The sequence below is a fragment of a genome, unplaced genomic scaffold (genome assembly GCF_019419815.1).
Source record: "Pyrus x bretschneideri cultivar Hongxiangsu unplaced genomic scaffold, Pyrus_bretschneideri_v1 Contig2, whole genome shotgun sequence".
NCBI classification, from domain to species: domain Eukaryota; kingdom Viridiplantae; phylum Streptophyta; class Magnoliopsida; order Rosales; family Rosaceae; genus Pyrus; species Pyrus x bretschneideri.
In genome coordinates, this window is record NW_025999501.1 from 5072952 (window position 1) to 5145040 (window position 72089).

At 39.2% G+C, this 72089-nt stretch overlaps 2 protein-coding genes across 2 annotated transcripts; both read right to left on the reverse strand.

Moving 5' to 3' along the window:
* Positions 1-20878: 20878 nt before the first annotated feature.
* LOC103936584 (AP-4 complex subunit mu) lies at positions 20879-27900 on the reverse strand. Its single transcript, XM_009346429.3, has 13 exons — positions 27725-27900; positions 27187-27281; positions 26711-26914; positions 25597-25713; positions 25352-25480; positions 24033-24159; positions 23531-23634; positions 23318-23422; positions 22992-23086; positions 22141-22228; positions 21963-22023; positions 21807-21880; positions 20879-21234 (listed from the first exon to the last, which is right to left on the reverse strand). The coding sequence occupies exons 1-13, from the start codon at positions 27780-27782 to the stop codon at positions 21136-21138; spliced, it is 1356 nt and encodes a 451-aa protein (XP_009344704.2). The 5' UTR covers positions 27783-27900; the 3' UTR covers positions 20879-21135.
* Positions 27901-65738: 37838 nt separating this feature from the next.
* On the reverse strand, positions 65739-66913 carry LOC103936583 (transcription factor bHLH30). The gene is given in 3 exon segments (XM_009346428.3): positions 65739-66385; positions 66387-66478; positions 66573-66913. Coding segments are annotated over 3 exon segments (708 nt in total). The 5' UTR covers positions 66813-66913; the 3' UTR covers positions 65739-66009.
* Between the last annotated feature and the right edge of the window lie 5176 nt (positions 66914-72089).

Here is a 72089-nt window from a genome sequence, read left to right on the forward strand (position 1 = left end):
AAAAATATAGGGAAAGTTTTGTTTTTTTATTTATTTTCAGTTTTTTAATCATTTTTAAGAGTGAAATGACTTAACTATCCTCACATGTTATGCACATGGTCTCACTTAACATAAATATGGATGGAATATATGAAAAACTAACGGTAGGGGGCAAATCGGCTAAAAGAATTAGTTTAAGTCCTTAATTTTCCAATAAAAAAGTTTAGGAGAGAAATCGAAAGATAGGTGAAAGTTCAAGGAGTAAATCGACAGTTTACTCAAAAGAATAAAATCTCTATAATAACAAAACAAAAATTTTGAATTGTGGGTGCGAAAAAGGCGATTTTTTAAGAAAGGAAAACCAAACGGTGATACTTTTAAACGCATCATTGTATTCCAAATGATATTACATAGCGCGCACACACACAAATATATATATATATATATATATATATATATATATATATATACTTAAAGGAAAACCAAACGGTGATACTTTTAAACGCATCATTGTATTCCAAATGATATTACATAGCGCGCGCAAACACAAGTATATATATATATATATATATATATGTATATATATATATATATTAAAAATAGCATACCAATAATTTGGTACATTATTAGTACATTATGTAATTCAAATTTATGTACAAATTAGTATTTTGATATGTTATTCATTTTTTATTTAGATTCGTAGCAAGCTACTGATATGTTTATATTCTCATAATTTTAGTGTGTAAAAGTTCATGGCAAGTTATGTGTCACCCTAAAACCTATCAGTACATTAAAAGCCAATATGAGTACATTTCAATTTGGCATGAGTACATTGCAATTTAGTTCGGTATGAATATGTTTTACTTTAGCATATGTACATTTCTATTTGAGAATAAATTGTGTTGGTACATGTCAATGTTTATTTTTAAAGAACGATAGTACATTTCAATTCAATCATACTTGAATTTTTAAAAGACGAAAATAAAAAATGAGAAAAAACCATTAAAGACAATAGTTGCAATAATGAAGAACAAAGTACGACATGACCGTTAATTTTAATTGTGATTTTCTGTTTTCTTAATTGGTCGGGTCATTTTACCTGTTAATTTTAACGAGTAAAATGACAGGACCTTTTAAAATAACATGTAATACACAAAAATGACAAACACAACCCCTTTGCCAGACCTACTTTAAACCACCGTAATTGCAAATTCCTAATTGGTTTGACTCGTGTAGAATGGCTGAAAGTAAAATCCATCATATGTTACTAGCGTAACGAAATGATTCATCCATTTGCTTCGAACTGTGACCGTCGATACACTTGAAGTAGTATAGCAATATGATTCATGTACAAATTTAGTAGTCCAAGTAATTACGTTCCACATTCCTTCATTTATATGAAACTTATATCTTGTTTGGACCGTTTATTCAACGAGAAGAACATGTGGGGGGCGATTTAATGGCATGGATTCTTTCAATGGCTCTGAATGGAGGAAGATGTAGGTTGTTTTTGGCAGTTGTAGTTCAAGTCTTGATGTGTTGTCTGATTTGCATAATCTTTTATGGCTGTAATGGTTCTTACCCTTTCGGAAGAGAGTAGGTGCTTCACATGCAACTATTGCTGAAGAGTTAATCTTTCTCCATTTGAAAAAAAATCAATTAAAAAAATGGATTGTACACCACTGCCGAAGAGCTAATTTTCGTTTCATAAGCAATATTGGGGAGCGAGTAACTAAACACGTAACCAACTAAAGCTACAAATCATTTGCACAATTCTAAATTGTTTCAGAGAATAAAAATTAAATTCAATTCAGCGTTCCCAAAATAAAAGAGTAATTTTTTTTAAAATTTTTAAATGTGACCTATTCATCTCACCGCTTAATAATTCTAAATGACAATGTTTTCCTTCCACCTGTAAGTTATAGAAAGAAAAAAAAAAAATTTCAAAATCCCAAATAATCAGAACAAAACTTCTTTATGTGATTTGCTGAGAGGTTCATCGCTGACTCTAAAACTTTACGATCGGCCCTAGTCTTGACTTTGAAACTATATATTATAATATATTTTGTCCTATTTTTATTTATTATTTATAGTTATTTTGGTTAAATTTTGATACTTGCTATATATTTCAATTGTACGACATGTAAATCCACTTTGAGCAAACAGTGATCAAATGAAGAAATTTTGGAGTAATTCCAATTGGAGTAGATTTGTGATGATTGTATCAAAATTCCAAAATTTAATTCCTAGCCGTTTGACTGTGGCGAGGTGAATATTACATACTCATTGCATATTAGATATACGTTCTTACTTGATATCACAAGAAAAATATGCATAAGGAAAACCTAACCTTCAAAGTTGCATGTATAATTCATAAGTATTTGGTAAAACTACATAGAATTGTTAAAGGCGATGGCTAAACCCTAGGGCTTTTTACATTTGATTTTTCCAAAACTATTTTATTTTCTCTTTGTTGCTAAGTTTTCATTAAAATCAATTTTAATTATTTTATGTCTTTTTATTTTAATTCACAATTCTAAAACATTTTCAAAACTTGTTTTAAATGATTAAATAAGGATTAGTTTAAATTAAAATTATTTATATCAATCTCTGTGGAGAGCGACCTTGCTTGAGCTGTTATACTATAATTACCTTGTTCTCTTCCAAATATTTTTAAGTGTCTTTATCCTTACTTTTGCAGTGGTAAAAATCCTATAATTCCCTCTCAACTATTCATTACAATCCCTCCCAAATGATTCATCACAACAAAGGAAGGATATGTTATGCTATCACTCTTATGAACATTATCGAATACACGATGATTACGATAATGACTTTTTTTTTTTTCGGTAAAACGATAATGACATTGTTCTATTGAAGCAGAAACAATTTACTACACTAAAGTCGGTCCAAGTTGGCGGGTATGAATATTTCCATTTTTTTCAAGCTGAAAGAACAAAACATAAAATCAAAGATATAGATTTCAAAAGATCAGTCCTCCTCCTAGAAAGCTATCTTGCCTACGCCGCCTCCTAGTGCAAGGTCTATGACGCTATCTATACACTTTCACTTTGGAAAATAGTCGAATTTAAAGGATTGAGATCCACTACATATCTTTGTGTTTGGAGTCTGTGAATTAAGAGATTCAAATTACTCAATTTCAATCCTACGAGCCTCATTAATCCGTCTCACTAGCTCACTTTACAAAAATTCAAAAACTTAGAACAATCCAAATTTCTTTTCTCATTGTCCTTGAGTTCTAGATATAGAGATTTAGAGTAGATCTCATTCCGAATTTAAAAGGATCATAAGGTTAGAGTGGAGGCTGCGTGATTTTCACGTAGGTATTTTTATTTGCTTTTGGTTAAAAAAAAAAAGAAAAAAAAAAAGCAAAAGTAAATTTTGGTTTGTTGAATTATGACTTTTTTCTTCATGGGTACATGAATCATAACTTTTTAGTTTGTGATGAATGACCGATTACCATATTTAACCACGTGGAGTCTTAGAGGCAAGAGATTATCTCTTGCAACTAATGCACATTTTTAATGGTGTCGCCACTTTATTGAATGTTCGTCATGTGTTTAAAACTCCATTCAACCTCTAAATAGATGTTTGTCATGTAATGTCACCAATTATCTGAGCGTATTTCTTCAGACACCCCGAAAAAGGCTAACCTGCACTAGTATTCTCTATGGTTTACTCAGATTTTTACTTTCGTTCCTGTAGTTTTTCTGTTGTATTTTCGTTCTTATAGTTTTCATTTAAGGGACTTCATTTAATTAACACCTTATCTAATCTTTCATGGGGAGTGGTTTCTGCACTCCCAATTCACCTCTTGCACTATCATTTTTTTTTTTAAAGCAAGGGAGTACAAAAGGTTAAAAGGAAGTGAAAACCATTTCTTAAAGGCAAAAATCCTTTTGTGTTAGTTTTTTCATATGAGAGGATGTGTTACAAATGGATGAAAATCTCAACTTAGATGATAAATTGGAGAAATGTGAAAGCAAAATGAAGACAAGAAGGATAATGTAACAAAAAAAGAAGGAAAAAAAAACCTACAACTAAAGTTCAAATTCAAATATACTACATAAAAATGATAGACCACTAATTCAATTGACTTATCAAATTGACTTAATTTTTTGTTAAAAAGTTTTTTAGTGTAAACTATAAATAAAAAATATAAACTCTGATTAACGTTTAGGGCATGCTTGATAACTATTTTCTTTAAATGAGAGACGAAGTAGATCAATATGAAGCATTCCGTTGATAAAGAGCAAGCATGCATACAAATATTTGCAATAGAAGGTAGAAGACTGAAATCTATATAAGTGCTAGTAAAAACAAACACCCTACCATTAACACAGAAGGGAAACCGAGGAGAAGGCAAAATCAACCCATTTTAGGCTGGAACATCACCATATGGGTATCAGGCTAAACTTAGAAGCATGGTTCTTGAGAATGGATGAGAATCCTCTCCGCATTTTCTTTGTAATGATCCCAAGGATCAATTTATCTTAGTCGTTCATCGTACATCGTGCGACTAATTTTCGTTAAGTACTGTTTGTGTTCAATTTTAATAAAAAATTTCAAAATGATTTCTGCTTATAGGATGACTGATGTACAGATAAGATGAACTGATCCCTATGATCCTTACAAAGTGGATCCGGATAGGATCCTATTCTGTTGAGAATGACGGCCAATCAGGAAGAACATCAACTGAACCTCATAATACAACGTAGCAGAGCAATAATTCTGAGGGGGTTTTTGCCTGGTTTTGAATTCTAACAAGTTTTAGCCAGGTAGAGATCTAATATTGTTCATCGAAAAATCACTTCTCAATTTGTTGGGAGAGTTGAAGGTTCTTTTCTTGAGCTTAACGTTTAATTTTTCTCAAATGACACTGCAATTGCAATGTAAAGTTCAGCCTTACGGTTGCAAATTGATATGTGCTTGCAATTGTAAGTGTAATTTTTTCACAGATGACACTGCAATTTGCAAGTAAACCCGAAATTTGTGAATTGGAAATAAAGTCTGAACTGTACATTTCGTGGCAAACCTGAATTACCGTAAAGTCTCAATAAATCAATGTCCGATAAATTAATAATTTCAGTTAAATAATAAAGTTTTATGTTTCCAACTCGGGCCTGTGTTTAAAGATAATAATGTTGCTAAATGCATGGTATAATAATTTTTCTTAAAATCCTTTAAAGCCCAACAAATATATAAAATAATAATTGATGAAATACAATAAAGAAATAAGACAAAAAGTTCATAATACATACAACAACCAGACCTTATCCACCAAGAGGGATCGGCTGTATTAATCATAGAACGCCATTGCGCTCGGTTTTGCTCCAAGTCTTCCATTAGCTCCAAGTACTCTATAACTTTTCTTATAGTCTCTTTCAAAGTCTTCCTAGGTCTTCTTCTATTCCTTTTGCCCTAAGCCTCTGTCTCATTGTCGCATCTTCTAACCGGAGCATCTATAGGTCTTCAATTCACTTGTGCAAACCATTTTAACCGATTTTCTCTCATCTAATCTTCAATTGTGGGCACTCCTACTTTACCTCGGATATCTTTATTCTTATCCTACATTTTCTCGTGTGCCCATGCATCCAGCGAAGCATTTTCATCTCCATTACACCATTTTTTGCACATCTTGCTTTCTAACCGCTCAACATTTTGTGTCATAAAGCGTCGCTGGACTTATCATTGTCCTATAAAGTTTTTCCTTGACCATTGACATACAACGATTGCACAACACACCAGATGCGCTTTTCCACTTCATACATCTAGCTTGGATTCTATGGTTGAGATCTCCATCTAATTCTCCGTTATTTGCAAGATACAGATCCAAGATAATGAAAACATTCACTCTTTGGTACTTCCTGATCTTCAATTCTAATACCTATCTCATTTCGGTCCATTCTCACTGAACTTGTACTCCAAATACTATGTCTTTGACCTACTTAAGTGAAGACCCTTAGCTTCCAACACTTCCGCCAAAGGTTAAGCATCGCATTCTCCCTCTTGCACTTCATTTGTCATCACTATATCTTCTATGAAGCATACACTAGGCCCAGACCTAAATTTGGAGGGACTGGACTTGACCCGTTTTAAAATGTAACGGGGCGGGGCATCGGGTTCAAGAATCTGAACTTTGGAACTGGACCTAACTTGGCATGTAAAAAAGAGGCCGGTTCGGAGCAGGTCCACATGTCCAATTATTAATATTATTTTTTTTTGAAAAAACCAGTTTAATAATTTATTACTCCAAGAAACCTCCTTGATTACAAGGTTTCGTTTCCATATATAGCTATATATAAGTATATTTATAGCCATCTTGCCTTACATATATCGTTGCCCAGAATAAAAACCAAAATTATTGATTGACGTTTATGATTCTTTAAACAAATTCATGATATGGACTAAGATTAATCACCAATTAATTCATGTAAACATTGTGGAGCAAAAAACAATCAGGAAAATTATAGAGGTGACACATGGATTTTTGGGTGAAAAAGACAAAATTACCCTCAAAGCACACAGGGACTCCTATTCATAAGCAGCGGACAATAACGACTCAATCAAGGTCAAAGGTGATCAAAATAGGTATTTATTCAAAACCTATTTTATCAATCTTCATCAAATCCTCCCCATAAGGTAACCTTCCAATTATTCTTTTCAAATTAGAATTAATTAGCTAATTAATTGATTAATTGCCTAATTGATTACAACTACACTCAAATCACCACAATAAGTGGCCAGTCCTTATTTCTCCAAATAGGGTCGACCGCAACCCTATAAATAGCCCCCATTTCTCCAAAAAACCTAAGTCCATTCTTCTCCAAAAATTCTCTAAACACTTTCTCCCTCAAATTCTAACTTTGGCATCGGAGGTTCTTTGGCCAAAGCCCCCCCCTCACCCCCAAAAACAAGTCATCGTGGGCGTGTGAAGCTCTTGACCTTAACCTTAGGTGTTAATTATTTTGCAGGTGCATTTTCGTCCAAGAAGAAGAAGGTGGAAATTTGCATCCACAAATTGGTTCTTTCATTGAGAGCCTTGATTCATATGCTAGAAAAAAGATTCTTACATTCAAGATTTTTCATTTTCTTGTTCATTTGTAGATTTTTCATACATTCTTATTCTTGAAATTTTTGTTTATAAAAATTCTTTGATCAAACGTAAAAGAAAAAGTATAATGACTTGAAACTCGGAAACCACAACGAACGAAACTTCCTACGTTTAAGGATTTAGACCACAACGATCCATGAGGTTTAATGCGATGGCAAGTGGAGCGGCACCACCCCAAAGGGGGCCACCGTAGCAGCCACCACTGTGGTAACCCTTGGCGCAGCCCAACCCCACAGTGAAGGAGACACCTCGTAGCCGCGAGCCTAGGCCCATGCCACCTTGCAATAGTGATCCCAGGCCTGTGCCACAAGAAAGTCCAGCTTCGCTTAGCATAAGGAGGCCAAAGTCGCAACCGCAGTTGCCGAGGCAGTAGCGTAAACCTCGTGAGCCCAATCTACTCTAAGGTTGAGCCCAAATCTAGAGGGCCTAAGCCCAAGATGAGCCAACCCAAGCCACGACCCAACCTGAGCCCAGCGGGCATCCGAGCCGAGCCTAGGTCCAACTCCTACACGTGGAGGAGCCCACTCTCATGGCCCAGCCCATTTCTGTGGTGTCCCAAGCAACCCAAACCGGTCCAAGATCGGTTCAACCATCCCGACTCTAAATTTTTGGGCCGACAATTAAACATGGGGCATTTTTACCTAATTTCTTCGTGGATTTGACATTTCCCAACTCAAATCTCGTACCTGGAGTCCATTACATTTCCACTACTCAAGGAGATGCATTCCGTCTAAGCTCTTATAACCCAAATGGTGAACAACACTTGTCCCGACAAGTCATAAAGTTGACAAGTGCCCTCACATAGCAGACGACCTTGCTGAATCAGCTATTGCAGTGCACCGAGATGCAGCGTGCCCTAGACGAGGTGTCTCGAAGTAGGACAGGGCAACAAATGACCTTTCCAGTAGCATCCCGACAAGTAGCCCCTCGACCAGTCACAAACCGAGCGTTCTAGCGGTGTATAGTCCCGATTGGACCCCTGAGATAGCGTATACTCTCGTCTTAGCACGCAGATGAACGTGCACTCTCGATTAAGCCCACAGATGAGTATACACATACGGTTGGGGTCACACTTCGATATCAAAATAAGCAACCTTATAGATGAAGTGTTTATTCACAGCTAGACCCGTAAAGAGCATCATTCACCTTACATCGGAGTAGGCAACACGACAGACTGAGAGAAGTAGTTACTCAAACAAGCTTAAGTTCAACCAACAGCTTACAAAGAACTTGTTTGCCTGCTAGTAACGTACCATATGCACCGCAGCCCTAGCATAGATGAGTCGAACATATGGAAGAGCAGTCTAGACTAGCATGTCATGACTGGAGGTAGCTGAGAGCTCTGCTACCCTAACAAAGAAAAATTCAGGAAGAATTAGAGAGGCTCTAAACCAAGCGATTATGTGATTTCCAACACAACGAGGTCACTGACGAGGCACTATAACGGGACATGACTAACATAAGCAAGCCACCCTTCATAGATAAGATTGAGCAGGCAGAGTCTCCACGCAAGTTCAGTATGCCATATTTCACATTCTTCAAAGGAGATGGAGACTTGGAGAGACACCTAAAGCATTACCGAAGCCCAATGATCCTCCATCAAAACAACGACAATCTCATGTGCAAGATGTTCGCCACCACTCTACAAGGCGAGGCGCAAGATTGGTTCTACACCCTGCTGCGACAATCCATACGGAGTTTCGATGAACTTTCTTTGGTTTTCACCAAAGAATATTCATCTTATCGCTCGATTAAGAAGAAGTTCGACCATTTGTTCAACGTCAAGAATAACCTAAAGGAGTCGCTTCGTGATTATGTGAAGAGGTTCAAAGCAGAGAAGGCAAAGATAGTCAGATGCAATGACTTGATAGCTAGAGCAACCTTCCAAAAAAGACTTCAGCAAACCACCTGTTGTTCAAAAAATTGATCATGAAAGAAGATTTAACTATGGTAGACTCTTTCACTCTGGCAGAGAAGCATGCACTTTGGGACGAGGCTCGCTGATGCACATTCAAGGACTTGAAGAAGTACCCGACATCACATCCCTATTATCTAAACTGGAAGCAGTGACGGACTTATTTACATGCTTGATGGTATTTGAAGCAATAATAAGCTCTAGCCTCATACGAGAAGAGCTAGGGGCCCTGTTACCTGTATTCTTTAGTTCAAAAGCTCTTCTTGATGCGGAAACCAGCCACTGGAAATTCAAAAGCTAACTTTGGCGATAGTTGTTGCAACCTGGAAGCTCAAGTTATACCTTCAAACGCGAGTAGTCATCCTCATGACGCATTGTTCCGCCTAATCCAGACGCGCATTGATAAAGGCGCAGACATTGACGGATGTAAAGTTTTCTGACGAATGTAATGACTTATGGGTGCAAAAAAGAATAAATCGACAGATAGGTGAAAGTTCAAGAAGTAAATCGACAGTTTACTCAAAAGAATAAAATCTCTATAATAACAAAACAAAAATGTTGAATTGTGGGTGCAAAAAAGGCGATTTTTAAGAAAAGAAAACCAAACGGTGATAATTTAAACGCATCATTGTATTCCAAATGATATTACATAGTACACACACACACACACACACACACACACACACACAGATATATATATATATATATATATATATATATATATATATTAAAAATAGCATACCAATAATTTGGTACATTATTAGTACATTATGTAATTCAAATTTGTGTACAAATTAGTATTTTGATATGTTATTCATTTATTATTTAGATACGTAGCAAGCTACTGATATGTTTATATTCTCATAATTTTAGTGTGTAAAAGGTAATGGCAAGTTATGTGTCACCCTAAAACCTATCAGTACATTTAAAGCCAATATGGGTACATTTCAATTTGGCATGGGTACATTGCAATTTAGTTCGGTATGAATACGTTTTACTTTAGCATATATACATTTCTGTTTGAGAATAAATTATGTTGGTACATGCCAATGTTTATTTTTAAAGAACGATAGTACATTTCAATTCAATCATACTTGAATTTCTAGAGATGAAAATAAAAAATGAGAAAAAACCATTAAAGACAATGGTTGCAATAATGAAGAACAAAGTACGACATGACCGTTAATTTTATTTGTAATTTTCTCTTTTCTTAATCAGTCGGGTCATTTTACCTGTTAATTTTAACGAGTAAAATGACATGACCTTTTAAAATAACAGATAATACATAAAGATGACAAACATAACCCCTTTGCCAGACCTACTTTAAACCACCGTAATTACAAATTCCTAATTGGTTTGACTCTGTAGAATGGCTGAAAGTAAAATCCATCATATGTTACTAGCCTAATTAAACGATTCATCCATCTGCTTCGAACTGTGATTGTCGATACACTTGAAGCAGTATAGCAATATGATTCATGTACAAATTTAGTAGTCCAAGTAATTACATTCCACATTCCTTCATTTATATGAAACTTATATCTTGTTTGGACCGTTTATTCAACGAGAAGAATTTGTATGTCGTGATTACACTATTAAGGTGGCATTTACCATAATACAAAGAACATGTATTAATATACCTCTACGTACCTTTGTATCATTGATACGGGACTCCACCCAATCGTGCTCTCGTATCATACGCAACCAGCGACCAGCATACCTTCCTTTAATTTATTTGCTTGTCTGCTGGATAGTGGGGGTTGGCACGGGTGTGGTTCAGACAAAGATTGGCTGCAAAAACTTGTAAGTCGGTGCACCATTTTAGAACAGCACCCGCACCAGCATGCAGTAGTTGCGCATGCCGATAACCGACTAAAAATATGTAACACGTCCAGACGACCATTGCTTTTTCCTACCAAATTAGCAATGACAATACTTTGCTCACAAGCTTTTACAAAATGCCAATTGGCATGCTTTCCGTGGACTCAAAGTAAAGCAGCACTATTGCTATCTTTGGATTTTAATTTCCTTTTCCGTTTTTGTTTAGAATTTGTCAACAAAAGAAGCCCAATGTCAAACCCTAACTTGGTAACGATGGATCTACATAATTTGATATCCTCATTGCATGTTTTATTGAGCTTAGCTAGTGATAATTTAAACGTAAGTAAGAGTCTTAGATTTACCCATTTTACAATTCTCATACTATATTCAATATATATCAATGAAGAGAGAAGATTCAAATCTGACACAAAATCAATTTTTGAAAGAGAAACATTATAGTATACAAAATCTAAAACTTCAAACTACCCAGTAACTATATAGATACCCATGTTCAGAAGTAGCCAGACAAATAAAAAGATCTAGGGTTGTAGTATATGATCACCGCGATCCATAAAAAACTACAAATTTTGAAAGGATGAATTTGGTTTTAGTTATATCCTAAATCATAGTGGATTTGGTTTTTGTTCTAAACTCTCGAGGATTTAAAGGAGAGCTTGTTGTGTGACAATACAGTCACATATTATCACCAATCAACGTGTTATACAATGGATAAACAACGATTTTAAACTTTATGTTTAGTATATATTAACAAATGTAATCATATAACAGGACATGACTAACATAAGTAGGCCACCCTTCATAGATAAGATTGAGCAGGCAGAGTCTCCACGCAAGTTTAGCATGCCATATTTCACATTCTTCAAAGGAGATGGAGACCCGGAGGGACACCTAAAGCATTACCGAAGCCCAATGATCCTCTATCAAAACAACGACAATCTCATGTGCAAGATATTCGCCACCACTCTACAAGGCGAGGTGCAAGATTGGTTTTACACTTTGCTGCCACAATCTATACGGAGTTTTGATGAACTTTCTTGGGTTTTCACCAAAGAATATTCATCTTATCGCTCGATTAAGAAGAAGTTCGACCATTTGTTCAACATCAAGAAGAACCCAAAGGAGTCGCTTCGTGATTATGTGAAGAGGTTCAAAGCAGAGAAGGCAAAGATAGTCAGATGCAATGACTTGATAGCTAGAGCAGCCTTCCAAAAAGGACTTCAGCAAACCACTCGTTGTTTAAAACATTGATCATGAAAGAAGATTTAACTATGGTAGACTCTTTCACTCTGGCAGAGAAGCATGCACTTTGGGACGAGGCTTGTTGATGCACATTCAAGGACTTGAAGAAATACCCGACATCACATCCTTACTATCTAAACTGGAAGCAATGAAGGACTTATTTACATGCTTGATGGTATCTGAAGCAATAATAAGCTCTACCCTCATACGAGAAGAGCTAGGGGCCCTGTTACCTGTATTCTTTAGTTCAAAAGCTCTTCTTAATGCGGAAACCAGCCACTAGAAATTCAAAAGCTAACTTTGGCGATAGTTGTTGCAACCTGGAAGCTCAAGTTATACCTTCAGATGCGAGCAGTCATCCTCATGACGCATTATTCCGCTTAATCCAGACGCGCATTGATAAAGACGCAGACACTGGCGGATGTAAAGTTTTCTGACGAATGTAACGACTTAGCCCAAAAGGCGTTTACACTAGAGGACCATCTTCTATTGCACGTCACATGCCCCCAGCCAACTCTTGCTCCATAATTCAGTTATAGAATGGCCCAATACTGGCAGTTGAACATCTTCTGTTGCGTGTAACATGGCCTCAACTCCATGACTCTTTACCGCGCCTTCACACCTTGCCTAAGCAATGCAACAAAACGACCCAACGACGCTTCGAACGCAACCAAGCACGCCCTTGCCATGCTTGCTTCACCTGATGGAGACTTCTGGCATTTGCACATTGACGGCGTATCCAACTACAAGGGCTAGAGAGCAGGCATGGTCCTTGTCAACCCAAATGGTTCGATGCTCGAGTAGGCAATCATTCTAGGCATTAAAGCATCTAACAACGAAGCAGAGTACGAGGCCTTACTAGCAGGCCTTCGAATGGAAAAATACTTGGCGGTAAAAAAGCTTGAGATCCATTCTGACTCCCAGCTAATCACTAGCCAGACTACTGAGGAGTACACAATAAAACATCTGAAGATGGTGCAATACCTAAAGAAGGTACGAAGTAACTTGAGGTGTTTCAGACTTACACCCTCACTCAAGTTCCACAAGCAAGCAACACCCATGCGGACACCCTAGCTGGCTTACGCTTCACCCTTGACCACTAACTCAAACACTCTATTTCGATGAAGTATTTAGATAAGCCAAGCATAGAGGCAGAGCCAGCAGCCGAGGTGTCACAAGTTAGTATAACTCTAAATTGGCAAAATTTCATTATAGACTACCTAGTCAATGGCACACTCTCTATGGAAAGATTGGAGTCTAGAACGCTCCAAACAAAGGCAACACTCTACTACATATGGAACAACATTCTCGTCCGAAGATCTTACACTGGACCACATCTTCGCTGCCTAGCGCCTCCCGACAACCTAAAGGTTCTAAGCTCAATCCACGAAGGTGTTTGTGGAAATCATTCCGAAGGTCGATCTTTAGCTTAAAAGGCTCTTCCCGCAGGCTACTAATGGCTGACTATGCATCAAGATGTTATGGAGTTAGTACAAAAGTGTGACTACTGCTAAAGCTACAAGCTGATACTAACACTGTCTGCCAGCGAACTACACCCGTTGACGAGTCATTAGTCGTTCATGTAGTAGGCAATCGACTTGGTAAGGTCAATGTCACCTGCTACTGGGGGCAGAAGTATGATGATCATGACAACCACTACTCTGATGGACATAAAGCGCTTCATATGGAGGAACATCATTTGCCTATTTGGCATCTCTCAATCCAATGTCACAGACAATAGCCCGCAAGTCATAGGCAAAGATTTGGCGAAGTTCTTCTAGAAATATGGCATCAAGCAGCACATATCCACACCAAGGTATTCCCAAAGAAATGGGCAGGCCGAAGCATCCAACAAGACCATTCTCGATTACCTCAAGAAATCCCTCTCCAACAAGAAGGGAAAATGGCCAAACAAACTTCTCGAATGTCTATGGGCGTATCACACAACTAAACGATGAGCAACCAGTGAGACTCATTTCTCTTTGGCATTTGGTTCTGAAGCAATCATTCCTCCTAATGTCATCGTGTCAAGTATCAGCACTTTATTACCAAGCATCGAGCAAAATAGAAAGGAGATGGCTATAAACTTAGATCTGGCAGAGGAGAAACGTGAGAAGGTCATCACCCATATTGCAGCCTACCAACAGTAGCTTCTCTCCATCTACAATAAAAGGGCCAAGATCTGGTAGTTATAGCTTGGAGATTTAGTCCTAAGAAAAGCCTTCATCACTGCCCACAGAGAAGGCTCCAAAAAGATGAATCCCATTTGGGAAGGTCCATACAAGATCAGCAGAGTAGGCGGCAAGGATAATTACACTCTCGCCGCCATGAACGACAAGGAGATCGAAAAGCAGTGGAACGCCTACAATATGAGGAAGTACCATGCGTGACCTTCCACTACATCAAAGCCTGAAGACTCAAGTAGCTCAACAGGCACCACCTCACAAGCCAATAACCATTCAGTTGATATGCAGTTCTTACCTTACCGCTAAGTTTTTGTTCGTTTCACTCGTTTTTCAATAAGGAATTCATAAGTAATCTAGAACTTGGCTCAGCTGCATGCTTACAACAACTGATCACTCATGCACTTCAAAAGAAAACCGCGACATTCTTAGGGACTTATTGTAAGAATTGCGCCTCCTAGGGACCAACCATGCTCTCCAATGCAAGAGGGTAAACCAATTCCCCGACACCTATCTGGGTTTGCTCTCCAGTGTGAAAGGATAAACTAGTTGCTTTCTAGTGTGAGAAGGTAAACCAATTCCCGACACCCACATGGGTTTGCTCTCTAATATGGGAAGATAACTTTACACTCCGAATATCTAGATGTGGATGAGTCGGGCTGCCCTGGTATAATTAGGTGTATAATGGCTTGTGCTGGGATTCCTAGAAGTAGCCACAATGGTCTTTTTCAAGGCTTAGCTAACTGAACGATTTTGGGCCTTGGAACCTGAAAGCTCCTACCAAGTGCACTAAGGTAGCATATGGTTTTCGGAAAACTGCCTATAGCTTAACCTTCAAGCAGTAAAGCCGCGCTAGACTTATATAATACACATTCTTGTGAAAGGTTAAACAAGGTAGCGTGCATATACGAAGCTTTATCCATTGTTGACATGCTACACAGTTGATAAGCTTCTCCTCTGCCAATCGTGAAATGATCATCTAGATCTACACTAATCCCTAAAGTGTTGTGATACTTGCTACGCAACCCACATAATGGGTTACATAAAGAGCAATGAGTTCTCTCGAACCTTTGCTTACAAAATTCCATACACCCACATACTTTTGATACGAAAGGTTAGCGAATTTCATGACCTAAAGATCTTTAGTATATTGTGATGCAGGTCATACGACTCAAAGGATTGAAGAAAGCCAAGGTTAACAGCCTAGTGGTCATGTCGATTCGTCTGCTTCTATAAGTAAGGCGTTTGGCTGTGGACCCTATGGCTAACAACCTTGCAAAAGTTCTACACTAAGACCTACAGCTGCATAGGCTATGCAGGCTTGTCTGCTTATAGAAAAGTAGCACACTTGTCACTAATCTAAAGGTTAAAGTTAGGCAAGACCAAAAGAAGTGAAGATGAAGAAAAGTGAAGGAAACAAGTTTATTAAATTTTCTAGCAAAATTGACAAACGACTAGCAAGGGCTAAATGAGTTCAAGCAAAGCAAAAAAGCAACAAGGAAAACAAAGAAAATCCTAATGGCTACCTAGAAGACTACTCTTCAGCAGCTTCGACATCCCACGACTACTCAGTCTCCACACCTTCAGTAGCCACGATGCTCTCAGCAGTGGCATCATTCAGCGCTTCACCCTTGGCTGCCCCAGCCTAGGCACCAACTTCTTTGACTACTTCACCTATAAAAGCCTTAAAAGTAAAGGCAAACAAGTCTTCCAGAGAAATAGAGAAGGTCTCGAAGTCTTTCCCAGCCAGCAAACTCAAAGTCAAATGGCCTACCAAATAGATGGTCTACATAACCCAGCTTGTAGAAATCAGCCTGACTTTGAACAAGCGAAGCCTCGAGCCCAGACTTCTCACCCTTTAACTGTTTATTCTCCTCGAGCAAACCAACATGTACGCGCTGCAGCTCATCCACTTCTCTCTTCAGACTTAAGTTGATCTTTAATGCACTTTAAAGTTCCAACACTTGGGGTTCAAGCCTATTGACGATCTTTTTGAAGTGGATCACTTGATTATAAGCAGCAATCAACTCTTTATCCTTTGCATAAGCAGCCGAACGAAGCTTAGAGACGGCATGCTTAAGATCTTGATTATGTGGTATGTAACATCCAGTATCATTCTCTTCACTTTCATACTTAACTTGGATCGCGTCAAGAGTAGTTTTCAAGTCAACAATCGCTTGGCGAGTGCTCTTAAGCTGTAAAGAAGTGAGAGCAGAGATATTAGACCCCTTCAAAGCAACGAGCTCAGACTCCAACTTAATGATCTTCTCGGTATAAGAATAAGCTTCAATTGCCATAGTCTTTGACATCTCTTTGATTGCCTTGGCATCCTCTTGGCCAAGGAGCATAAACTCAACTGCCAGAATCGTTGTTTTCTGCACCATAGCAAGCAAAATCAGTCATTCTATATTGGGTTGTATGCTTCGCAAAGGAACTTGGGCAAGTAACCCCTCTAACGCCATCAACAGCTTGGCACATGCATCCATTTAGCTTCAAAAGCACACAGATCTTAGCAACCTCTCGAGAAACAGGCTTGGTGGATTTCTCACAACTACCCACGCGAGCAGTCTCATCTTTCTCAGCAGGTGCACTAGTCTCAACAGCAAGAGGAATAGGCCTTGGCGCCACTTTAACAGAAAAGTCCAACTTATTGCTCTTCATAGTAGCAAGCCTTTCCAAAGGTGAAATGGACTTAGCTCCCAATGGATGTCTTGGTACAGACATCGACATTGGGGGTATGACAAAACCTCAACACTGAGCAATCCTATTAGTAATCGCACTAGCCATTTTCGGCATGGTAGGCATCACAGGCTCAGATCTAGCAACCTCATTATTCTTCCCATTGGAAGAAGTCAAGTCAATCATAGGCCTCTCGGCAACAGGCAGACCCTCACGAGTAACGAAGGAAGTCTTTAGTTTTTTGTTAATCGACATCTCTTGAGTAGGCAAAGAATATCTCTTCTTTCCATCTTTATTCATAGTAGGCTTCACAACATCCATCAGACGAGCCATTCCATCCGTCTTAATCCTCTTTATCTCCTCTCTCGAGAGCAACTCACATTTCTCTTAGTGAATAGAACTAAGTAGCCAATGCCATTCATAATACTCAGCAGGGGAGCTCAACCCATACTGGTTTTTCCCTCATTTTTTCTCGAACCAGCAGGTATGAGGTTTGCATGCCTAGTATTCTAGCAGCTATGAGGCCCACGACCTCTTTTTTTTTCTTAATCGCCGACCTGGCCAGCATCAGGTCTAAGAGCCCAAATGACATGAGCCATATGTCTTGCCTAGCACTGCATCCCAGCACCTCAATCTGTAGCCCTAGCAGTATAGCTACCCTTGGCGTTAGCCAAATCGAGCAACCCAAGTAGTAATCGTTGCCACTACACCTCCTTGACCCATGCCGAGCCGAATCTTAGCCCCTGTCAATAGACATGCCGCACCACCCCGACAGCTGCCCCATGACAACACTATCCAAGGAAAAGACAAGGAAAATTAATTTTTCTTACCTTGGTGCGGTGCAGAGAGGACGAAGAAAGCAACGAAAGACGGTCATTTGCACGAGCAAGTGTAGAAGATTGCTAAGGGAGGGGGAACAAATATCCTCTAGCTTTCTTTCTCTTGTAGGGTAGAATAAATTGCTTTCTAAAGTTGATTTAATAATCTACTTAAGGTAGACTTTAGAAGTAATTTATTTCCTTTTCCTAGAAGGATCTAATTTCCAATTAAAGAGGGAATCTACATCAAAATAGGAAACAATACTATGTTTCCTAAAGCAAGATAATATCTTTACACCTGCTGCCCTTTCCTGTGAGCAGCCCAACTGGTGTGGGGACATTTGTGGAGCCAAAAATAATCAGGAAAATTATGGAGGCGACACGTGGATTTTTGGGTAAAAGAAAACCTAAGTCTTCTCAAATTCTAACCTTGGCATCAAAGGTTCTTCGGCTGAAGCTCGCCTCATTCATCGTGGGCGTGTGAGGCTCTTGGCTTTGACCTTAGGTGTTAATTGTTTTGCAGGTGCATTTTCATCCAAGAAGATGAAGGCGGAAATTTGCATCCACAAACATTTGCAACGAGATGCCAAACAAGAAGATAAAATGAGGAGGGACTAGGAAGAGATACCCATATAGCTTTTTGGAAATTCAAAACTTTAAGCCGTGTAAACAGAGTCTCTAAATTACATTCTTACAAATAGTTTCCACTATCAATAAAATACTCAATTTACTTTCAAGCTTGTAGATTCAAAGCAGATATTGCACAATGCATAGGTTGCTAAACACTTGTAGATCATAGCAAGGTGTTGTACATTTGTAGATTTGGACAATAAATAATTTCCCATTCAATGCTATGCAGCAAGTTTGAACAATACATTAATTCCCAATTCAAATTTCAAACATACAGTATGAACATTTGAACCCTAAATCCCAAATTCCCAATTTCTACGAAGGAAAATTTATGGATTGGGTTTGGGGTATGAAGAACTACCCAATAGGGTGAGAAATTGCAGAAAACCTTAACTCTCAAATCTAAAAATTAAGCAGAGAGAATATGAGATTGCAGATAATCTTGAATCCAGAAAATTAACCGAAGAGTTAAAAATTAGGATAAACTGCCATTTGACCACTTGAACTATTACTCCAGTTGAAATTGACCCCCTAAACTATTTTTTTGGATAAATTAAACCCCTAAACTATTTGAAATTAGCCACTATTTTGTCAAATTCAAAGGAAAATTAGTCTTTCCTTCATCAATTCTTACTTGTTAACTATAACCACCAATGAACTTATGACATTTGAAAACAAAATAATGTGTAATGACAATGTGAGATGGTCCATTATGTAAACATTTGGTTTTTTATTTTATTTTATTTTATTTATGTTTTTGAATTATTCTGTGTTCATGTGTCAAAATTTTATTGGTGGTTATAGCTGGCAAGTAACAATTTATGATGAAATGACTAATTTGCCCTTGAATTTGACGGAATTGATTCCGCAATCTAATGACATGGGGTTAATTGACTGATTTTAAATAGTTTAGGGGTTAATTTACCAAAAAAAAAAATAGTTTAGGGGGTCAATTTCAACTAGGGTGATAGTTTAGGAGGTCAAACCGCAATTTACCCCAAAAATTAAGAGTTCAAAAATAATATTACCTTAAATTGGGAGGAGATGAGATGACGGTGGTGGTCTCAATTCGGAGAGATGATGGTGACGGTGGCTGTTGATGGTTATCGCCACTCACATTTCACCGGAAAGAGGGAGACAAAGACGGAGTCAAGGGCTGTGGAGTCTGAGATGTTGGTTGTTGATGGATGGTTGCTGTCGAGGACTCGACTCGAGCTTGAGTTATGAATGAATGGAGAATGAGAGATTGAATGACTCTGTCTGTGAGATGAAGATATTCCAATCAACGGTGGAGAGTGAGATTTGACAAACATTAAACCCCTTCCAATTTTCTCAAGCTAGAAACGAGCCGGGCTGGGGGCCCGTTCCCTCCTATTTTTGAACCCGCCTCGCCCCGCTAATTTTGTGCTTTGAAATTTTGTACCCATCCCAAACTGCGGGTACAAGACCCATTTGCCCACTCCTTGTATACACCAAGGGATATCTTGAGTATGTCCCGTTAACTCGTCAATTACAAATGCAAAAAGGTAAGGACTTAAAGATGAGTCTTGGTGTAACCATATGGTTATAGAAAAGCTTTTAGTTTATCCTTCATGAGTTCTTAATGCAGTCCTTACTCTGTCATACATATCCCTCATTGCTTGGATATATGCTACCCGTACTCAATTCATTTCAAAATCCTTATCGCATCCCTAATTTTTTGCCTTTTCTAAATTAGTCAATGCAGATTTTTTTTTACTGCTTCCAAATGATATGCCATGGAAGAACAAAATGAGATGCCATGGAAGAACAATAATCGTAATGATTTGGAGTCTTAAGATTATATATATAGAGAGAGAGAGAGAGAGAGTTTATGTTCTATGTACATGTTTCTTTGTTTTTCAGTATCTTCGTTTTTTTTTATAAGATACATGTATATTTATCAAACAAAAATGAAAAATGAAAAAAGAAAGACATAAAAATATATAATAATACCTCTAAAATAATAAATTTTCTTTGTCCCAGCATTAATCATTTATAGAGGTTGTATCGTGATAGAGCCGTCCTCTCCGGACCTTCCGACGACACGAGCTTGTTTGGTATCCTTCTCATATCCAATTTTTTTACGCGAAGTTTGGTTCTGTGTTTTTAAAAAAAAAAAAAAAAAAAAAAATTCAACACGTACAAATCCAACATTTAGAAGATTATGGGATGAAAAGCACTGCCGTTAGCTGAACTATTTACCCACCGTCAATTTTTCTTTTGTTTGTTAAGCAAATTGGAGGTTGGTGCATATAATACACAGATTTGGCAGAGATTCGTATGAATCTTCGAGTGCCATTAGTCCTAAACGTTCTGAAAAGAGTTCTCTAATAAACAACACACCCCAAGCCGGAAAAAACACCGAAAGTACCGGGTTCTCTGAAAAACAACATACCCCAAGCCCGAAAAAAAAAAACCCGAAGGTAACAAACTCTACTGGTTCCAATTTGAGTACATTCATATAGTTAATGAACATCCAATACACAAGGAGAAATTCAATGAATGAATAGTCCAACCCAAAAATATTCAGCGATACAACCTAAACGTTAGTCGAGAAATGAAATCACTGAAATCCGAACCCACGGAAAAAAGAATACAGCGCGAGGGTTTCATTAGACATCTTACAACTAGAAACCTTCTTCCCAATCCAACTCTCCACCGCGAAATAGCATAACAGATAAGGCTTTTAATAGATCATATCCGAGCAACGTATGAATTGGCGAGAGTAACATATCTTACCCACCGGTATGGATTATAAGTTCCAGATTTCTTTGCTATCTGCAAGTACTTTACCTGCATCAAAGAAACATCATTTAACTCAGCATATTGATAGGCCAGAAATGAAAATACCTCCCCCATAAAAGGGCATTAGTATTTTATGTATCTCTTTCTTAAAAATGAAAAACACCACTGGGGACAGCATTGTTAAAAGGATAGGGAAAATCCATTCGCCCCACGGCGCAAGACAACAGAGGATGAAGAGCTTGTATAGGATGAGAGCTAGCTATTAGACAAATCAATGATGACCTCTTTGAGGTACCAGGGCTAATGCCTCCTTGGCTTGGAAGAACCACTAGGGCTATACATATCAGCCTCAAATGAGACTCGTTTTAGACTACATCTATGACAGTATGACTCAAGGCCATGCCATAGTTGAAGCTTAGGTGGGATAGGGAAACAAAATCAGCACCCACATTCAACATTCGTCCCATATTGTTCCATTCAAGTCCAACACAAAGTAGCAACAGCATGACAATAAAGGATCCAACATTATCTCTCATAAATAGATGAGTATTCTAACCATATAATCTACATCTTTGCATGGTTTTAATGAGGTAAGTGTGAAAGATATGACAATGGCTTACCTGAAGTCTTGAAGAATTATACATAGGTATTGTAAATGTCATGCTAACTGGTCCAGATTCTTTTGAAATATTTCCTGCAGCATGTAATCCATGAATATGTATATATAACGAGATTTACAGTAAATACGCATCATTTTGAAAGTATTCAAGAGATACCATGTGCTTCCGGTGAAAATGTGAGTCTGGCACGTAGCGTATGTTCAGATCCACCAACAATCTGTTGTTTGAACTTGTCAATATAGTATTTGCAATAATGGGACAAAGTTAACACTTCTAAAATCACTACTCAAAACTCAAACGTGAACACATAAGATCATTGATAAGAAATTCTTGCCTTCTTTAAACCCCATTCAAGTCTCTTATTGGCATCCTTGAAATCTGTTGTTTGTCCAACTGCTCCTGGTTCCAACTCAAAACTGGCTCTGAAATAACATATATAAATTATTTAAACAGTGGACATGTATATATAGACAATATAATGCAATTTTGGCAAGGTCCGTCAGTTTGACTCCTCACGTGAATACTATGAATCCTTCTCTACACCTTTTTCATACACCACAGGTTAAACGTCCTCTTACATTTCAAATGTCTTTGTAATTACTCAAAGACAACTACCATGTTTTGCCGTATATTTTAGTTGGTTTTATTAACTACTGCCCCGACAAGTTCACAACAAACGGTGAAGTTTGATCAGTCTTTTAAAATACTTAATCTCCAGCATGTGCAAGATTCTTCTGAGCACCCCTCCCAAGGGAAAAATCAGCTAAACTAGTGGATGAAACCAATTATAATTTCAGATCTTTCTAGTTACCTCCCTTTTCACTTATTTTTTGTCTGTAATTAATATAATTATAGTAAAGAAAATGATAGTTACAGATTCTCAGTCACTCGAAGTAGGTTTCCCTCCAATGTACTGTGAGAAAGTGTAAATAAACTACCCTAGCAAGACTAGTTAAATGAAACCCAAATGAAAAAAGCGCTCATAGATTGAGACCTACGTTCATATTTTCAACAAACTTTAGAACCAAGAACAATGGCAATTTAATGTACCCCGAAAATTTTATATGGACATTGATTATGTAATAAATAGACATGCAAAAACATTGCCCCTCCACCATATCAATTGGTATAGGGATGGAATAATACCTAATATTCTCTTAGAAATAAAAAATAAGTGAACAGTACCTGATAGTATATTTAGGTAGCGGCATTTGTATAGCAATTGTGTTGGAAGTAATGTTCAAGGGGAACTCGGCATAAATTTTCAGAATCACTTCAGCCTACAATGGCAATTCCAAACTGTAATTTCCTACCATCACTACATGATCTTTAAATGAAGGAATTGTACAAAGTTAACAGGAATACGTATTCTACAATGATCATCATCATAGTGTAAGCCAAATGCCTCAATCACTTGTTCAAAATCTGATTCTTTATCTTCGTAAAGAAGTTTTCTTCCATTCATTTCACAATCTTAAACCATTAGATAAAATTTATGAAACAGTATTCACCTTATGAGCTCCTGCTTCTTCAATCAACGCATTAATACGAAAAGGGGGCTTGAACTCTTGAGTCATACGGTAGTTCATGACAGGAAATTCGCCGTCAGGGGGCACCTAAAATTAGTACCACAGAGCGTCCATTTAATCATTTCAACACACAATATCAAATTATTTTTGTATCATTTATTGAAAAAAAGAATAATCTGACTCATTTTTACTTACCAGGGTCAGAGTTTTGTCTACTTCAAAATTATCAAGACGTACAGATTCATGAAAATTGCAATCATCAAGTACCACCGCTCCTGATCCAAATGAACTCCTATGGTCTGCAAGAGAAAGCAGCATTTGAGATTGTGAAAGGACAAGATACAAGCTTGACAAAATAAGTAGGCATTTGGTGAGCAATTTAAAGCTACATCGAGGCATTTTAGTTGATGATTCTAGGCACTAATATCATATAGTGGAAAACATGAAAATGAAACAGGGACTTTTCTTTAGAAGAGAGGACATACCACATGCATCTGACCTCAAAGTTTTAGTTTATTAATCTAAAAACTAGATATTTTTCTAGGTAACATAAAACTCAAAATCTTAAAATTAGATCATCTACTTGACCATGGTGCCACAAACAACTCCATGACACAATAATATGAAAAGATTTATGTTCAAAGGATAGTTGTGAACTTGTAAAACATAACAATCTGGTGGCACGTCAGGTAAGTACCATAGCCTGACCCTCCACCTCTTCCTATGCCCAGATCCTCATTGAGAGCTAATCGGATTTCTGGATTTCCCGAGAGATAGCTCTTCATTTGAATGGTTCCATCAATTTCAGAAGTCAATATGTACCCCTGTATAGCAACATAAGATTACAAGAATAAATATAGGTAATTGACTAGGGGTGTGATATCCACACACCCCATTTTACTTCTCACACACCTTTTTAATTTTTGGCCATCGGATCGGATGAATTGAAGAAGATTAATGGACATAAATTATCAAGAGGTGTGTGAGAAGTAAAATGGGATGTGTGGATAGCACACCCCATTGACTATAGTACTGTTTCCACATATAATGAATAAATATAGGTGAGTTTGGGAGATGTCAGGAATTAAGTCAAAAGAACGTGCATTGCAGTAAAGGTTAAGTACTACATGCATATTTATCCAATCTAAAATTTTAAGGTTAAACGAGCGCTAGAACCTTAAGAGTTTTTGGGTCTAGACGCAAGTGACTAAGATGATTTACAAGGCATTTAGGCCTCATTTGGTATGAAGGACTGGATTGGAATGGATAAGCAATTATTTTCAAGGTATGTTGAAAGAAGAAATGAAAAATTTGAGACCAACTTGTAGATAGGAGATGGAATACTCAAGAAGAAAAGTTATCCTTTCCAATAATACTCAGGAAGAAAAGTTCTCCATTCCAATCCTCCCCAAAATGGTAGGATTTAGAAGTCTCCTTCACGCCTAATCCTCTTATAATCCTCTCAAAATGAAAAATCATTCTCCTTTGCCTTCAAAATACCTTAAATTAGAGAGTTATCCATTCCAATCCAATCCTTTATACCAAAAGAGACCTTAGTATTTATTTGAAACCCTAACACCTCTAAGTTCATCCACAATTTTAATCCTTCAAACAACCCTTTTGAAAGGTCAAAAAGTCCTAAAATTAGCTACTGATGGACAACCTAATCTATTCACAATCAACCCCCTATTGTGCATTGATTGATATGAAAAATAATTATAAATAACCGCACAAGCTGAATATCAGATCCCACACAAGAGTAATGTCAACACCTCATTCATAAGAACCAGTGAACATACCAATATGATATTAAAAGACTAAGGAGTGCAGGATTTCCATATCAAACCAAGAAGTTCACAATAACACTTGGTAAGATTGCCATCAAATTTTGCTTGTTAGAAATTATAATAACTTATTATTGTGTTTGTACTATTGTTGTTATATTTTAATGCTGATATAACAGTGAGGAAAGAGTGGTTAAATCTAACAGTCAATTAAAGACACATATATGCTCACACTAGAGCTGAAAGTAACACTGATCTTCTCAATTATATCCACAAAAATTTCCTCCCTCTTCCTGCCACCAGGCTCATTTGCAACAACTGATTTTGTGACAGCTGTTCCAGGCATTCTCTTCATCCCTTGCTGCATGCATCAGTTTTGGGAGTCAATCACTAAAATGCTACTAAGACAACAATAGAAATGGTATTCCACCTAAGCATAATTTATCTTCTGAAAATCTCGGATACATGACTCCTTACCATAAAAAGGCCAGTAGGGCCAATAGATGATAAACGTGCAGATTCGAGAACAATTGGCTCATTAAATATATAAGACTTCAACAATTCAGTTGATGTTGTTTGCACAAAGCCAAAATCCTGAAATGTATAAACAAAATCAAGTCACAAGCAAGTTAATAATTTCCATGGATCAAATATGTCAGTGTATTTTTCACGTAAATGCATATATCAATTTTATCAACATATATTCTCTGCTTTTTAAATATCAAATACAAACTTTCATTGGATAGAAAAACATATTTGCAACACGGGACAAGGTGCTGGCTGAATTATGTCACCCATCAATTGTACATCGAAAAGGAAAAACCAATTGCAAACAAATAACAAACTAATTTACAAACAGCACAGTCAAAATAAATAGCATTTAAAGACCACTCCCTAGATTTTAAAGAAACTGAAGCCCACAAGGATGTCCAGACTTGAACTTCATCTCGCAAATGTACCATATGGTTTCCCAGCACCCTTAAAAATACCTTGTTCATCTCCATCCAAACAACCCAAATTATTGTCAATACAACATAACTTCCTAGCACCAAACCCATTTTCCTCCCTCCAGAAAACTTTAACTTTCATACAGTAAAGCATCATAAGAAGCTGGGATTGCCCAACTCTAGCTGGCCTTATATATCCTTCGCCTTATCCACGAAGAATACACAACTAGGCAGTGGAGTAGTTAGTGGTCCACACATTCAAAATTACTTTTCCATACACACCATTGAGGAGAAACACACATTCAGCACTACTTTTTCCGATCCAAAATAATCCAGTTGATAGATATCTACTAAACTTTGGATTGAACATTACCACTTTAAGCTGTCCCTTAAAAGCACTAGCCTTTTAAAAAACTGAGAATAAAACACAGAGGAGTGGGGCAATGATCAAGGACATTTACAAAAATTATCAAAAGGAGAACATCAATTCCAGATTCACTAAAGAGGGTAACTAACAAATCACATTTTAATTTTTCAATCTAATAGAGAAACTCAGTTAGCCCATTATGATGATAAGAAGTATGAATTCATATACATAAAGAAAAATACAACCAAAGAAGTAAAGAAACATAAAAGGAGCTTACTATGACTTCATCAAGCAACTCATACACAAGCACAAAATTCTTCCTTATAGAATCTTCATTGAGAACCCCAACATAATCTTTGATGACACGGGCAATTCGTTGTAGAAGTTCCAAGACAAGAGATGGTGATACATTAGCTCTTGTGGTTGCGACAAACAATAGTCCAACAACCTTCACATGAAAGTAGTTGACACCATCCACGTTCTACCGATTAAGTAAAGAAAAAGTCAGCAAAAGGTACCAGATCAAATACACATGCATTATGGATTTGTTCACAACCAAGACAAGAAACAATGTAACAATTAACAAAACAATAAAAAAAAAAAAAAACAGGGGACAAGAAATAATGTAACTATTAAGCAACTTGGACGCCATTTTATAGTTTGAGATATTCAAAGAAAATTAATGGATCAAAGTTTTCGAGTTGAGACAATACGAAGACACTGTCATTCATTCCTCAGTAAGATAATACCTACAAAGACAGGGGGTGCTTCCTCTTGCCCATCTTCTTTCCAAAACTTCACTTTCCTGAAAAATATCTCCGCGCTTCCTTTTGGAACTTCGCCGCGATCTGCATTAACAAAATACACTTCAAGAAACATCTTTCAGCACTAAACCCAATAAGAACAGATCTACCAAATGTTTATTCAGCCTTTCTTATAGAGAAAAAAAAAAGTGTTCAGTTACACTTGTTTCTCTATTTCACACCATACCCATTTCCGAAAAGGTCAACAAAGTACTAAATTCTTCAAAAAAAACCAAGCTCAAATTGCCTTTCTATGAATGAAAAATAACGCGAAGAATTACGGTATGCAAGTACGATCTAGGAAATACCCACCAGAGATTAGAGCTGGATTAAATACTAATCTAGAGCTAATTTGAAATAGTATAAGCAACAATTTGATCTACCCAAGAACTGAGTTGCTGAAGAATTTAGATCGGAAGTTAAATCTGAGTGAATGAAATTAACAAGGGATTAGAGATTGGATAAGGGGGAGAGAGAGAGCGACTGACAGTCGCGGAAGACGATATTGTCGCCACGCTGCGAGAGCAGGAAGAACTGCGAGATCATGGCTTTGCTTTCCGTCTTCGCTGTGTCCGAAATGCGGGAGTTCCTCAAAGCTCTGTTGAGGCCCCCGATTGCATATTTAGACCCGCCTTTGCTCGAGTAAAATCAAGTTTAACAGTTTCACTCTCCTAAATTTGTGGAGGCCTAATTTAATAGCTCGTTTCAACATCCACCTCAGTCAAATTCGAGACCTCTTAAAGAGCAACTCCACCGTTGCTAAGGCACCCGAGGGTTATGCATCATTTAATCCACCAAGTAAACAGTAATTTCTTTTAATGAACAGTAATTGTCTTTTGCATCTACATCCCTACACTAAAAAGCCCTGGCAATAAGCAATAAAATAATAGTATTTTTTTATTTATAAAATAATACAAAATAATTTTATTTGTAATTTCAGATACGATTTTTAATCGTTCTCGTTGCGCCACGTGTCATTATCCAAAAAGACAATTATTGGTGATGGACTTTGATAAGATTTTTATCTAATGCCGTCGTGCCACGTATCATTACCTTTTCAGAATCGTTGAAGATAGATTTCCAATAAGATTTTTAACCAATCACGTCGCGTCACGTGTTACAATTTGTTTACAATATTTGAGGATAGATTTCGATTAGATTTTTAATGAATGATTGTATGCCACGTGACATTATTTACAACCTAATCCTTTATGAATCCTCTTTAATCCACCATCTATCCTCAGAAATCTTACACCAATTTTCTCAAGATCTCTATCATTATTTATAGTTTCTGCTTTCTTCTTCACCAAAATCAAAATATGTATCATTATTTATAGTTTCTGCTTCTTTCTTACAATGTCTTCTTCTTCAAGGATGATGTGGGAAATTAATCAGCAAAAGGAAGAATTGTTTAACCAATCAGAAGGAATGTTCAATCTCCAGGTGACCTAAAATGAGATGGAAGAGGATAAGGAGCGTAGAAGGAGAGATGACGAAGCAAGAATGGCCAGAGCCTCATATTCCCGTCGAGTCATCCAAGTTGTGGCTCAAATCTACAGGTCCAACTGTTCCGCAAACCTTGATAGAAACAAGCAACAACGAGGTACGGATCTCTTGGACGATTATTTTGTCTGTAACAGTGCATTCCCTGATATCTACTTTAGACGTCGTTTTAGAATGGAATGACATTTGTTCAACAAAATCATGATTGCTGTTTGCAACCATGATTCTTACTTTATGCAAAAGAAAGATGCTTTTGGTGTTATGGGTCTTATTCCTGAGCAAAAAATTACTGCTGCCTTACGGATGCTTGCATATGGAGCATCTGCAGACCAAGTGGATAATATAGCAAAGATGGGGAAATCAACCATTCTTGAGTCCCTGATGAGGTTTTGTGGAGCAATCAAATCTATCTACACTGCTGAGTACCTCCGGGACACCTACTAAGATGGACTTGCAAAGGCTTTTGAAGAAGGGCGAGATGCGAGATTTTCCTGAGATGATTGGAAGCATCGACTATATGTACTAGACCTGGAAAAATTGTCCAATTGCATGGCAAGGTGTTTATGGGGACAAAAAATGAGCAAAAAGTATCATTTTGGAGGCGGTGGCATCTTTTGATACATGGATTTGGCACGCCCTTTTCAGGGTTCCGGGAGCTCAAAATGACCTCAATGTCCTTTCTTAATCCCCAGTGTTCAATGATGTCTTGCAAGGAAATGCACCAAACGGACATAAGTACAACCGGCCATACTACCTAGCAGACAACATTTACCTAAGGTGGTCATCGTTTGTCAGAACAGTGCCACGTCCACGAAGCGCAAAGGAAAAACACTTTGCAAGCTATCAAGAAGGGTGCAGAAAGGATGTGGAGTGTTGTTTTGGTATCCTCAAAGCTCGCCAGGAAATTGTTAGGGGTGCTTCCAGAATGTTTGATTTAGAGTTGCTGGGATCCATCATGATGACGTGCATCATTCTTCACAACATAATTGTGGAAGATAAGTACATTCTTCACAACATGATTGTGGAAGATAAATACAATTATGATACCGTTGATGAATATGAGCCAGATACGATGAACAATTCCAGAACACAAATATATTGTGTTCATGATGTCACCAAAGAACTCGTGCAACACGAGCCATTAGAAAGGGATGAACGTTACAATGAAAGGCTTATTCAACGATATACTGCACTTCAAAGGCTATATATGCACAATGCCCGGAAAATTGACTTGATAGAGAACCAGTGAGAATTGAAACAAGCTCAAGTTACTTAAGTTCATTTAGTGTGTTTGTTTTTATTTGGTGTGTTTATTTAATTTTATTTGGTGTGTTTTTTTTAGTTCATTTAGTGAGTTTTTTTTTATTATTTGGTATGTTTACGTAATTTTATTTGGTGTGTTTATGTCATTTGAATAAAGATTCTCTTAGTATAAATAAATTACCAAATTAAATAAATTTACTCTTACTTTAAATAAAGTAGTAAATTCAATAAATTAGAAACAACATAAAGTACTCTATTCAATAAACAATAAATTACAACCCAAAGTGATTGGAAAATTATGGGCTCTGATTACAAACAAAGTGATTGGAAAATTATGGGGTCGTGAATGGATCATCATCACCTAACCAATTTGTGGTGCTAGGATGATCTTCTCTTGTCGTGCTAGGATCATCACCACTTACTCTCGCTTCTCTTGCACGCCTCCTTTGCACCGCTTTCTTCGACTTCCAAAATTATTTAGAATTTGGAGACTTCCCTTCTAAAAGCGTGTTCATAATGTCACGATCTCATTGAGCCATTCTTTCTTCTCTAACCTGTTCCCTTTCTTGCCTAAGTAGTGATGCGAGTTTTATACGCGCACAAATTAAACCCTCTTTTTGACAATTGTAGTATAAGTATAAGTAGAGATCGTTCTGGACCGGGGATTAGGAGGGATTGTTAATCACTTGGATTTTTGACTCAAAAACGTAAAAACAATATAAAACACTAAACTAGACTCAAAGAATGTGAAACTAAAACGTTAAAACATTAAGACAAACCAAAGGGACTCAAAATTCTAAAAACACAAACTAAATTGATTCTAACTAATTTGACAATAAAGTAAAGGGGGGATTGTGTTTGGACGATATTAAATTAAATGGACAAATTGTTAAAGGCAAAACGTAAATATGAATGAGATGAAAATATGGATGATGGAATAGCCAAGGGATTCATCTCCACACATGTTATACTTGCATACAAAATTGATTCTCAGTTGGTCTTTCGATAAATTATGGAACTCAACACTCCAAGTTAATTAGGTCCGCTTAAATTAACCTTCAAATTTCCCTAGAATCATTGAATTGGATGAATATGCATCGCAAACAAATTATTCCTAACAAGTTCTCTATATGAACAGCATGATAAAGATACAAGTTAGAATCATTACGTTCTTTGGAAATTATAAGCATCGACAAGGCATTTGTAACTATGAAAAGCATGATACTCGTGCCAAGAATTCATTTAACGCGATTGTTTATAAGCAACCTCCACTACTTGTGAATATAAGTTCATAACGATTAGGTGAAATTCACTTATATTCTAGCGTCAGATTTATGCATGAAAATTAAGCGCGCATTCTTAATAAACATTCATAAATAAGTTATCAATCAAACGGTTAAACAAATTGAATCCAACATTCATGAAATCCCAACCAAAAGTAATCAATTCATATTGCAAGTATAACCATGGTTTCGAATCACCCCCTAGCTAACTAGGGGGATTTAGCCTCTCATGTTCACAAAAAGAGAATTACAAATGAATTTAAACATAAAGCACAAATGATTGATTACACCTAGAACGCTCAACGAATCCACATGAATTGGTGCGCGTCGAAGCTCCTCTTTCCTCTTCTCCTTCTGCGGCAGATTGGTTAAATGGTGTTGGTGGATGATTTGCGGGTTTAGGGATGGATTTATGGAGGTTGGGTGGTTTGTAATGGTGTGGAGTGATGGAAGGAGAATGGATGGTAAGGCTCGAATTGAAGGGGATATGCACGGTTTTTCTTTAAGCTAGAATGGGAAAATGGATGCTCGGATTAATGGGAGAATTGTGCACGGCCATATTGAGTGAATCATGTGTGAAAGGTTGGAGGAATGGCTGAAATTGAATGGTGGAGGAAGTGCACGGCTTATTTAAAAATGGGAAGTGGTGGGATATGGTAAGGTGGAAGTGCACGGCTTATTTAAAAATGGGAAGTGATGGTTAGGTTGGGATATAGTGGACAATGGGAAGTGGACGGTTTGAATGGGATATAGTGGTGTAGGTGGAATGGTGGGGGGATATTAGATTAGAAAAATGGCATGGTGGAGGTAATGCACGGTTTGGTGGATATGAATTGGAAATAATGGTTTAGGGATAAGAATTAAAAATGAGATGGTGGATGATTAATTGTAGGTTGTTTTTGGTAGTGCACGGATTGGAATAGGATAATGGGAAGTGGTGGTTACCTATGGATGAATAAATTAGGGACTATTATGTTGATGGGATGATGAGTGTGTATGATGATAGAATAAAGAAAATGATATGGTGCTAATTAAAAATGGAATGAATGGCATAAATGGGATATAATGTAAATGGTGGCTGCGGCATAGGCTTAGGAGGAAGATTGTGTGATGCATTGTTTTGGACGTCATTCTCGTGCTCTCTTTCTTTTCTCAATTGCATAGCATGTCCTTTGAAAAACATCTTAAAGCTTTCATAACTGCATCGAACTACAACTGCAGCTTTTCAAGTAGCTCTCTTTCTTTCTCATTATTTGAAATTCTCTCTCAACAACTGCAGCTTTTGTGTCCTCTCTAGCTTTATCAGCCTTAAATTTAGCCATTTCCCGCGCCAAAGTCAATTCACCTTGGCGAGCAAGTTCTTCCATATACTGTGCATAATCATTCTTGGAAGCATTCCCTTTTCTCTTTAAAGCCTTCTTACCTTAAGGCCTAATTGGATAATGGGTCGAACCCGACGCTTGTTCAGGGGGGCATTTCAGGCACTTCCTCTGCGTCATCTTCATGAACATGCGATGAATGATCGGGTATAGAGCGTAGAGGGGTGCAATTCATGAAAATTTTGGGACCAACAAGCACAACTCTGAATTTAGGACAATCTTTGACAATATTCCAACATTCACACTGGGTGAATGATTGCTTTTGGTTTTTGGATTTGACATTATACCAAGATTGTGCTTGAAGTGTCTACATAATGCGGGAGAAGAAATAATTATAATCAAGGTAGCTAATGTAAATTTGGGTATGGTACAAACAAATAAATAATATATTGTTACCTAATCCGCTAAATTTTCCCCACTTCGAAGATTACTACTAGCTTGTGCCAAAGCGTCTCTCCACATACTAAACGATTGGCTAAGTATTTTCCAACTACTGGACATCGATTCTTTGGTTCTTTTCCCACCAATTTTCTCAAGATAATTGGTATGAATAAGACTCGACATTTCTCGCAAATGCATCTCATTACCTGTAATCGGATTATGAGTAACTTCAACCTAGCTAGTACACAACACAACATCTTCAATAAGTGTCCAATTCATACATGCATCATTAGTCATTTTGTTGGAAAAAAAAATTAGATTGAAACTTTGAGAGAAAGATAGGAATGTGGTTGAAAGTAGTTGAGAAAATATGAAATTGTGATGTAAGGTAGAAGATAATAAGAAGGTATTTATAGAAAAATAAAATCAATTTTTTTTTAATTTTTCAAATTTTTTTTCTTCTGATTTTTATTAATTTTTTACATTTTTTTTAAATTTGTATTCACATAATTAATCTCTGCCGTTGGATTAAAAAAAATTTTGAATTCCAACACTTTAGATTGTGCCACGTAGAACAACGGTAAGATTTTTAGAATTTTAAACTGTTTTTTCTTTTTTTTAATATATAAAGGCGAATAACGTGGACCGTTGATCTTAGATCCAGCGGCTACAATTAAATAAGGTTTTAAAATTATTATTACCGTTGAGATCCAACGGATGCAGAGGCACCACGTGGCCTCCCCAACGGTAACATTTTCATAAATGCTCCTCGGGCCCCATTTCTACATTCTTGTCGGACGACGCACGCCAACGTGTGCACTTAACGCAAATCAGATACAAAACATGGCTGACGTTAGCCTTGCCATCGGGCTCTCGGGCTGTCTACTCTCGCCAAGCCTCTCCCTTGGGCCCCCTCGGGCCCCCTCGGGCTCAATCGCCCGGATGGGCTGGACGTGGTTGCTCGGGTTACTGCCCTTTGTTTTGGGGCTTGTCGCTGGGGCTACTCCACACGGTGGAGTTGCTTTTATATACAAGTGGAGAACTATCATTAAACCGTAATAATAATTTGGTGCACAAAGTGATTATGAATAATTGTTTTCCAAAAGAAATAAGTTAAAGCACTATATACTTCATTCCTATTGGGAAATAATTCTGTTAGTGATAGGGTGTATATCTATAACAAAAGAAATAAAGCACGCTATTCTTAATTAGTGGTCACCTATGTGAGAGTTGAAGTGAGGTCGCTTTATGAGAATGAGATGGCTAAATTATCTAACCCTCTGTTCGAATGAAAGAACTAAAGTTTGGATGTAGAGAAAAATTAAAATTTATAAACTAACATGTACTATTTCCTTTTTTGGATTTATAAATATAAAATTAGCATTTCTGCCAATGAAAAAAAAAACTTGGAATTTAGGACCTCTAACTTCCGAGTTAAATTTCATGTAGATAGTTGTCATTTCAGAATTAAGAGTTTAAAAATAATTATAAAAAAAAAAAGAAAATCAACCATTAATGGTCATCATTGTCACCCCTACCACCGTTGTCATCACCGCCACCTACCTTAACCACCGTTGCCACCACCACCAATATCCACCATTATCATCATTGTTTTAAAGATTCCCGCTAGTGCCGCCTAGGCATTAGGCGGTTGGCCACCATCCCGATTTAATCCCTAGGCATTTGAAAATTAAGAAAAGGTGCTCAGACCTACTTAGGCGTCCGCCCAAACCTGCCTAGACACCCGCCTATGTCACGACTCTCACTTTAACAAAAAATATATATCTTTCATTTTTCATTTTTTTTTTCAATAAATTGTAAGAGACTTGTTGAATACTTAGATGAACACACATGATATGTTTTTTCCCCATGTTTTCATTATGTTATAATATTTAATCATCTCTATGTCATTCTTTTTACAATTTATCTCAATGAAATTATATATATTTTTTAAGTATAATTAGACACTTATTTATACGATATGTAATATACTTATTTTAAATCCATTTAGTCTTCCTAGCACCAACTTAGGCCTTGCCTAACCATCTAGGCGTTAGGCTTCAGTCGCCACCCGATTAGTGCCTACTATCTTTTATAACCTTAATTATCATTGATGCTGCCATTACCACCCAACATTATCATCACGACCTTCATCACCCCTACCACCAACCATCATCATCATTGTTGCTGCCATCACCTATTATCGCCATCACCACTGTCACCCCGCCACCTTCAACCACCATCATCACCATTGTTTTTGCCTTTACCACCACCACTACCTACCATCGTCATTGTTGCCGCCACCTCCAACCGCCATCAATACCATTGCCTGCTGCCACCACTCACCATCATCTCGTTGCCACTACCATAACTTAACCATCAATACCATCGCTGTTACCACCACCCACCATCATCACTACTACCTCTACTAGTACATTTCCTAACTATTCATATCACATATATATATTAATAACTCTAGATACACATTAAATTTTTTATTTTGAATTTTCTCATTCTTCTAGGTTAGTCAGACAAGAAAATCCACAAATTCTAGAAAATTAATTTTCATCGTTTAGAATTCAATCAATTTGGAATTCCTTAGAAATTTTGAATTACCTCATCCAAACATAGTGATCTCTCATAAATCCGGGATTTGTTTAGGGCCAAAATGAACATAACCGTATAACTCATAATATATTACAATATGACATGTGTATGCTTATTCTCTTGTTTTCAATACATGGTGAATGGTTCAATGTCTCCTATACACCCTGTGTCATAAGTAAATTCAATAAATAGTCACTAGAGAAGGTTCAAGTTCAAAAGACACCTCTTCCAATACATATCTTATCCACTCGTACTATCAAATTCTTCCTTATTTTTCGTTCATATGCACGTGAATAATTTAACCAGAAGTGAATAGGCCCCACATTTCAATCTGTATAAAGGGACAAAAATGAAATAATATAACTTTAGAGCCTAAATGCTTCATCATTGATCAAATATCTACTTCCTACAAAGTTGTTGCTACCATTTAGATCAACGGTCCATTTCTCTATTGTGCTTTGGACCATTTGGTCAGTGCGGAATCGAGACTCAGATTACAACCTCACCAAAATACAAATCCACAGTTGGACATAATAAAACATAAGAAATAAAGACACCAAGAAATTTCGAGATTCGGCAAAAACTTCGTACATCCTTGAAGACATATTGCTTTTCACTATGAGAATAACAGTACAAGTTACACATGAGTTAAATCAACATAACCCAATCCCAAATTCCTTGTACAGCCACTCATAGAATTTTCCCAAGAGCCTCAGTTTACCCCAAGAGTTCTTTCACCAGGGACTTTTCACTCTAGCTCTCTTGATTTTCTCTCAACCTATGTTCAACCTTTCCCATGGGAGAGCTAAATGCTCTCCCTATTGGATGCTTCTCTGATGCTTACCCTCCCAATTTCCAAGCATACTAATTGTATAAATGTTACATCTAGTTATAAGCATACACTAGCAACTATGCCAACAACCAAGACCAAAAAGTCTTAAGTTTACATGACATAATCAACACCTAGCCTACCTAGCATGCAACCCTTTTTTCCATTTGTCATTTAATGCATAGAAGAGAAAGCATGCACAATTGCATGCAAGCAAACACATAGTTACAAATGGATGCTGCAATTTCGTTGTAGCATTAAATAAATGCCACACTTCATCCACCACTGAAAGTGTCAATGCAAATTTCCGCCATTTTCAGTCTTGAAGAAAATGCACAAGCAAAACAATCAACACCTTTGATCACACACCCACGAGGTGGGGGGGGGGTTAGGCCAATGGATCTTCAATGCCTAAGTTAGTTTCTCTGAGAAGAGTAAAGTGTTTAGGGCTTTTTTAGGATAGCAAAAGCTTCTGAAATTTGGTAGAATATGGGGTATATATAGGGGAGAGGGCCGACCATAGTGTTAGGGTTTTACCAATGAAGAAATATTCTCAAGATATTAAATAGGAAATAATATCTTGAGATAATGGAGTAATTATCCCTAATTGATTTAAATTGGGATTACTTGCTTGATTGGAGTAAATCTTCAATTGGGAATGTATTAAAGATAGGATTTGGGTAATTAATCCTTATCTTTAATGCTTTGACTTTTCCTTGCTAAGGGCAAGTGAGCTATGGGCAGTCACATTCAGTTTCTGAGACCTTCAGGGGTGTGAATTGCATGTGGGAGTATATGAGAAGTTTATCCACTTGTTGAGGCCAATCTTGCATTTCTTAAACAAAAGTCTACGTGACGCCTCTAGAATTTTTAGGATTATTTTAGGCTCCACAAATGCCTCTGCACCTGCTGGGTTGCACGTAGGAAAAAGGCAGTAAGTGTAAAAATCCCAAGCTACATAGGTTTGTAGAGTTGTTTCCCACTTTCAACTTGATATCCTTTCTTGATTTAGAGATAGACTACTTCTAGGAAAAAGAAACCAATTACCCCCAATACCTATTTAATTATGCCTTAAGCAGGGGATTAAATAAATTTGGAGAACAATCATCATTCCTACAAGGAAGAGAGAAACCAGAGGAAAATTTTTTCCCCATCCCTAGCTTTCTTTTTTTCTTGCCCTTTGCAAATAGTCGTCTCTCATTGTTATTATTCTCCTCTGTGCCACACCAAGGTAAGAAAAATTTGAATTCTCTTCTTGATTTTTTTGGAGTCTTGGGACTTGAAAAAGTGGCTCGGTGAGGGCTGAGGAAGTGTGAAACGTGTGGTAAGGGTGTCATAGGGTTGCTAGTGGTATGACACAAAATCAGCTGGCGTGGGCCAGGTGCTTGGTTAGGCTCGAGCCGGGGGGACAGGACCGTTAGGGTGCGGGAAGGCCGGCTTGGGCCGAGCTTTCAAGGCTACTGGGCACAGGCCCATGCAGGCGAGATGTAAGAGAGTGGAAGAGACTGGTATGGGCTGGCTCTCTGGTTCTGGTAGCCTAGGTTTGCGTGTGAGAGAGAAAATGAGGAAAGAGGTGTGAGCCTCATTTCGTGTTGGGCTGGAGCGGTATGGGCCACATGCACCACATGCATGAGGGATCGGGCCTTGTTGCGCAAGAGAAAAGGCTATGCCGTGGGGCTTGGCATTGGGCTCTGCAGTCATTTTCCTTTTTTTTTTTTTATTATTTTATTCTTCTCACAAGCTGCCTTCTAAATATTTTTTCTTCACACTTTTTGTAAGGACTTTGAGATGTTTTCCTCTAATCGCAAAAGTGACGAATATCCTTCACCTTTGTAACGTCAAGTTGGGCTACTTCAAGGCTGTACATGTCAAGATTAATTCCGACGAGCTGTTTCAAGATTTTCTTGAGACGTACAAGTACGCAATTCCGTTAGGGGTTCACGTCAAGTGGGTGAAAAATGATAGCGGCTATGAACCGTGCGGCGAGGGTGCCACTGCTAGGAAAAGAGCTATCAAATTCCATCTGTAGTACTTCGTGTTGGGATTTATTTTTCTCATGCCGCGTCTTTTCCAGGAGATGATTTGCTCTATGAAATGCACACCTGCTCAATGCTCCTCGAATGCAATTTGTGCGATGGTGGGGTTCTCAAACTTGAGCAGGATTTTTGATCTTGTCTTGACCATAAATAAGTTATGGTACTTCTTTAAAATTGGCCACAAGGAAGATGTGGTGCAGCTGAGATCTCGCCATAGCCTGCTTGATTCTCCCTGCAAATATGATCATGAGTGAGCGAGAGATACCTTGGAGGTAAGTGGAGAGTAAAAGTCTGACTTATTTCCTTTGCTGCATGTTGCGATTGTCTTTATCAATGGTAAGTGAACTGCTTCATTCCTGGCCTGCTTGATTTTTTGTTGAGCTGGTTCATGACTTCAGTTTACTAATCGTTCTTCTTACTTTGTGTAAATTTCAAATTTGGCTCAACTTTAAGAACTTCGGTAGATATGAAGAAAATGCACATCTCCTTGGGCATTACTGCTGAGTACCATGAATGGCACTGGCTACTTAGTCCTCTTTGTCGGGAGAAAGGTGGGCTACCTTCGAAGAAAGAGATAAAGCGGATAAAAGATGAGGCGCTTGCTCGCCCAATCGTTGCTGTAGAGCCTGCTACCAATGAGGATGGAAAGAAGAGAACTTATTTACCTGTTTATGAGCCTTGAGCCGAGAAGAAACCAATGACTTATTATGTCACTCACAGGGACTCGTCTGCTGCAGAGAAACTTGTCATCGATTTGACTTCTCCCAAAAGGATGAAAAAGATCATTGAGTCTGGGCGTGAGAAACCTGCTGCTCCGAAGGTAACCATGACCATTGCTGAGAAAAATGCCTAACGAAAAGGTTCGGTGATGCCCCCAGTGTCTAGCTTGGTGTCGAAGGGCCTGTTGAGAGTTAAGCTTGATTGGGCTTCTGAGAGGCTTACTGCTATAAAGAGAGGGAATATGGATTCTGTTGCTAAAGTGGTGCCTGGGCCTGTTCCTTCATTTATTGCGACTAATTTGTCTGCTGAGAAAAGGGAAATCTACTCCCACGAGCAGTTGTGAGAGATCTATTAAGTATGAGGTTTGGGAGTTTCCCAAGGCTTATAGGCTGACTTGTTTGAGGACATCGATACATGCACCAAGTTTGATAGTGTTGGGAAAGTTATCGTCCGTTCCGACTCTTTTGCGAAGTGTCTTGCATACTCGAGGATGTTTTCCTTGTTTGTTACAATGCATAAGGCTTTGATCCTGGTAGCTGAGTTTATGCATGTTAATCAAGATGCTGTCAAGTGTGTTAAAGAGGCCAAAGTGGGGTTGACTGCTCAGCTTTGCTTAGCTGCTAAAAAAATTGAGAAGCTTGAATTTGAACTCTTTGTTTTGAAAAGGTCTGATGTCTCTGCCTCCACTTCTGTGCAGTTGGAGACCGCTCATCAGGAAGTCATCCACTTGAAAGCTAAGCTTAGTGCGACTCAGGCAATGTTGGAAGTTGTAAAGAAGGAAGTCAGTCGTGTTTCTTTGGTGGTTAATGACCTTGAACGTGTGAATTTGAAGCTATGATTTGCTTAGTTTGCCAAGGACGATGAGTTTGTCTTTATGCATGCTGAAGTGTCTTGTCTCAAGGATATTGCTAGTAAGCTTGAGTCCAAGGAAGTGGATCTACAAGCTGTGTTGTCTGCTAGCGAAAACCTTAAAAAAAAAAAAAAAAAAAAACTGGATAAGCTGTAAAGTGCTCGTACTAGGCTTGTTGAGGAGAATGTGCAACTGAAGAATAAGAAAGCTTGTCACAAAGTGGCGCTTGCTTTTTGTCAGGCTAATTTCTACAAGCTTGGCTATGTAAACCATATTTAGGGTAAGCCATCAGATTATGAGTTTTCCGAGAAGGACTTTGTGACTGTTTCTATTTCTCTAGTTGATCTGCTTGATTTATCATTCAAGGCTGCCTTTGGTGGAGTAGCTGAGGGTCAGGTAGGGGCGGCTGAGGATGAGCTAATGGAAGCTTTAGCTGCTGAGAACGGTGTAGTTGCTGAAAGTATGGTAGTCGAGGGACCAGTGGTTGCGCAAGGTGCCAATGAGTAGTCATTTTGCTTAAACTTAGGAATTTTCTTCTTTTCCTTTTCGTTCTGCTTTATTTGGACTTTGTTGGCCTTTAAGCCGGTTTATGAATTTGCTTGAAATTTAATAAACAACTTTCCTTGCTTTGCTTCATCATTCTATTTTGCCATGTTTTTTGCGAAACTTTATTATAAGACGGGCGGTTGGGTAAGTAGTTGCTTTAGCAAAGCAGTCGATCCCATGTCGTCACTTAGGTTTTAGTTTCGACTTCGGGGCGTCGGGAACTTTACCTACTGGAGGTGACTTGCAAAACTTTGTATGGACGGTTGTGTTCGCTACTTCGATGGAACAGTTAATCCCACGTCATTACTTTAGGCTTTAGTCTTTGCTCTGATGCTCAATGAGCTTTACTTGCAAGAGGAAAAAATGCAAATTTCTAACTTATAAAGTTGGCTGCCAGACACATACTTCTTGTAAAAAGTAAAGGAAATCCTCGTAGCTGCTATGGTCTTACATTTCGGCTTTAGCAACTGCACGAGCTTTGGCCCTCCTGAAGCATGTTGTGAGATTTTTAACGTATAAAGTCGACGGCCAGACACATGCTTCTCGTAGAAAGCAGAGGAAATCCGTGTAGCTGCTATAGTCGTACATTTTGGTTTTAGTTGCTGCACGAGCCTTGGCCCTCCTGGGGCATGTTGCGAAAATTTTAACTTATAAAGCCGGTGGTCGGACACATGCTTCTCGTAGAAAGCAGAGGAAATCCGCGTAGCTGTTATAATTGTACATTTCGATTTTAGCTCTTGCAAAACTTAAACCATAGACTGTCGGCCAGAAACACTATTTTTAAATAAGCAGATAGATCCGGGTAGCTATAGCAAGTGTAAGTCTTGGCTTACAGATTGCCTTGGGCTACTAGTTGTTCGATCATCGGTCGAGCGTTTTACTTACAAAAGCAGATGACTAGCGTGACCACTTTAGGTGTCGTCCTTGGCTCTCGGAGGCATTTTAGGCTTAAGGTGTAGGCAGAATCGCGTCTTAAAGGCTATATCCTTGTGAGTTATAACTGGACTCTGCAAGTTGCTTAACTAGTATTGCAACACTTTAAAGGTAAGCTACATTTAGGAAAACTTGCATGTCGAGGATGAAAAATCTAGTCACGCGAATTCTTTCATGGGCAAGAATCTTGCACTTAGCGTCTTTTCCAGTTAGAGACTTGGGCTCTCGCAGAATTGAATCTTTTAGTTAGCCAAGTCTTTTTAGGACCAATACTGTTATGGCTAATTCTGGGAGTCGTCCAAAACAGGTAGTCGATGCATTTAAGGGGAACTAAGCATTTGTAAAACCTATCCACGTCTTGATATGTCGGATCAGTTTACCCTTTCTAAATGGGAGAGTACAAGCCATGTTTGCAAGGGCTTAAGTGTCTTCTGCTGTCATAGAGGTGGTCAGTTTGTTTATGCACTTGGCCCAGGCTTGTGAATAATTCCTTCAATCTTCATTGAAAATAGAGAAATGTATTAACTTTTCTTGTAGGCAATAATAGCATAACAACTAATAATCCTCGGTATGCAAGGCCTTGCTCGTCAAGCTACTGAGTCTTCGAACTTTATTTGTCATGAACAGAGACCAATGAATGATGGAAGGTCACACGTAGTACTTTTTCAGGTTGTAAACATTCCCTATTTTTCGATCTCTTTGTCACTCATAGTGGTGAGGGTGTAGTTGCCATTTCTGCCTACTCGGCTGATTTTGTATGGACCTTTCCAGATGAGAGCCATCTTTTGGAACCTTCCCGGTGAACGGTTATGAAGGCTTTTCTGAGGACTGAGTCTCTTGGCTCGAACCGCCGGACCTTCGCCCTCTTGTTGTAGCTGGAGAAAATTAGCTAATAGGCTGTAATGCAGGTGATAACCTATTCTCACTATTCCTCTACCAAGTCTAGATTTGTGGCCATATCCTTCTCGTTCTGCTCAAAATTCGATAGTACAGTGCTGATGCTTGGCACCATGACGTTGAGAGGGATGATTGCCTCAGGGTCATACACCAAAGAGAATGAAGTTTCGCTGGTTACTCATCTCTTGGTGGTGCAATATGCCCACAGAACACCGAGGAGCTCGTCTGGCCACTTGCCCTTCTTGTCTAAGAGACACTTCTTGAGGCAATCAATGATGGTCTTGTTAGACACCTTGGTTTGCCCATTGCCCTGTAGATACACAGACGTGGACATGTGCTGCTTGAAGCTATAATTTTTGAAGAACCTCGCTAAAGCTTTGCCCATGAACTGCGGACCATTGTCTGTGACGATGAAGTGAGGGATGCCGAAGTAGCAGATGATGTTCTTCCATATGAAGCACTATATGTCTGTCTGGGTAGTTGTAGTTATGGGTTCGGCATCGACCCATTTTGTGAAGTAGTTGGTCGCTATAATCATCATGGCTTTACTCCCAATGGTAGACGACATTGGTAATACCAGGTCAATCACCTACTACATGAATGGCCAATGGCTCATCTATGGGTGGAGTTCGTTGACAGGTAGTGCAAGAACAGGTTTGAATCGCTGGCAATTGTCGCACCTTTGTACATACTTCTTGGCGTCTTGATGCATGGTTGGCCAATAGTAGCCAACATTAAGAGCTTTTTGCGCCAATGACCAACTTCTAAAGTGGTTTCCACATGCGCTTTGTGGATTGAGCTAAAAACCTTCAAGTCGTCGGAAGGTGATAGGCAGCGAAGATGTGGAGAAAGATTTATTAACGAGCATGCTGTTCCACATGTAGTAGCATGTTGCCTTCATCTGGAGCTTCCTAAACTCTAGTCTGTTTGCAGAGAGCGTTCCGTTGATTATATAGTCAATGACGAGATCCTACCAACTTTGAGTTATGTTAATTTGTGCCACCTGAACTATTGGTTCCTTCTCTATGCTCGACTTTTCCAAGTACTAAATTAGATGAAATGTTTGAGTTGATTGTCTAAGCCAGAGCCTAGGTCTACTAGCGCGTTTGCGTAGGCATTTTTTATTCGTGGAACTTGAGCAAGTGTGTATGCCCAGAACGTCGCTAGCTGCTCTTATACCTTCTCGAGGTATCAGGCCATCCTTAGATGTTTTGCAATGTATTTCCCTAAGGTTTGGTTTGTGATCAGTTGGGAATCAGAATAGATTACGAGTTTCTTCACTGCTAAGTCTTTCGCTAGTCAGAGACTTGCTAGTAGGCTTCATACTCTGTTTCATTGTTTGATGCCTTGAAGCTTAGAGTGATCGCCTGCTTGAGCATCGAACCGTCTGGGGTAGTAAAAACTAGGCTTGCTTCTGATCCTTGGTAGTTGGATGATCCGTCAACATGCAAATGCCATAAATATCTTGCAAGTGGGGTTGGCACGGTTATGGCGTGCTCAGCTACCTCTAGGGTGCTTTCGGCCTGAATTGCTACATTTTTCAAGCTTAGGGTGGATTATGCTACAAAGTCCGCCAATGCCTGGGCCTTTATTGTCGCATGGGGTTGGTATACTAAGCCGTATTGGCCAAGTTCTAACACTTGCTTCATCACTCGTTGAGAAAGCGTCTAGGCTATACAAAACTAATCCTAGTGGGTACTGGATCATGATGATGACCGGATGCCCTTCAAAGTAAGGTATGAGCTTCTATGCTGCAACAATTAGCGCCAAAATTAGCTTTTCAATCTTCGAGTATCTGGTTTCAGCATTAAGGAGAGTTTTAGGCGTATAGAATACCAGCAGTTAAGCCTCTAGATTTTCTCATATGAGGGGAAAGATCATTACTACTTCTAATACCGCCAAATAAATGTACAGGTTCTCCGCTGCTTCCAGTTTGGATAGTAGTGAAGGTGATGTTAGGTACTGCTTTAGGTCTTGAAACGTTTTCTCACACTCGTCGTCCTATTTGTCCTTTAACGCCTTTTTGATTGACTTGAAAATGGGCTTGCATCGATCGGTGGATCGCTAGAGGAAGCAATTGAGTGCAGTTACTCGTCCAATCAGACTTTGGATCTCTTTCAGGGTTATGGGAGACTTCATGTCCAAGATCGTTTTGATCTGCCTTGGATGAGCCTCAATTCCTCGCTAGGTCATAAGTTACCTTAAGAATCGGCCTGATAAGACGCCATAAGTGCACTTGGCTGGGTTGAGCTTGATTTTGTACTCTTACAAGATGTCGAAAGTCTTCGCCAAGTTGTCGATTGGTTTGACTACTGCTTGCCTTTCACCATGATGTCGTCGATGTAGACTTCCATGGTTACTCTGATCTACTTCTTGAATATGACATTTACAAGCCATTGGTAGGTTGCTCCTGCATTCTTGAGGCCAAAAGGTCGCTCGATCACAAATGCGATTTTCTCCTTGTTAGGCTCATGCATGTCAATTTGATTATAGCCTGAGTATGCGTTTAAGAAGTTAAGCAGTTAGTTCCCGGATGTTGAGTCAATGAGCTGGTCAATTCGGGGAATCGGGTAATTATCTTTAGGGCACGTCTTGTTGAGGTCGATGTAATCCACACATACTCTCCATTTGCCTTTGTCTTTTTTCATCATCAGCATGACGTTGGCCAGCCATGCTGAGTGTGCCACTCCCTCAATGAATCTGGCCTTCATTAACTTGTCGATCTCTGCCTTAATAATCGTCACTCGCTTAGGTATGAAATGTCGCATTTTCTAGTTCATAGGATTGGTGGTAGAATCGACGTGCAATTTGTGGCAAGCTATCGTTGGATCAATATCGGGCATGTCAGAGGGTGACCATGCGAAAACGTCCTAATTTTCCCAAAGGAAAATCATGAGTTCCTCATTCTCCATCGGGCTCAGACGTGAACCAATCATAGCCATATTCTTCAGCTGGTAGGGGTCAAGAATGATACTTTTAAAGTCTTCTTCAGGTTTCCATCCTGATTCATTTGCCAGGGCATTGTCGACCTTAACGCCATTTTCTTGATCTACCTGTTGTAATTGTTATTTGGCGGAGGTAAAATCGTCTTTTTACACTTCAGCCGCTACTGCTGGGGTGAAAGACTTTTTCTTCGACTCCTTAAGAACATGTATAATGTATAGTCGAGACATGGCCTAGTCGCCTTTAATCTCTCTAATTGCTCATCCCGGGATGCAAAATTGGATCTTCTGATGCTTGATTGAGGTCACAACTCCAATCTTCACTAGCTAAGGTCGGCCCAATATCACATTATGGGGAAATGGGTTGTTGATGATCATAAAGGTTTGCGATTAGACAATTAGAGGGCTGATTACGTAGAGCATGATCATGCCAATAACAGTTGAGGTAAGTCCGTTGAATCCGATCAAAATTTCTGCTTTGCGTCTGATCGTGTTTTTTAGACCCATCTTCTGGATGACTGACAGTTATAGAATATTGACCAAGCTATCGTTGTTCACCATCATTTTGTCAACGATGGCATAGGCCAGTTGAGCAGAAATCACCAAGGCATCATCATGGGGAAAGTCTACTCCCTCAGCATCTTGCTTGGTGGTCCACGTACAGCATCTACAGCTTGAACTTGAAAGACCGATCTCGCCTGCTAGATCTTCCTCTTATTGGAACTGTTAGTAACCCCCAGATGCTCGGATTCAACAAAGATGCCATTGATTCGAATTGTCTTGGCTAAAGGTTCGACATCGACGTCTGCTTCTCACGTTGGTTGGGCAGATGACCTGTCGACATACTGGTTGCACTTGCTTTCTTTCACGAGCTTCTTAAGGTACTTCATCCATGTGGTGTAGTCGTTGGTTGCGTGCCTGGGACCTCTGTGAAATGTGTAGTACTTTGTCTGGTCCATCTTGGAGGTGCCCCCCTCATGAGTGGTGACGCTTTGAACCACTGCTTATCTTTAAAGTTGTGAAGAATCTAGTTGATGAAGACTAAGAACTTGGGGTATGTCCTAGATGCTAAGCCTCCATTTTTTGGGGACCGATCCCTTCGTTTATTTCCTGGCTTGTTTTTTTCATTGAGCGATTTATTATCCGCCTTATTCTGAGTTGGCTTTGCATCTTTGCGTGGTTGCTCAAGTAGCTTCTAGGAGCACTTGGCCTCATCCCAGAATGAGTGTTTTTCTGCCAAAGCATAAAAATTTACTAGGGTCAGGTTTTGTCCCATGATCAGCTCTTCGAAATGCGGGTGATCAGCTGGGAACACCTTCTGGAAAGCTGAGCATGCAATGTTGTTATCTTATCCAAAAATCTTCACCTTCTCTGCCTTAAACCTATTGACATATGTGCGGAGTGACTCATTCGGGTCATTCTTCATGTTGAAGATGTGATTAAACTTTTTTTGATCGAGCGATAATATTCTTGAGTGAAAACCAAGAAAGTTCAATGAAGTTCTGGATTAAATGTAGCAGGAGGGTGTGAAACCAGTCTTGCGCCTCGCCTTGGAGAATCGTGGCAAAGATCTTGCACATGAGAGTGTCATTGCTATAATAGAGGGTCATGGCATTTTGATAATGCATCATATGTCTGTCTGGATCTTCATTTCATTTGAACAAGGTGAAATGCGATGGGCTAAACTTTCATGATGGCTCTGTCTACTCGATCTCATTTGTAACCAGTGGCTTGCTCATGTTGGTCACGTCTCTACAAAGGGTATCATTGATAGTATCAATGTGCTGGAATCTGCGTAGCTACTATGCTACGAACCTTTGTACTTCATCCTAGATTTGCACCTGGTGGGGGCAGCAGAGCCTCCAGTTGCCCCAATTGTTGACCTGCTGGTCCATGTCGCTCTTCAGTATGTCCTGCTCGCAATGTACCGTGGTCGCGGTTCACAAGGTTCATTCTATGCCGCTCATCATTGTGCTTGGATAAGGCTGCCAATGAACTTGAGCTGGACTGCTCTCGTGCTCTCCTTGGTCCGCCATGTGGTTACCTATTCTGGTGCCTCGCAGAAAGATCTCTTTGTGGGCCTAGCCTCGTGTGTACACTTCGCCTAGAATGTTCTAAGTGCTCGTTGGAGTGTGGACCCAACCTCGAATGCACATTGACTCGTGAACTAAGTCAGGAATGAACGCTTCCCTGAGCATTTAGCAAGAGAAAAAGTTTTACAGAGGGCCCAAACGAGAGTGCACATTACCCGAACGCACGGTTTGTGACAAGTTGAGCGGCTCTTTGCCAGGACGTCGCTAGAATAAGTCATGATCTTCCGCCCATTATCTTGCTTCGGGACACCTCATCGAAAGAGCGCTGCATCTCGATGCACTTAAGGAGCTGGTTCACCAAGGTGGTCTGCTGCGCGAGGGCGTTCGTCAAATTGGTAGCCTGCTAAGGCAGGTGGTGCTCGTCATTTGGTTTAGAAGAGTCTGGATGATAGGCATCTCTATGTATGGTGGAAATGTAGTGGACTGCAGGTACAAAGCTTCAGCCTAGAGCAAGCATTCCTATAGAAAAGTAGGGTGAAAATAACCTTGAGTTGATCGCGGGATCATGGTCGGAATCTGGATTACCTAAATGGTCTTGGATTGGATTGAGCCTCGAGCCAGGTCGCCAAAGCGGGTCACAGGGAGGACGAAGCCAGCTGGGTAGTCGGAGCGTGCGCGGCGGTACACTAAGGTCGCATGTAGGCTGGTTGACGCTAGGCCACGACTTGCTCCTCGCGAGCTTGGGCTCGGTTTGTAATAGGTTGAGCTTGGCTAGCAGCGAGCTGGGCCTGGGCCGTCTACCTATGAACTGTTCCTAGTGGTTGGGCCAACTCTGCTGAGCTCTAGTGGGCCTACTATGCAGTTAGGCTTGCTGCTGTAGTGGCCTAGACCTCCTGCCCTAAGCTTGTTGTGGCAGCTGTCAAGCTCTGGGCCTCCTACCCAGGGTTTTGAGGGCTAAGGCATTGCAAGGGCAGTGGTGTCAATATTTGGGTTGTGGCCTAGTAGCCTTGTCATGGCTGCTAGGTCACGGCAACAGTGGTAGTGTAGCTCCGCGGTGGTGAGGTTCCTTTTGCCTTTGCGTTGAGCCTTAAGGATTGTAGTCGTAGGGCTATGTCCTCGTCTCCACTTTCCGGTCCAAATCCTTGTATATATAGGGTTTCGTTTGTCAAGAAACTTTTCTAGGAAAACTTAATTGATATGACGTGTGAGAAATTCAACATAACAAAAAATTCAAGAAACCAAAAGTAAGAGGCTTCTTCGAGTATTTGAATTAGCTTTCAATGAAAGCACTAATTTGTCGATGCAAATTTCGCTGTTTTCAGTCTTGAAGAAAATGCACCTGCAAAACAATCAACACATTTAATCAAAGACCTAAGCCTCATGCGCCCACTAGGTGAGGGGGATGGGGGGTGGGTTAGGCCAACGGATCTCAGATGTCTAAGTTAGTTTCTCTGAGAATAGTAAAGTGTTTAGGGCTTTTTTAGGGTAGCAAAAGCTTCTGAAATTTGGTAGAATATGGGGCATATATAGGGGAAAGGGCCGGCCATAGTGTTAAGGTTTTACCCTACGTATGGCAGCATCCTATTGGCCAATGTTTGTGGAGAAATATTCTCAAGATATTAAATAGGAAATAATATTTTGAGATAATGGAGCAATTATCCCTAATTGATTTAAATTAGGATTACTTACTTGATTAAAGTCAATCTTCAATTGGAAATGTAATAAAGATAGGATTTGGATAATTAATCCTTATCTATAATGATTTGACTTTTCCTTGCCAAGAACAGGTGAGTTGTGAGCAGTCACATTCAGCTGCTGAGACCTTTAGGGGTGTAACCTGACTCGTGGGAGTATCTGAGAAGCCTGCCCATTTATTGAGGGTAATCTTGTCTTTCTTCGAATAATTGTAAGTTAATTTATGGAAATATCCCCATTCATTTATAAATAATCAAACAAAAGCAGAATGTATTTAGTTAAACAAGACTAAGAGAAAATAATTAATTATTTATTTATTTATTTATTTTGTTAAACGATAGATTTTGTTAAATTAGATATTAGATTAGCCATCAACGGAGTTCGAACCCACACCGTCATATAAGGGCTCAACTCCTTTACACTACTGTGGTAAAAACCCACTTGCAAGAGAACATATAATTACCTTGGATAATTGTACTTGGGCCGGAGTTTGGAAATGCTATGACTCTTTCCTGTTGAATAGTATAATTACCTTATAGTTACAGACTAACACCAATATGTATATGCAAGTAACTTCTGTAAACACTTTCAACTGCTACGTACTTACAAAAATGTATGCTTTTTGAAACTTTGAAACCTCTCTTTCGTTGCTACAAATGAATTGATCTCGTCCTTAGCTTTTGATACATTTTCTACTTTAAATTGTGTACATTTACGAGCAAGATCCACAGAATCATTTGATGCCTCCAGCCTTAGAACTGTGTTGCTTCTTCAAATGGAAAAGGCTAGGAGATCATATATAGTAGTTATAGTGGGAAGCTGGCACAATTTTAGTTCTAAATACAAAGTTTAGATTGCAAGTCAAGAGGATCGAGCGCCACCTATTAGCATTCAGCAGTACTTATCAAGACTTGGAATGATAAGGCCTGTTTGGACGTGAAACAGAATATGAAAATTACAGACGATTTTTTCTTGACATGTACATGTACTCCCTCTTCCTCTTTCATTTCGTCTTTCTTTTTTACTCTGGTGACCAAAAGAAGAGTCGAGCATAGAATTTCAGGTGGAATAGACTCTTAGGCCATCTCTAGCCAAGTGCTAAAAGGTGTAGACATCAAAATTTTAGTGAAATAAATGTTAACCAATACATTAAAATTACAACCTTTATTCATTTCACCTACATCACACACTCATTTCACCTACAAACTCCACTTATCTCGCCTACAACTTCCACTTACTTCACCAACATCACACACTTACTTCACCTACAAACTCCACTCATTTCACCTACAACATCCACTCACTTCACCAAAAAAATGGATGGTGGTGATTCATTCTCAAAGCCTATAAAATAGGCTTCTCCATCAAGGGATAAAGTAGGAAAAGAGACCAATTCACATCACATCAAAACCTTGAAGCTTTGAAGCTCCAAAGCTCTCAAACAAATCCCGAAGGATCAAGAAAGCCCTATTCGTTCTTCGTCAAATCCTCCTTCAAGATCAAGCCCCGACAGCCCTTGAAGAAAGTGTTCATCGTTTATCAAACGTCCATCCTAAGATCAAGCCCTGACGACCATTTGGATCAACAACATCAACAAATCCACACACCCGTTCTTTAAGATCGAGCCCAAAAGCCCTGGAAGATCCGCTCATCAACAGTTCATCCTAGAATCAAGCCCCGACGATCCTTTGGATCAACAGCCCATCCACATATCTACAATTTACGAAAATAGAATCAAAGGCTAAATTTATAAAAGAGATTGTAACCCCAAAATCATTAATACAAAATATATTTTGTACACGTGTTCTTGTTTCAGGAAAATTTATGTTTACAAATTTGGCACGCTTAGTGGGACTATCTTTACCTCTCATCTCAATCTTCAAATCCGCAAGAAAACATAAATGGCATCAAGAAATGATCAAGCTGTTCCCGCAATCAAAGCGAAGAACAAGAACATCTTCGCCGTAAGTGGTGACACTTCGGGCATTACAACCTGAAGCAAGGCAAGAGCTCTTTTTGCCGCGGCTTCCACCCCTGCATTAACCCTATTGAAGGAACAAGAGCACCTGAGGCATGAGTCTGTGATCACCCTAGCTTCGCTAAGGGCGCCCAGAGAGGAGAGCCCGAGGAAATACTCAGAGTCCCTACTCTTCGTCTCTCTTTATCCAGCAGCTACAGGAGATGATCGCAAACACCATCAAGACACAATACGAAGGAAGCTCACATGACTCCGTACTGCACTCAAAACCTTACTTTAAGAAGATTGATGCTTTGAAGATGCCAAGGGGTTATTAGCCCCCAAAATTCATGCAGTTCGATGGAAAAGGAAACCCAAAGCAACATGTTGCCCATTTCATTGAAACTTGCAACAATACTGGGACAGAGGAAGACTACCTCGTCAAACAGTTCGTGCGTTCGCTGAAAAGTAACGTTTTTTACTGGTACACCGACCTCGAGCCCGAGTTTATCAACTGTTTGGATCAGCTAGAAAGGGAATTCTTCAACCACTTTTACAGCACCCGCCGCACTGTAAGCATGTTGGAGCTGACCAGCATGAAACAGTGGAAGGATGATCCTGTAGTCAACTACATCAATAGATGACGCTCCTTAAGTTTGGATTGCAAAGATTGGGTTTCTGAAACCTCCGCCATTGAGATGTGTGTTCAAGGCATGCAATGGGGGTTACATTACATCCTCTAAGGCATAAAACCGAGAATAGTTGAGAAGCTGGCAACTTGTTCCCATGACATGGAGTTGAGTATCGCCAATCACGGGAAAAAGGAGCCGATCACTAACTTCAATAAGGATAAAGTGTTCGCCCCAAATGTAGACAAGACTGGGAAAAAGCTTGCCTAGGAAGTTTTCACTGTCAACACTACCCCCCATCAAGACTTCCTCAGCGCCCATCAAGATCTCCTCCAAGAAGAAAGCAAAGAAGATAAAGAAGGGTGAGCCTTCTCACACCCAAGACAGGTACAAAAGTACCTTGAGGGAACTGGAATAGAAAACGTAACCTTTTCCTGACTCTGACATGGCTACAATGTTGGATGACTTGTTGAAAAAAAAAGTGATCGAGCTACCCAAATGCAAGCGTTTGGAAAAGATGAATCGCATAAACGATCCTAGGTACTGCAAGTACCATCGTATTGTGAGCCATCCTATTGGCAAGTAAGAACTCATCATGAAGCTAGCACAACAAGGGCAAATTGAGCTCGACCTTGAAGGCACGGCCGCAATGCATACTACTACAATTGAGTTTGGATTGTTCAATCCCATGCCTCTCCAAGCGACACCTAACCATTCCCGTGAATGCTCAAGCTGCACGACACTTTCTGCACAACCATCACCGGGAGCAAGCGACCAAGATGCACATACCGATGATGAAGTAGGATAGACATTGGTAACCTACAAAAAGACAAGGAAGCCAAAACCACAAGTCATACAGCCAAAGATGGAACAAAGAGAAAATCACCACTGCCACAACAATAGGAAGCCTAAAAGAAACATAAGGGCTGATAAGACAACATATGTGGGGGAACCTTATGGAGCAGGAGCCATGCATTCCCGTTTCCTTGCACGAGTATTTCCCGAAGGACTTTTTCTAACAGTGCACTACCGTCGCCTGTCATATGGTTGAAGTAGAAATGGAAGAGCCTTCAAAAGGCAAAGTTATCGCCACTGAGGTAGAAAAAACCCTTACACCCAAAGAAGGTCTGCCACACACTTTAGCATTGAGGAAGCGCTACAATTGCCAAAAAGGATATGAAGAGCACTAGCAACAGTTTTGGCAAGTCCCAGGGAACACAAAGTTAACCGCATGCTTGTGGATGGTGGGTCGGCCATAAACATCATGCCAAAATTAACAATGATCACAATCGGCATCATGGTGGATGAACTATCTTTAAGCCGTCTGCTGATCCAGGGTTTTAACCAAGGAAGACAAAGGGTGATAGGCATGATTCGAGTGGAGATGACTATTGGTGAGCCTAAATTAAGCATGATATCCACGTGATTGATGCAAGAACTTCCTACAGCTTGCTCTTAGGAAGACTTTGGATCCACGCAAATGGGGTAGTACCGTCCACCCTTCACCAATGCTTAAAATTTTACTAAGAATGAGTGAAAGTGATCCAAGGCGACACCAAGCCATTTAACGAAGCCGAATCACACTTTGCAAACACCAAGTTCAACATGGATGAAGACATGGTGCCCGAAGCTCTTCCAGAAGAGATCAAATCCACGGGCAAAACAGCACCTAAAAAGCAGGAGTGGCAAGCCATGCCTAAAAAGCAAAAAGGGCAAGCCGTGCCATCTTCAAGCAAAGACGATAACGAGCCTGCTAAACTTGCAACAACCAAAGGGAGTAGGACGCTTTCAAAAGGACTGAACACACCCATATTACGATACATCCCGATGTCAAGAAGAAAGAATGGTCAATCTCCATTCAAAACTGGAGCAAGAAAGGCCGATACACAGTGGCACAAAGATAATGTGAAGTTGCTCAAGATGAATGTAGTTTTACATCTGACACAGCTAGGCAGTGTTAAGGTTGCAAGACTACCACAAGGCTTCATAAAAGCTCTACCAAAGGGGTGGAATTAAGCTTTCTTCCAACCAAGATGACCGAGGAAGGTTTTGATCCAAACGTCTACAAACTCATGTCGAAGGCTGGGTATGACTTCGCTTCCTCTTCTAATCCTGGAAAGAAGGTTTCAAACATCATCAGCGACAAAGAACGTAACCTCACCAAGACTCAAAAGAAGTTGAAAGAGTGTGGTTACAGGATTGACAACAACAAAGCTGGACTTGGCTTTACACCAAATGCACCCGTAACAATTTAAAACAAAGCAAAAAACACTAGCGCTCAATACGTTAGCATAAGCATTGAACAAGACCAAGAAGAGATTAAACCCACCCTTCCGACGTTAGTCTTCGATAGGATGAGCCGTTCAAACCCAAAATTTCAATGCTTAATCGCATTGGTGGTCAAGACCGAACCTCCGTCTTCAAGAGGCTTAATGCGCCAACATCCCAAAGCTTTGTTTTCGAAAGGTTATCAAAACCTAAGAAACAAAACAACACAGCTAGCTCTCCTCCGCAACGGTCAGCTTCGAAAAACTTGAAGATAATAAGAAGCCTTCTAGAAAGAGGGAGACAACACCAAAGGAAGAAAAGCTCGACGGGTTAGCAAAAAAAGGCAATGTTCGAAGCTTGATTCCTTCAAAGATGAAACGCCAAGCAATCTTAGAAGTTGACACAAATAGACCACTGAAAGTAAGATGGCGCACTATCATCCACACCGAATAATCCTCATGCCAACAAGCTCGAAAGGACAACATTGCAAAAGAGGTCTAAGATGTCTTCCACATCATGATTCAAGAAGGCAAAGAAGACGAAATCCCCAAGGAAGATGTCACTGCTGCACCATCACAGATCGAAGATGGTGGGTAAGCCACGGTTGATGATCTCAAGGAACTTAACTTAGGCACAATCAAGGAGCCAAAGCCTATCCTTGTAAGTGCATTATTAAGTGCGGACGAGATAAATGAGTATTACCAATTGCTATTAGAGTACAAAGATGTCTTTGCTTGGACCTACAAAGAAATGCCCGGCCTTGACTCTATTATCACTGTGCATCATTTTGCAGTTAAGCCTGGAACGCGACCGATAAAGCAAACTCAAAGACGTTATCGATCTGAGCTCATCCCATAAATTGAGGTCGAGATTGATAAGCTAATAGAAGCAGGTTTTATTCAAGAAGTGCAATACCCCAAGTGGATCTCCAACATCGTCATTGTCCTTAAGAAATCCAGACAAATACGTGTTTGCGTAGACTTCCGGGACCTCAACAAGGCTTGCCCAAAAGACAACTTCCCCTTACCAATCATCGAAATCATGGTGGATGTAACCACTGGCCATGAGGCATTATCATTCATGGACGGTTCTTCTGGATACAATCAAATTCGCTTGGCCCTTGAAGACGAGAAACTAACAGCATTTCGCACTCCAAAAGGTATCTACTGCTACAAGGTGATGCCTTTGGTCTGAAGAACGCTAGAGCTACATATCAACGCGCAATGCAGAAAATCTTTAATGACATGTTACACAAAAACGTAGAATGTTACGTAGATGATGTGGTGGTCAAGATAAAGAAAAGATCAGATCACTTGAAGGATTTGCGAATAGTGTTTGAAAGGCTGCGAAAATACAACCTCAAGACAAACCCGTTAAAGTGTGCATTTGGTGTCACCTCTGGAAAGTTCCTCGGCTTCATTGTCACGCACCATGGTATTAAAGTGGACCAATAAAGGCCATTCAAAGCATGCCTGAGCCAAGAAACCTGCATGAGCTGAAAAGTCTACAAGGACGGCTAGCTTTCATCAGACGCTTCATCTCCAACCTCGCAGGGCGTTGTCAACCGTTTAGTCGACTCATGAAGAAACATGTTCCGTTCGTGTGGGACAAACCATGCCACAATGCTTTTAAAAGCATAAAAAATTATTTATCAAGTCCACCTGTCATAGGGGCCCCTGTGCCCAAGAAACCGCTCATATTGTACATTGCTGCTCAGGAAAGTTCAGTTGGAGCACTCTTGGCATAAGAGAATGAATCCCAGAAAGAATGAACGCTTTATTACCTCAATCGAACTTTCACCGACACTGAGTTGAACTACTCCCCAATAGAAATGATGTGCCTCGCCTTGGTGTTCGCCATTCAAAAGCTCAGACATTACATGCATGCTTACACTATCAACTTGGTTGTTAAAGTTGAACTTGTCTAATAAGTAATGTCCAAGCCAGTCTTGACAGGCCAACTCGCTAAATGGGCTTTGCTTCTTAATCAATATGAGATCATCTACGTCCCAGTTAAAGCCGTCAAGGAAAAACACTACCAGACTTCTTGTCGATCACCCAATCCCAGCTGATTGGAAAATCTCAAACGATTTGCCTGACGAGGAGGTATTCTACATCGACATCTTCCCGACATGGACGATGTTCTTCGACGGATCCGCACAAGCAGACGAAGCTAAGGCAGGAGCAGTATTCATGTCGCCACATAGGTAAATACTACCTTACTCCATCCAACTGAGTGAGCTATGCTCCAACAATGTCGCTAAGTACCAAGCACTAATCATCGGGCTCCAAATGGCGATCAACATAGAAATCACAACTTTTGAGGTATATGGCGACTCCAAGCTTATAATTAATCAACTCTTAACTGAATATGAGGTGAGGAAAAATGATCTCGTCCCATACTTCTGGCTGGCAACTCAACTGCTACAAAAGTTCAAGGCCATGACACTAGAACATGTGCCAAGAAAGGAAAATCAAATGGCAGACACTCTCGCCAATCTAGCCTCGAGTATGACACTAGGAAAAGATGAAGTTGCAGACGTGCTAGTTTACCAAAGGTGGGTAATCCCATTCGTTACTGAAATGCTACTGGATAATACAAATGTCATCTCAGTACTTCCAGTCGACGTTGAAAAATGAAGACAGCTACTGATCGACTACTTGGAGCACAGAAAGCTTCCAGATGATCCTAGACACCACTCCGAAATACATCAACGAGCACCCTGCTTCCTTTACTACAAAGGAACACTCTACCAACGCTCTTTTGAATGAGTGCTCCTGAGATGCCTAGGTGAGGAAGAAGCCAATCAAGCCATGGAAGAAGCACATTCAAGTGTGTGTGAGGCACATCAGTTTGGACCAAAGCTACATTTCCAACTCAAAAGAATGGGTTACTACTGGCCAAGCATGGTGAAGGACTGCCTGGAACACGCCAAAAGGTGCCAAGCCTACTAATTCCACGCCAACTTCATACATCAACCACTTGAACCATTACACCATACAGTTGCTTCATGGTCGTTCGACGCATGGGGATTGGAAGTCGTAGGACCAATTACCCCAAAGTCATATGTAGGAGAAGCTTACATCCTAGCTACAACAAATTACTTTTCTAAGTGGGCTGAAGCCATACTCTTAAGGGAAGTAAAAAAGGAAATTGTCGTTCGTTTCATCAAGGAGCATATCATCCACCGATATGGTGTGCCTCACTACATTATCACTGACAATGGAAAACAGTTCTCCAACCGACTCATGGACGAGCTCTGCGATAAACACAAGTTCAAGCAGCACAAGTCTTCCATGTATCATGCTTCGGCCAACAGCCTCGCGGAAGCATTCAACAACACGATGTGCAACCTCTTGAAAAAGGTAATCGGCTGAACAAAGAGAGACTGGCACGAAAGAATAAGTGAAGCACTTTGGGCATATAGGACTATACATAGGACTCCCACCCAAGCTACGCCTTATTCTCTCGTATATGGCGTGGAAGCTGTTCTACCGCTCAAAAGTCAAATCCTCTCACTAAGGATGGCTATACAAGAAGGCTTGACTGATAAAGAAAATGCAAAGTTGCGTCTTCAAGAGCTGGAAGCACTGGATGAAAGAAGGCTCGAAGCTCAACAATACTTGGAATGCTACTAAGCACGGCTATCTAAAGCATTCAACAAGAAGGTCCGCCCAAGGTCTTTCCAAACTTAAGATTTTGTCCTTGCATTGCGTAGGCTTATCATCACAACTCATAAGACAAAAAGCAAGTTCACATCAAAGTGGGATGGACTATACGTAATACAAGAGGTCTACACCAACGGCGCCTACTTAATCATGGCAGAAGATGACTTGAAGATCAGCCCCATCAACGACAGATTTTTGAAGCGCTACTACCCCTAAAACAAACGCACCATGCTCCTGGCCTGCAAGAGCATAAACTGTGTACGGTAAAAAATTCATCATCAAAATCACCATCAAAATCACCAAAATAAACAAAAAAAAAAGAACCTATCACTCATTCGAACTACGTCATGACTTGATCCTTCCTCAACCAAGGGTACGTAGGCAACTTAAAACTTCAAAACTTCAAGTACAGTCACATCCCCAACAAAAACATAAACACTTTGAAGAAAAAAAAGCGAGTTCAAAATATGAATACTTTATTTCTTTAAAGGAATGATTTGGTTACAAAGTCGTATTACAAGGGTGAGCATCACACCAACGTCACCACCGAGGAAAGTTGTGACCAAAAGGCACTACACAGCATAAACTCGCTGCAGTCTTTTGCACAACCACACATGATAAAAGTGACACTTTGGAACAAGCTTTAAGCAGCAGTGGCAAAGAGCCCACGGCAAGCAGTAAGGTCAATGTGCACAACAAAGTCACCACCGAGGGAAAACCGTGACCAAAAGGCACTACACAGCGAAATCCCGTTGCAGTCTTTCGCACAGCACCACATGGTAAAAAGTGGCGCACTGCAACAAGCACCAGGCAAAGAGCACAGTTGCACCCACATCTTGCTCACTCTGTCACCAATTGTAAATTCACAAGAAGCTGCCACCAATTGTGAACATGGGTAATCCGTCAAAAGATAGCAAGGAAATCTATGAATGCAGTAAGTACCTGTAAAAAAAAAAAACAAAAAGATTTTATTACAAAGGCAACAATTTCTTTGTACAAACAAAAATTATAATTACATTTTGTTATTAAAAAAAAAATTTTAAAAAAAATATATATATAAAATTTTAAAAAAAATAAAAAATTTTGATAAAAAAAGGGGGGCTGGCCCCAAAACTTTTTATTCCTTTTCCCAAAGCTAACGAGCCCAACTACAAATTCGGGCCCAACTCTCAAAGCCCATCCTCACTCGGCTCCAAGCCTTCGTCTCCGTTTGTCTCTCTTAAATTTCCCGATCCAATTTCGAGCTTGGAAATTTGTCACTAGAAATACCCGGATGGTGTCACTTAAGACGCAACTGCAGCTTAGCTCAACCGAGCTCGATCTTTCGCCAAAAATGTCTAGGCCAAGCTTGACTGCAACGAGCTCCGACCCACCAAACAGAGAGGAAGGTTTGGGTTGTCTACGATTACATGCTTCTCTTCTAATGGCAGAGAGCCTAATTCCGTCGAGGGTCCTCGGAGTCGACACATCAAGGTCCCAAAAGTTGCCGTCCCTCTACCCATATTTTTCTTCACCTCCGCCGGCTCTGCTGTTGCGGCACCGTTCGATTCATCATTATCATCACTTGCGAGACCTGTACATCCTCCCTTTGATTTGCCACGCCCTCTTCATGCTCTCCTTGTCAAGCTCACTTCTGTAGATTCTGACTACCGTCTATGTTCGCCATGGCTTTCTATGCAGGGGGAGTTGGGTTTCTTGAGAAATTCTTTTCGATTTCATCCTTGCTATCTCTACCGCAACGGATGAGCTTGAAAGGTGGGAAATAGACGCATACTACGGTGATAGTTGCCATTGGGGTGAAAGAGCAGAGAACGCAGAGAGGTTTCAATGGTGGAGGAGCAAATGGAGACCAAGCTCCAACAGCAGCTTGTTCGCTGCCCGTCAACGCCTCCACCGATCGCAATAACAATCATCCTTGTTGTCTTTGCCGCAAAAGCCTCGCTCAGCGCCGGAGTTAAGAAGTCGTCCGCGGTGTAGAAGAAGCTGCTGATGAGCTGGAACGTGTCTGAGGCCATCTTGTCGCTCAAGAACTCGCTGAATCTCGACTCAACGAGTGACTCAACTACGGCGTCATTGGATGGGCATTCTGCAACGTTGATTCAAGAGGTGTCTGAACAGGAGCCTTAAGGTCACTAAGTCTGGTGCGAAGAAAAGGGAATCTCTGGTCGGAGGGAGGAACTTCCCGATAGGGTCGCAGCACATCGCCTCTTTCTTCAACCTCAACAGTGTGGACTTTGCTACCTGCCTTGCACGGTGACGCTTCATCAAGACCCTGCCACGCTTGCCATGCACACTCTTCTTCTTCCTCTTCATTCGCTTTGGCCACCATGATCAAAATCGGACTTCAGTGATCGCTGTCAAACGACTAGTCGGTCGTGAAGATCGACACCTTACATTCTACCTCAAGCTCCAACTCTGCACCTCCGCCATGAATGCTGCCTTTGAATGTGATTAACAAAACCAAAGTTTGTCGACTCACACCTACTTGCCTCTATTACTCTGCACTACCTCAAGCTGACGTGGCACTCCTCCTCACCCAAGCTGTCATACCTTCTGCAAGCTTCTCCTATCCCGCTGCAAGTAGCTGCCTTTCATCCCATACAGCACATATATATATATATAAAATCATAAAAAATAAAAAAAATATTGGTGCAGTGACTGTGCAAATGATGGTCTCTAGATAAGCAAATGAAAATGGTCCGCATGCGAAGAGTGAAGTACAACGAGGAAGCCCACTGAGGAACCCAGCCATGCCATCTTTAAGCCATTACTCACAAATGCATGCTACTGTTAGCAAGTCAAAAAGAAAGAAAAGAAAAAGGGTGATGGTGACAAAATCATTGGAAGATAGAAACAAAAGATGGGGATGATGGCATCAGACACCATCTAAAAAAAAGAAAAAAAAAGAAAGAAAAGAAAGGTTATGGGATGGTGCATAGCATCATTAAAAAAAAAAAAAAAAAAAGGAAGTAACACATCTTAATATGTTTTGTTTGTACTTAGCACAATATGTTGAATGAAATAAAGCATGTCTATTGATATCTCTAAGAAATTACAAATGCGTACAAAAACAAAACAAAACAAAAAAAAAAAAAAGAGGAAAGAAAGAAAGAAAGAAAAAAAGATGGGAGCCTTCACAAAGGTTGCTCATGTGAAGCCCCACTACTTGGCGGAACTCCAAGGAGAAGAGGCACCAGAGGTTGATTATTCGGAGCCTCAATACTTGGTTGAGCTCTAGATGACAAAGGCAAAAAGTACCTCTGGAGTATAGCAACAAACCTCTGATGGTCACTTTGAATCCGACCTTCGGAGTCCTACAGCTGGTCAAGCTTTCTCTTTATGCTCATCGAATAATTATTTGCAAGCAGGTGCAAGTCTCTATTCTCATGCTTGAGCTATTTGATTTCTTGTTTAAGATTAGCCACCTCGACCGTCAACGATTCAACTTGGCGAGTCCGAGCAAGTAGACGTTAGCCCATATTAGACACGGAGCCCGCGCACTGAACATTGAAAGCCAGGGAGTCTTGGACAGCCAACTCATCGGTCTATCTTGAAAGTAGCCTATTATATCTAGGAGTAAGAAGGTTTCTAGCTACTACCTAAGGTGTTGTTGCATCCTTCATCACGGAGTCTTCAATTGTAAGAGGGTCATTCGAAGATAAAAAGGATGGACGCCATATATTTTCCTGACGCGGCACACTCGTATTACTTCCGAGACTCAAATCTAAGCAGATGTTAAACGGGTAGGCCATTTTCAAAAAAAAAAAATGGTAAAAGAAAATGGTTAAATGGAGTAAAATCTCAGAAACACACCAGGGACAATTTTCACGAGCAGGCAATCTTCAAAGTGTGAATGTTGGATGTGATCGATATCTTTATAAAAGGAGAGGCAATGCAACCACTAATCTAAAAAAATCGAAGAGACACCACTCTCCGAACTTCAAAAGCCGGATTTTCTTACGTAAAATCCGTCGACACTTTTGAGACGCAACCTTAGCTTGTCAGATAACACGTGCAACTTTGTCAAAGATCTCTGACAAAGTTGAAAACGCGTGGAGTCCACTATTCCAACTACCACACTTTTACCGACAAGCGTGGGTGACAAAGCCGCACCTGCACCACTACCTGCTATTAAAATCCCTATATATGTCAACATTCATCTTCTATGGCAAGGTACACTTCCAAAACGCCTGGCTTCTTCCTTGCCAGGAATGCATCTACAACCAAACCTCTCAACATACTCAGTTTTCTTCCTCTCTGAAAACACCTCTTCAACTAGGTCACACCAGAACAAAAGTATCTCATATCATTAGGGTCGAAAGTAAAAGTATCTCATAACATGCCTTTTCCATGTCCTTTCCTTTGTTCTTGTTCTTCCCTACAAGACAAGGAGAAAGAGAGCGATCAGTCAGCACTAGGAATCAAGCTTTCTGTCTGGAACCGACTGCCTGGAACTACTTCCCTGATTGCTTACCCAGCATTGCTCTCAAGTACTCATCTTCAACTGTTGATGTACCTCCAAAGAAGATACCAGATGCCTGGAGAACGGTTAAGGCAGAAGGAAACGGTAGATCGAAGCATGTGGAGACAGGCGCAACAAATATATGTGTTGATTCAAAAGCAAAAGTATCTCATATCATCAGGGGCGAAAGCAAAGGTATCTCATATCATGCTTTTTCCCTGTCTTTTCCTTTGCTCTTGCTCTTGCCTGCAAGACAATGAGAAAGAAAGCAATCAATCGGAACCCAAAATCAAACATCCGATCTGGAACTGATTGCCCAAAACCTTTGCCTGGTTGCTTATCTAGCATTGCTCTCGAGTGCTCGTCTTCAACTGTTGGTGAGTCTCGAATTTCCTCAACAAATATTCCAAGACAGTTGATATGATGTTGGCTCTTTACATTGAAGCTGCCAAGCATGGGCGAGTCGCTGAGAAGTGATGTTCTAAAGGACCATTTAAATGCAAAAGGTTGCGCACCACTTCGGCTATGCAAAAGAAACAAGCAGAGAATAATGCAACACAATGAGCTAGAACAAATCATTGTAGCACGACGCCCTTCCTTGCAGAACCGCATAATCCAGACGGAGGAGTTTAAGTCAAATCCAAGCTCAACATTGTTGTTATAATCAAAGAGCTCAAGAAGCCTTAACAACCTTCCGCTGGCACCGTCGCCAAATAGCAAAGCCTCGCCACGCGACGCCGTCAAATCGCTAGTACTTCTTCAAAAGCGAAAGTATCTCGTATCATCAAAGTCGAAAGCAAGAGTATCTCATATCATTCTTTCTCCATGTTTTTTCCTTTGTCATTGTTCTTACCTGCAGGACAAGGAGAAAGAGAGCAATCAGCCGGCTCTTGGAATTAGCCTTCCGATCTGGAACCTACTGCCTAGAACCTCTTCCCTGATTGCTTACCTAGCATTGCTCTCGGGTAGTTGTCTTCAATGGTTGATACACTTCTAGAGAAGATGTCATATGTGCCTGGAGAACAGATAAGATGAGTGACAATGAAACATCAATCTTGTGGATCGTCAGCAAACGCAACAACTACATATGCTAATTCATCCCTTAACCCTCTTCATTATGAATTGGAAAGATTGAACAAAGAAACAGGCCATCACCTCCACCTCATGCTTGCTTGCCATGTGTCCGAATCCTGAAGCCACTCGTGGTCCTATTTTCATTCAAGATCAAGCCTCGATGGCCCTTGAAGAAATCACAAGTCCGATTCAAAATCAAGTGTTCACCACCTTTGAATCAAATTCAGCTCCAGATAAAAGGCGTAAGTTCAGACCTTTGGAGGAGACCAGAAAAACCCTTCAGCCCAGTTCAAGATTAAGCATGTGGAAAATCAACGATTGGAGGACCCGAAAATCTTCCAGTTGAATTCAAGATCAAGCCTCGATGGCCCTTGAAGAAATTTCCAGCTCAATTCAAAATCAAGCCTCAACGGCCCTTAGATCGACATCTACATTAAGGGACTTCAAAACGCATCTTCTACATGTGACAAGCACATGTATACGACGCACCTTGAAGTGGGGGCATTTGTAGACATCGAAATTTTAGTGAAATAAATGTTAACCAATGCATTAAAATTACAACCTTTATTCATTTCACCTACATCACACACTCATTTCACCTACAAACTCCACTCATCTCACCTACAACTTCCACTTACTTCACTAACATCACACACTTACTTCACCTACAAACTCCACTCATTTCACCTACAACATCCGCTTACTTCACCAAAAAAATGGATGGTGGTGATTCATTCTCAAAGCCTATAAAATAGGCTTCTCCATCAAGGGATAAAGGAGGAAAATAGACCAATTCACATCACACCAAAACCTTGAAGCTTTGAAGCTCCAAAGCTCTCAAGCAAATCCTGAAGGATCAAGAAAACCCTCTTCGTTCTTCGTCAAATCCTCCTTCAAGATCAAGCCCCGACGGTCCTTGAAGAAAGTGTTCATCATTCATCATCCGTTCATCCTAAGATCAAGCCCCAACGGCCCTTTGGATCAACAACATCAACAAATCCACACACCCGTTCTTCAAGATCGAGCCCAAAAGCCCTAGAAGATCTGCTCATCAACCGTTCATCCTAGGATCAAGCTCCGACGGCCCTTGAAGAAAGTGTTCATCGTTCATCATCCGTTCATCCTAAGATCAAGCCCCAACGGCCCTTTGGATCAACAACATCAACAAATCCACACACCCGTTCTTCAAGATCGAGCCCAAAAACCCTAGAAGATCTGCTCATCAACCGTTCATCCTAGGATCAAGCTCCGACGGCCCTTTGGATCAACAACATCAATAAATCCGCATAACTGTTCATCTCTAGACCAAGCCCCGACGGCCCCTTGGATCAACAACTCATCCACATATCTACATTTTACGAAGATAGAATCAAAGGCTAAATTTGTAAAAGAGATTGTAACCTCAAAATCATTAATACAAAATATATTTTGTACACGTGTTCTTGTTTCAGAAAAATTTGTTTTTACAAAAGAATTTGAGCCAAAAAGGGTCTCAGGCTGGCCACATTTAGCAAGCCCGAAAGCTCGGTCTATAAAATTGGCCGGTCCCCGCGCATGACAAACAAACAGCTCAAATGCAATGTCCATTGGCATCCGTCGTGCTTCCTCAGCCAAAAATAATTATGAAAATCAATTGCTCTTTTCTCACATGGACATAATTTTTCACATTTCTACTTATTCACATACTTTCCACGCTGATTTCATTTAAACATTGCTAGTTATATTTCGCTTTGATATTGTAGATGATACAACATTAACACTATGTTTGGATGAGGGAAATAAATTTGGAATTTTGGTAAAAGTTGAAATTTATAAATTGACAGACACCAATTCTCTTGTTTGGATTCATAAACATAGAAATTTAGAATTTTCGCGTGGAAAAAAAACTTGGAATTTGGGACCACCAAATCCCAAGTTCAAATTCCATGTAAATAGGTGTCATTTCTCAATTTCTATGATTGAGAGTTTAAAAATAACAAATTCCGTATTCAATTCCATTGTTATTTTAAGTTAATCAAACAAGAAAATTTACAAATTCTAGAAAATAAAATCTCTTCGTTTCAATTTTCATCATTTTTAAATTTCTTAGTAATCTTAAATGTCTTCACCCAAACATAGTGTAAGTTTTATACAAGAATGCATACGAATATTAGATATGAAGCATGAGGACACTTGAAAAATTAGTACTATGAGTTCTTTTTTTTTTTTTTTTTAAACAACCGATATTATATATACTAAGAGGAGGGGATGAGCTTAGTCTCACAATAAGTTAGCAAATAATGTGGTTCAAATTTGCCTTTGGCGAGAATTAAACCTAAAATCTCTCACTTACAACTGAAGAAAAATGTCATTAGACTATAATACTAAGTGACGTAATATGAGGTTTTGGTTATAGAACTTAATGTTTTGAGCGTTGACACTCGTTTTCCTTGGCTTGGCCAAGATTTTGCATTTCTGTTTTTAAGGAAAATGCATGGAAAATGATTTTTCATGAATTCTTTTTCGCGTCCGTACCAAACACAACCTCAATACTTACAAGTTTGGAAATGAGTATGAAATTGTATTCCCTTGTTTAATAGGCTCATCCTTATTGAATGAGTATAAACTTTCCATAGAAACAGGATTTCATACTTTTGATTTATCTTACAAACAAAAACAACTTACATGAACCGAATTCACTATCTCGTAGTGTCCCGACTTGTAAAGGTTACTATAGAAACCCACAAACCATTTCATTCTTTACGACAAGAAAATCCAACTTTTTTTTATTCCATGTAATCTAGGTTTCTATACAACCACCTCACGCCATGATTATTGGTCAATACAAACTCATATCCTCGTCAGCATCCTCATAAACCCGACCCCGGTTATTACCCGAAACCAACTTACCCAGCCTAGAACCGGAGGTCCGATTCTCCACCACAGCCTTCAATGCCCGCTTCAAAGCCCTAAACCCCTCCTCCCCGCCACCGCCAGCCCACTGCATCACCACCACATTCTTGGTCCGACTGCCGACCGTCATCATCTCAGCCCGCACAGCCCTTGCCCGAACAGACCTTATCGCCTGTACCAAGTCCCGGTTTAGACCCGGCCTGTCTTCGCAGCTCAGTGTCGCCTTCAACAGCTTGGTCCCGCCGTTGCAGTAGTTCAGCGTCACCTCGTCCGATTCGCCCGGAAACGGCCAGGCCTCCGACCCGGCCCTGGCCTTGGCCCACCAGGTCATCGGCCTGCCTCCTCAGCTCCCTCACGTGCTGCACCACCTCCGCCAGCAACGACGCCTTGTCCGTCTGCATACATTCAAAACACTGCGTGCAATTACTGTAATGTCCTTGCGTTAAGTCGAAATAACGAGAAAAAGTACGCGGTTACAGATATATATACCCGGGTGGTGTTGGGGAGGAGAGTACGGAGGGTGGAGAGGTGGGCGTTGATACGCTGCCTGCGCCGCCTCTCGGCTTCCTTGTGGCTGGTGGATGCTTCTGCTGACTTGGCGGTCTCCGTCGCCGATGCCGCCGAGCTCAGGATGGAATCTGTGCCGTCCATTAGGTTGTTGTTGTTGTTGCGGTTTTGACTGGACCAGCTCTGTCGCTCCGACTCAGAGTAGTTCTGGAAAGGAAGCATTCTTTCTCTTACGAATCAAAAAAATGATAAAATGAATGAGAACAAATTAAGTGGAAGAGAGAATGGGAGTTGAAGTGAAGAGGTTAAAACGCTAAAACTTTAAACTCAGAAGAAAGTGAAGAGGTTAAAACGCTAAAACTTTAAACTCAGAAGAAAGCTTAAGGGGTCTGTATATGTATATGTATATATAAACCCACACCCACAAACAAAAGGGTGTAATTCTATAAAACAGAGGAGAGAGGGGGACAGTGAGTTATTTTGTACTTGGTTTTTACTTTTGATTTACCGTTTTGGGTTTCTTTTTTTTAACAGATATTAAACTAATCCATGAATCAGTTTTAATAAATTAGTATGAATTTATTATTTATTTACTAAAGTTAAATTTAAACTTTTAACTCCTAAATAAAAATAAAAACTATTAAACTAATTCATTAATCAGTTTTATATTACACTATTCATTTTCACTTGTAAGTGAGGGTTCTTAAGTTCGATTATGACCAAAAACGAATTTGAACTACCTTATTACTAGCTTATTATGAGGCTAAGTCCATCATCCATTTAGTAATAAATAATAAGAAACTTTAAAGAAAAGTTTCTGGTACGGTTCACTTTAAGGAAAAATCACATTTTTACACTAAAATGTCAATCATGGTACTATTCACTTTATCTTTATTTTATTCTTATCGTTAAAATTCAAAGTTTTTAAGTTTTTTTTATTAGTTTTCCTTAAATAATATTGTTTGTTAATAAAAAAAAAAGATAAATACCTTTAAATATATTATTAAATAGTAATATTAAATAGTTTTGGATAATATTAAATAACATTTAGTTTGTTAGGCAGGTCCACTAGGATTAGATAAAAATTTACCACAAAAAAGATAAAAGTGAAAAAGCATGGGATTGGATGATATTAATTTTGAAGTAAAAAAGAAGACAAAATGGACGAGTATCGAGGAAGGACTAGAAACTTGAAAGGGGAAAGACTGAAAGAGGGGACAGTGTTCGGAAGGGGACCAAGGGAATATTACTAAACAATCCATGGGTCATGTCCATATGTCTGAAGAAGTGGTAAAATGTCATTGAAATCATTTTTTATTTTTCACATTTTCTTTATATTTACTTATTTGTATATATTTTTTCAATTATTTAAACTTAAATTTTTTGTTGTTGTTGAAACGTTTAGTTTAAAAGTTAGATAGTAACTTGTTCATAAAAAAAAGTTAGATAGTAACACGATGAGAATCTACTTACACGTTGAACAAAAATGAACTTAAATATTTAAATATACACACTTTTTTGTATTCTGTTTGACTAAATAAATCAAGATTTAAATTATGAACAACTTTTATTGGTCGGCCGTTTAAGTGCTAGGCAGTAGTGACCCAATACGTTTTCTTGCAAATCGGTTGGAAAAATCGATTGGGCTCTAGGCAGGCTAAGCACTAGGGGGTGAGGCGGCCCTAGGCAGCTCTAGGCGGTGCTAAAAAAAAATCCTATCTACATTACTATATTTCCTTACTTTCCTCCTATTTTGCATTTTGTGTGGTTTAAAATTAGGAACTTATTGTACATGTGTTATCCTACAATACTCCTCACTATGGTTCTATGACATATATGTTTAATGTGTTTTTAAATTTTCGACTTGTTGGATATTCTTTTTGCATTTTATTATTCTTTTATTATCTTATCCATGGATTTCATACAAGTTTAATTTTTTTGTAAGTGTCAATATGCACTTATTTATAAGATATAGAAGAAATTTACCTAAATTCGCCTAGGCCTCCTAGGCGCCTGCTTAGACCCCACCTAGCCGCCTAGGCGCTAGGCGCCAGCTCGCCGCCCTACTAGTGCCTAGCATTTTTTAGAACCTTGATAAAAATAAATTCTAGACATGTCATGCTGTGATTTGATCAAGGAAGAGGATATTTTCCGGATCCACTTTGTAGGGATCCTACGGATCCCCATATCTTAGTCGTTTATTGTATATCGTTCAGCTAGTTTTTGTTAGGTATTATTTGTGTTTAATTTTAAATAAAAAAAAATCAAATGATTTCTGACCGCACGATGCACAATAAATGACTAAGATGTGAGGACCGCTAAAATCCCTACAATTTAGATCCGGATGAGATCCAAATCCTTTGACCAAAACTTAAAACAAAAAACTTATTATAAGACTTAGTTCATTTTATTTTAAAAATAATTGAACAGTTAATTGAATATATTTTTTGTAAGTAGTAAATTATCAAGGAAAACTAATGAAAAGAACTTGAAAACTTTGATTTTTAATGATAAGAGAAAATAAAGGGTAAAGTGAATAGTACCAGGATTGATTTTTTAGCGTAAAAATGTGGTTTTTCATTAAAGTGAACAGTACCGTGGATTTTTCGTTAAAACTCTTAAATTATTATGATGAATAGAGTTTTTCTCTTCAACTTAATATTTAAAAAAAAAAAAAAAGAAGTCATAATTTCATCATTGTAGTTCAAAGTAATAATATTGTATGACGGTGTGAGTTTGAACCTTGCTAGTAGCTAATTTAACATCTAATCTATCAAAATATATGGTTTGACAAAAAAAATAATAAAAATATTGCATGTAATTGAAAAATGAATCACTTTTTTTTTTTATCCAAATAAAACTACTTAAGCCAGTTAATAGTTTAATGATATTCATCTTCAATCGTAAGTGAAACGTCTTTAGATTTGAATTTGTAAACGGCCATTTTCGTACAAGTTATCGTTGTATAAAAATAGTATAATTTCTCCTAGAGAGATGGGTTCATTCTTCTACTTGTTAATAATGTATCTTCAGATTTTTTACAATCAAACTGGTTCAATCTCTAGTATTCATTTTCTGAGTACGATACCTCTGATGAGTCGGCTTGCCTGTGGTTACGTGCCTACGAGTAGGATGAAATTCCCCACATCTTCTCCGGCTCGAAGAGAGTGGATAACCATGGTTTATCACCAGTTGTCCCTCTTTTTGCAAAAAAGAAAACAATAGAAAGTAAATTGGTAATGATATTGTACTATACTAATTCAATTTAAGTATTCACTACGGCGGCGGCAACAGCAAAAGCAGCAGCAGCAGCCACAGCTTTTGAGGAGGAAGAGGAGCAAAGAGGGGAATCAAAGGTGGTGACAGCAGCGATCATTAGCCGACAACCTCTTTTACCTTTGCCTTCTTCTCTCAACTTTACCCAGTTGCCCATGTTTCACTTTCACCCTTCCTTCTTCTGCTCTTTCTTTATGCTTTGTTACCGTAGTTGAAAATATTTCTCATCCTGTGGGGTAGTTTCTTTAAGTTAAAAGATCTTTCTTATGCTTTGTTACCGTAGTTGAAAATATTTCTCATCCTGTGGGGTAGTTTCTTTAAGTTAAAAGATGAATTTCATTTAACAACAATCGAGAAAACGTCACATAAAGCGGGTCAAAAAAACTAGTCGGTTAAAATTGAGTGGAAAAAAGTTTGGATAAAGAAAAAGAGGTCCCATGTATCAGCGCAACAAACTAACTCAAGATTAGTGATCATTAATACGTTAGTGCATTGGGGTGCAACTCGAGTGGGTTAGATGGCCGACCCAACTCTAACTCAACCTTCACAACTCATGCTTGGGTTGAGGTCGTGGTCATGTGGGTTTAGTCGGATTTATGTTTATTTGGGGTGGGTTCAGGTTCGTCCAACTTTATCGAGTTCAATATTATAACACCTTGGAGACTATTTCTAATGTTTCAACCATAAAGTTGATTTTTTTTTTTTGGAACAACCATGAAGTTGAAATTAAATTACAAGACCAAAGCTTCAACCAAAACAAATGTAAAAGTAACACTATCATTCATTATCCAAATAAAAACTAACAATAAGCTTTAAATACAGTCACTCCAAAATTTATACATAACTTATAGATATGAAATGGATGGGTAATATATGCATGAGCGAATTTGGACTCCAAATCGGATTAGGTTTAGGTTGACATGGGCGAGCAAGATACCAACACAATCCAATCCAATAAATAATTGGAATGAGCTTGTGTTGGGTTTGGGCTAGTTTTTTTTTTTTTTTTTTTTTTTTTTTTTTCATTCTAACCCATCTGATCGGATTTGAAATTCAGGATGGACATAAATAGAATCGGGTTGATCTAATCCAAATTTCAGTCCTATTAGTTCATAAGCCACGAAGGTCCAAAATCTACACAACCCCCCGCCTCCGCGGCGCAAGCGGCCCGTTTCCCATTTTCGAATGGAAAACGCAGGCGTGGAGCGACAAAAATAGGAAAACATGGGGATGAAACAAGTAAATGAACATAAAGGCTAAAGCCTTATATTATTCTTACTAAAAAATTTCGAATTTCTGATCAGATTTTAGGATAATTATCTATCTATGTTCATAAATGAAGCACCTCAAAATAGTGAAGCACTCAAATAGCATAAATTGTGCTTTAAAATTTTTCAAAATTACGATTGAATCAAAAGGAGTTAAAGTAATCCACAACATTTTAATTTTCTCTATATAAAATTTAAAACTTAAAAAATTAACAAAAACAAAGAACTCTCACGTTAGACCATCTTCAACCCTTGGTTAAAACCTAAAATTTTTAACCCAGAAAATTTAGGCTTTAACCCACAACAGTTGTTATACTCCAATGGTTCTCGATTATAATTTTAACCTGAGATTATTAAAGAATGAATTTAGGCTTAATTTTTTTTCGATAACTTTTTTTTAAAATAAAATTTATGTAGATTATCATAATTTATTTTTATGAACGTTTTAACATAAAAATATTTAGATCCTGACAAAATTTGAAAAATTCAGTAAATTGACCCCATGAAACATGTATTTATAGAGTTTTTTTGGTGAATTTTGATTTAAATAATTTTTTTTAACTCTTTTAGGCATTGGATTTAGTTTGGGTCATTTGACATTTTTTCTATTGTTGGAATGAAATGAATTAGAATTTTTCTTCTATGATCAATCGGTATAAACATCAACAACTTCGAATTCGATTAGTTTATCCTCACCAAATAAGTCCTTGGGCCAAATAAAAAACCCTACCTAATGGAGAGATAGTTGAAAAGGTGGACAAAACCGTAATTTTCATTACAAAACCAATAAATTCGAAAAAGATGAATTATTTTGTGAAATAACTTTTGGAATTATAAAAAGTGGGATTTATGCTCGTGAAAATTATCGAGTAATTGGAGATGGAAAAAAAGACCCGAGATATTGTGAACAATGTAGAGTTGAATTTGTTGATTCTCGGATATGAAGATATCAAAA

Excerpts from the sequence above, each read along its gene's own strand:
- LOC103936584 (XM_009346429.3), bottom strand. The coding sequence starts at position 27,782 with ATGATCTCGCAGTTCTTCCTGCTCTCGCAGCGTGGCGACAATATCGTC. Across the intron at positions 22,229-22,991 it reads CTACCTAAATATACTATCAG|AGCCAGTTTTGAGTTGGAAC; the intron begins GTACTGTTCACT and ends ATGTTATTTCAG. Across the intron at positions 21,235-21,806 it reads ATAATTCTTCAAGACTTCAG|GTAAAGTACTTGCAGATAGC; the intron begins GTAAGCCATTGT and ends TCTTTGATGCAG.